Raw genomic sequence first — 72,089 nt, forward strand, 5'->3', positions numbered from 1 at the left:
AAAATTTTTATGTGGACAGATTTTAAGTCTCTACCACAAGTTACCAAATGGAGGGTGGACAGAAACAAGAGCTGGAAGTTATTCCAGGTCCTCCTTTGATAATAAAGTGCAACCCACTTGTCGGAGCATTGTTGGGCCACAAGAACGTTGTATTGTATCTGCTGGAACAGAATGTGAAAGGAAAACTTGTTCGCACAGTGAACAGAAATTTGTCGGATCATGAAAATATTCTGAAACCTTTCACCGAGTCTCCCGGAAGTTCTTTTCTCGTTTCATTTTTCGTTACAAGCCGCTCATTTTGAGCTTGCGTGTGCGTCCTACAAGGAGACATTGGTGGAATCTATTAGTAAAAGGCGGGGGAGATAGATAGATAGTTGGGGATATGTACCCAATATGAGCCCAATTTTTGATACATGGAAAGGGGTGTAATCTGTACCAAATAGTTCCCAATCAATTGTGCACCGAAAGGGTGTCGTATACAAACTCAATATCTTGCTTGTTAAGATCCCGTTGTCATATTATAGTCTACCCAGGTTGAGGTCCAAAATATCAGAGAAATTGTCTCTGATAAGACCGTCCTAGACAAAAGTGACCTCTGGTCAGATTAATGTGCACCCACAGCTCATTGTGCACTCGAGGTGCACTTGAAGCCACCTCTGATCAGACAAGTTCCAGACCGAAATGACCTCTGATTAAATCATTCTTCCAGACCATTGTCCAGAGGAGTTCCAGGCCATTGTCCAGACTAAAGTGCGCTCGAAATGTTGTCCCAGACCATCATAAGGATGGTTGAACTCTGATTAGACCATATTGCCAGCTTTGACTCAACTCCTTTTCAGATCATCATTCTGGCCAATGTTTGCTCAAAAGTACCACAGTTCGGGCGAATTTTGTTTTGATGTAAGTAAAATTTCAGTTTAAATTGAGTTTTGATTTGACATCATTGTTTTGACAACTGACTTTTTATTGATGAACATAAAAAGACGGCCTCATCAGAGTTCATATCGGTCTGGGAACCTCAATCTGGGTACCCTGTTGTTACTGCACAGAATTTCACACAAATCTGAAGAATACGATTGTTTAAAACATATTTTAAGCACATAATATTTGTTTATAGTCTCTGTTCTTGCTGCTGAAACGGCTGCACAACACATACAATTTTGTGTAAACAACTTTTTTCAACAAAAAAGGGCAAGAATCTCACTGAAAATTGAAAAACCATCCTTTTTTGTTTTTATTGTTGATCAAATTTCCAGCTAAACGAAAAATGCCAACAAAAGTCTTCCCAAAAGAAATTAATTTGAGAAATTTCATTTTGTCTAGACTACCACGGAGAAAAAATGCTTCAAAATATTTTAACGAAAAAAACTGAGAAGCGTAAATAATGAGTTATGTAATATCACTTAGTTGTACCCAAAAATTACAAAGATGGCAAAGTCCATAGTTTTTGCAAACTCCTCCTCAATTTTTGGTCGCCAACAATTTACTTTGAACATAAAAAAACTGCGGCAGAAAATGTCGACAACAGCAGTTTTTGTCAGAGATAAGAAAATTACACGGCAATTTAAAATTTCAACAGAAAATACCCACTCGAACGAAATTATCGATAAAATATCTCTAAGTTCTTTCATAAAAATGCATTAAGTGCCCATATGTATCAGTAATCATAGAAATAAATTTTGGAGTCAGTTTTTACAAACTGAAGCAAAAATTAAACTTAACCTAATTACCTTTCATCTAATAAAATTTATAGAGTGTGTGAAAGTAAAAATTATATCAGAAAACGCAGAGGAATCTAGGATAAAATAGTTAAAGAAGTTTTCGTTTAGAATGGTTGTTCGTTTCCAAGTTCGAATAGTACCTTACACAATCTTCTACTTTCAGCCTCTATTGTGATGCGCAACTTCGATCGAACAAAACTTTTAATTGCAATTTGACTTCAACCAGCGAAAACTTTGTCCCGGGTAGAGGTGTCACCGCCAAAAATCGCTAAATGATGTAAGATTTGCGGTGAATTGTGGAAGCTTTGCACTCATTGCGATGAATGCGGTGAAAAAAAAACTTTTAAGCGTTGAAATTTTTTTCACGGCTTAAGCAGTGAAAGAAAATTGTTCACCTCTACCAGCAAAATGCGGTGAAAAAATTTTTAGCGCTACTAGCAGAATGCGGTGAAATAAAAATTCTTCACCACTACCAGCAGAATGCTGTGAAAAAAATCTTTAAACCGCTAAACTCGCTATTCTTACAAAATCTCACCGCTACTTTCAACGCTTATGTTAAATTCAATGGAAATATGCTTAAAGTAAGTGACGGATGGCGCAGTGGTATAGGAAGTTGCCGACATGCAGTAGGTGAGAGGTTCGAAACAGTGTACCGCAGTGTCTTTTTTGTATGAAATCCGGTGAGAGCATTGAAAAAAGTTTTTTTACCGCTAAAAAACGAAAATTCACTGCATTCGACGCTAAAAGATGCGGGCGCCTTGCGGTGAAAAAAATTTTTCTCACCGCTATTCACCATTAATCTTACATTATTTTTCGACCAAACCTCGACCCGGGATTATCTTCATTCTAGAATCCATTAGATTGTAAATATTTGAACAAATTAACGGACCACATGCAGAGATACGGAATTAACTCAAGTCTTCTTAACACAACATCAATTACAAGCTTACCATAGTGATAATGTAGAAAATATTTGTGTACACAGATTAAAGAATAAATGGACCGCCTGAGTACAAATTCATTGTTAATTTTGTTTACGTAGTCTTGTTTTGTAAGCACCTGTAAGTTCCTCGGAAATCTTACAAAATGGTAATATAATTTTTTCAAGACTTTGCAAGGTAGTAATTCAGAAAATCTGAATTATATTATAAAAGCTGATAGAAATAGTGTTAGATCAAATATAATAGAAGTTCACGTAATGTCGAACTATTAAAAGCTCAGAAAACATCTTGTACGATAAAAATGTTTTATTGGCATCTCATTGAAACTGACGAAACAGCAATTTCCTAATCATTTGGGAACACAGACCAAAAGAAAAACAAAAAATTCAATAAAATAGGATCAACTATTGTGGAATTTTCTCGTGTAGGAGATGATTGCATGGTTACAAAGAGGCTTTAACGTACAAGTATTTACACTACAAAGTCCTCTTTTAAGATCTTACAAAAGGTTCCTGTCACTACAATTTCTTATGAATAAGATAAAAACACTGTTAAAAAAGATAAAAAGATAAGCATTACGCTTCAGAAATTTTTTTTCCGGTAAGATTTTATAAGAGGTAGTTTTTATCTTGTAGAATTTGTCAGACGTCTTCAATCTAATAGATAACGAGATTCATCCCAATGCAGGAGATAAGCTAGAAGGCTCTGTCAGAATTTTATTAGGTCTTACACGATAAAAAAACCTCCGCAATAACTGGGGTGACCCAAGTTGGTCTGAGACATCATTTGGTCGGTGACCAAACTTGGAGATCAATTTTATACATCCTAAAAACAGCCACAGAGTACAGCTGGATTTTTCTGCCAAAAATTTTTACTTCGGAGCGCTGAATAATAAGAAATTCATCGAGGAACCTTACTGACACAAGCTCTTTCTCCTCTTTTGCTTCCAAAATGTATTTTATCTGTTGCATGAAACGAGAAATAAATTCATAACTGTATTAAAAAGGCGCCAGAAGAAGATCTAGTAAAGCAGAATTGTCATCAGAAATCTAATTTGAGCGGATTATTTTTCCCGGAAAACACCAAAAATCATTGCTTCTTGATCAAAACTGTGGAAAAACTCTACAAAGACGCTTCAGAGAAGAAATCGAAAGGAGCAGAAACTTTGCACAGTGTCATTAAATCACTGCTAGAATCGATCAGTATACAACTAGAATACCTTTTTCTAGTATTCTCCAAATTATTGACGAATCAAAACAAACGCGAAGAATCAGACCCTAGCGAGCTAAACATTTTAGTCTGGTTTAAACATGAGTCGGATGCCACCAGTGAACATTGCCAATTAGTGATGTCTCTTTTGGTTGGAAACTTTCAAGAAAAAAGCCGATTGTTTGCTGAAAAGTTTAGAATTACGGTAAAATTTGAAAGCGCGGCGGCTAAAGAGTTAGTCGACAAACTAACACCAAAAACGCACCCAACTCAAAGTCGCGGAGATTCGGCGATATCTTTACTGTTGAACGATGAAATAGAAAGTGCATGGAAAAATGGCAACTATAGTCCCGATTTTACTCACTACACACTAAGAAGTAAAAAATTCCTAACATACAATAAAAATTTAGTTTCGTTATCAGAAATCGGGCGAGTGATCGATATCGTAAAAAGTTACTTTCCAAATCAGAACTGGAAGCACTACGTCGTACCAGACCTCGACCGAATACCGGAAACTTTGCTGGACAAACTAGACGAATTAGACAATCCAGAGTCTAAAATCAGGTTAGCCAAAAATGCCACCACGGGGCAATATATCGGAGAACTCAAACTTTTCTGGGAAAAACTTGCGCCAAAGACCGGGAAATTCACGGGAATATTCTTAAAAAGTTGGAACAACGACAATTTGTTGACGCTATTAGACGAATGGGAGTTGTTTTTGTTGATTTTGGGCTGAGAAAGATACTCAAATAAGATAAAGCTCCATACAAATCAAACAATAAAATTTAGAACGAATATATGTTGAGAACTAAGATCCATACAATTGATTTTTGCTGTATGGCAACTGAGGGCCCAGTAGATCAAGGCGAGCTTGTAAAAAACAGAGCAGAAATCGCAAGTGTTTTTATCCTATAAACCCACTCTGGGTAGACTAAATGATCCCCTTTACAATTGAATGCTCTTGAGTTAATGTTGCAATAATGTTATCAGTACTCAGTTTGATGTTTAGTATTGGACTGCACTGATTCAGTGCTGATATTCTCCGAGAAAACAGTTTATTGCGTTTTAGGTTATGGTAATTCTAATTCTTACAATTCTGACAATTTTTGAAAACCGGAAAGTATTTTGACTGACCAATAAGGAATTTTTTTAGCGTTTTATTGTAGTTTTTGTAATCAAAAACATTCATCCGTATTCAATGTTGCGTATTCAATGGAATTGAGCGTTTTCTTTTCGCATATGTATGTTAGTATGCTCTACGCTGGATCTCGAATTTAGGTTGATTTTTGGTTGTTTTTTGCATCAAATAAAATCACAGATCGCGTTCAAATTTAAGATTAAAACAAACGGAAAAAATTCATAGTGAACTTAATTAGGTTAGGTGAAATTTGTCACTAGGAACTCTTTACATTTACGCCCTAGAAATAACCTTTTAAACTGATCAATTTAGGTGAACACAATTTCCAAAAATGATCAATTAATTATATTTTGATACAACCAGAGGAAGAGTGCAAAGACTGACCGAAATAAGAGCAAATTAGAAAACTTACTTTAAATTGCCAATAATCGTTGTTCTAAATATATTGGAAACCAACTATGTGTTTTTTAAATGTAGCTGGTAAGAAATTTGCGACATCTTGGAAAATGATAAGACGATTATGCTCATGAAACATGAAAAACTACTAATTTATTCGAAAAAACTGCAAAAAGTTCTTTTCTAACTTAGTGTCAATTTAAGGATTAAAAACTAATTAACTCAGAAATTTCGTGTCTTGTTTTCCAGAAAAAGACAATAAAGACTTAAAAGAACAGTAAGGAACTGATCAGACGCCCAAATTAAAGTTTTAAATAAGATTTTTCTTTAGTGTCTGAGTTTGTATCTGTTTGTGTATGTATGTGTGGGGGGCTCTTGGTTGGGAGCATATATGCGTGTACGTGTGTATAATGGGTTTGGGACGGGTTTGTAAGATCGCCAGGGGGAGAAAGAGAAAATTAACGTGAGAGTGTTAACTCTTTTAAAGAGTAGACGAAATAGAGTCAGAGTGCAGGAAGTTTCGGAGATGAAAAATTACTTAGTATTTGCAACAAGTTGCAGCCTTACAAAATTAAATACCCGAACTGTGTTTTTTTAAAACTCGGCGAGAACACATTATTGTCAAATTTAGTGTCATTTATACCATTACAGATTCAATTATTTCATAAATCCATGCCTAGTTCTCTACAAAAGACAATCGAGACTTAAATAACGTTAAATAAATCTGAGTGAAGAACACTTTTAAAAAATTTAAGTTTTTTGTTGATATCAGTATAAGAATGTAAATGTATTCAAGTGTTTGTGTTTGTATGTTTGTATGCCCAAATGCCTTCGAAATAGATTGGATCCTTTGTGGGCAAAACGGAATCACTGGGTTTGAAGTGGGAACATATGCAGACCCATACAATCCAAAAACAGCTTTACAAAACAAATTCAAACAAATTCTAACAATTATTTTACCACAGTTCCTCTTGATTCTTCACACATTCTTCACGTTTTATTACAAAACTACTGAAGACCTCCAAAACAACAATTTTGACAATTTTATTTCTGAGCATTTAACTTTACTTATATATCTGCCGCAGATGCGAATGAAAAGACTTCTAGAAACACTCGAAAATTGGAAGGCTGAATTGAAAAACAGCAGAAATAAATTTCGGAGATGAAAAATTACTTAGTATTTGCAACAAGTTGCAGCCTTACAAAATTAAATACCCGAACTGTGTATTTTTAAAACTCGGCGAGAACACATTATTGTCAAATTTAGTGTCATTTATACCATTACAGATTCAATTATTTCATAAATCCATGCCTAGTTCTCTACAAAAGACAATCGAGACTTAAATAACGTTAAATAATTCTGAGTGAAGAACACTTTTAAAAAAATTTAAGTTTTTTGTTGATATCAGTATAAAAATAAAAATGTAAATGTATTCGAGTGTTTGTGTTTGTATGTTTGTATGGCGTGTGTGTAACGTTTGCTGTATGTGTGTATAACGTGTGTGGTATGTGCGTGAGAGAGAAAGTGGGAGTTAGTGTGTGAGTGGATTGTGAGAGGGTTGGTCCTTATGGGTTAGACAAAAATTGAGGCAGAGTGCAAAAGCTGTCAGAAATCATGACAATCCTGATGACATATATGTACGATTTTGGAAAGGATATAGTACTATTATGCTAAATAAAAGGAAAATTTACTATAATTTTTTTGAAAAACTTCAAAAAGTCGTATTGCAAATTATATTTCAAAATTACATTCACCGGCACGCTAAAAGTCCACATCTAATTTTTTCTAAGGAAGAGCTAAATGAAATGTGACGAACCTTTAGTACTGACCATTAGCTAAAAATAAATTAATATTTTTTTTTCGGTGTTCTTTGCATTTGCGTGTAGGTGTTTTTTGTGTAATATATATGGTGAGTGTGCTTTTAATGTTTGTCTGTGTGTCTTTCAAATTGTACTACAATTATTTTTCTTGAATGTGTTGAATAGTTGTCATTTCGGTCTGTGAAAAAAGGCGGCATGTTTTCGAACAGTAGAAGTAAATTTTCCATATAAGTTGCTTTCGAATAATCCTAACGGTTTCTCTGACAGAATTTAAAATTTGTGGTTGAGAGCTATGTTGGACGTTCTCTGCTACGGACAAACTCGCTCGAGTCGTCTTGTTTAAGACGTGATCAGATGACGCAATGAATTTGTCCATCACCCATTTTTCTGCCAATAGAAAAAATTTCATATTTGTCTGGGGCGAAAATGTTGCTCATTTGTTGATGAACACGCCAAAAGTCTGTTAGTATCGCTTTGAGTACCAGAGCTCTTAACATGAGAACAATTTTAAAACTTTTGTGAATGTTCCGCGATCTACACTTTTCAACTAGTTTCTAGTCAATATTTCACAAATTTCATAGATAAAATTGACTGTATTTGCTTTTTTAAGATAATTTACTCTTTTAATCCTCCTTAACTTTTTAATTTTTGATATTCGTATAGGACCTAAATACATAGATTATATTATAATTATACATACTATATACGATTAGGTCAAAGTCCCCAATTAATGCGTGCTCAATTGACGGTCAATTAGACTTTTTGAAACCACTCCCTGTATAAGCTCATCGCGCCCAAATGACTTCGAAATAGATTGGATCCATTGTGGGCAAAACGGAATCACTGGGTTTGAAGTGGGAACATATAAAGACCCATACAATCCAAAAACAGCTTTACAAAACAAATTCGAACAAATTCTAACAATTATTTTACCACAGTTCCTCTTGATTCTTCACACATTCTTCACGTTTTATTACAAAACTACTGAAGACCTCCAAAACAACAATTTTAACAATTTTATTTCTGAGCATTTAACTTTACTTAGATATCTGCCGCAGATGCGAATGAAAAGACTTCTAGAAACACTCGAAAATTGGAAGGCTGAAATGAAAAACAGCAGAAACAAGTCATTAAGGTGTCAAGTTTTGTTTCCACTAAGCCAAACACCCGAAGCTCACCTATCAATTGTAAAAATTCTTGTCGAGGATGAGTTGGGAATGTTTCATGTAGTTCAGATTGACAAAGATTTGAATCCCCAAATTGCAGAGTCCAGCTTAGTTTTCGAAAACCTCTGCAGAACTGATTTTGATACAAGAAACACTTCATCATACGAACTCTTGCAATACATTAATGCTCTTTTTATTATTGCGAGCCACAGCAATATTTTCACTACTTGCGGTTATGATAAGTTGATTTCCGACAGGTATTACTGCTATGATGAGCTAGTCCGTACGCATATTGACATTGACGATAGATACAAAGCCGCCCTGAATAAAACAAAAGGTAATAAGAAACAGCCTTGCAATATTGTGACAGAGCTGGGCATCATATTAAGCCCAGAACAGCTCAAAATACTTATAATGGATGCGCATTATTTAGCTCTTTTTGGCCCTCCGGGAACCGGAAAGTCACTGTTACTTCTAGCGAAAGCTGAAAAGCTGGCTCAAGATGAGAACATTGAATGCATAATCTATGCATTTGAGAAGACAAGAACTTTTTTTGGCCTTTGGTTACAAAAAACGATCGATAGTTATGCCAGCGCGAAGTTGAAGGAAAAGATCCGAATTGAAGAGACCGGATACCGACAGCTGTTTGAAGAAGACTTGAAAAAGTATTGGTGAGTATATATTTTAATGTTGATGACAATTATGTAGTTCCAGGTATTGGTGAGTATACATTTTCATGTTGATGACAATTATGCGGTTCCATAGTTAAAAATTAATTACAAATTTGGAAATATTAATTAACCCGGAACGAATTTGAAGTCCTGATCAGTACTTCCACAGTAAAATACATGTCTTGAATTGAAAAACCAGTACTGATCACGTTTTATCTCATGTCTCAAGACTTGTGAAGATATGTCAAGACTTGCTCAAGACTTGTCAAGTCTAAGTTTTGTCTTGACCAAGACTTGACAAGTCTTTAGTTAAGTCTTGGCCAAGATTTGGCAAGTCGTGAGTAAAGTCTCGACCCAGAGTTGACAAGTCTTGATTCAAGTCTTGACAAAGACTTGACAAGTCTTGACAAATTCGCAGCTGGTCAAAGTGCAGTTTTATGAAGAATTTATTTATATTTAAAGCATTTCAAAGTTAGCGAAAATTCCTCGAAATTTTAAAGAGAAGTTGGTTGATACGACCAAGCTATTTCTGAATTGAGCGCATACAAACTTCAAATGTCAATCCAATCACCATGAAACGAAATTGTTTTTAAGGGGGCAAAAAAGTGCCCATGACTGGTATTATGGGATGACATCCGAAGTTTTTTTTTCATTCTCTACCAATTTTGCCTGAGTAGCTTCGCCTTATTGTTGCCTTTAATGATCAAAAAGCTTTTATTGCCAGTTTCGATTCAGTACCTCAAAGTGTAATAAGAGAGCTACAAGCAAGCACTCCACTTTTTGTGGGAACGTCCTTTGGGAGTTAGACTTTCCTAAAAAGAAATTTTTCACTAAAACTTGCTTAATATTTAAAATCTTGACTTTTCGAAAAAAATTTTCTTTTTATTTTACTCTTTAAAACTTCTTTAAATCCACATAATCGTTGCTATACTAAACAATAGCCTTCAGCAGGGCCTTGGCTAAGATGAGCAAACTAAGCGCTCTTCTATTAGACGCAAGAGCAACTGCTGATGATACTCCACAATGTGAACATGATTTTTTCCAAGTTCAAACCAATTTTGAAACTTCCTTTTTGGAATCAAAAACCAGAGCCATTCGATGTCAGAACCAATTAGACCAATGTTTATAACAAATATTCCTACAACAACTCAAATACAATTTGCCAGAGCTATAAAGACAAAAATCCCAAGACTGAAAACACAACGAATTAGAAAATTATCAAACTCATTCAATTTCTCTTCAACCAGAAGATAAAGCCCCCAGAGATCGTCTCATGTCAAAACAAAGAGCAACAACTATTCTCAGACTCAATTGTAAACTCATGAAATACACTACCAAAATCCAAGTCCAAATCAAGCTTTGTTACAGCCAATAAGCATCACAGCATTCTAAAAGATCAAATAAAAGAGGAATTCTTGAGAAATAACGGAAAGAATGTTGTAAAAGCGTGAAGATTTATATGCCTATGCCGAGCACTTGGAAAACATACAAAGCTGTTCAGAGTAATAACAAAATCAACAAACCAAGTTTTAGCGGCACAAAAGCACAGGTGTGAAAAGTGGTTGGATGATCTACAGATGTGAACAAAGCAAAGAATTGCCACAGGTGAAAGAAAGCTTCAAGTGTCAGAAATATGGACACCCTGCCTAAGTGTGATATAGAGATTAGCGCAGCCTACGATGCTCAGGCCAGCACACAGTAAAAAAAATGCACTCAATCAAAAGAAAAAGCCAAGTGCGCTAATTGTGGTGGATCGCACGCATCTTTGTACAGAGGATATTTCTCTTTCAGAAAGCGCCCTTGTTGAAGCAACGAGAAATCAAGATATCAAGCACTCAGCAGTAGTGAAAAGAAAACTCAAAATATTACAACCAAACTCAATTGGCTCACCAATAAAGTGTTCCAGTTTCTGAAGTACTCAACACAATCCGATCCATCTTCAACAAAATGTCCTACAATGAAATAATCAAAATTGTCAGTACTAGTGCTAACAGAATATTTGGTGTTAAAAAAGGTCAAGAAGTACATGAAAGCATCAAAATTGCTAGTAACAGGTTCACTAATGTTCCAACACACCAAATTTCAACAAACAGCCATCAATTCAACCAACATGTAAAAAACTAAAACCATGCAATGGACGTGCCGAGGCTTGTCTAACAAAATAACAGAACTTTTGGTTTTTTCGAAGGAAAATGATATTGATAGTGTTTGCCTGAATGAAACCAAGAGCTGCCAAAATGAAAATCTCACCGATGATTATTTCGTAATAAAAGAAACGAGAGCAAGCAAATCACCTGGTACAATGATTTAAGCAAAAAAAGAGAACAACAACAAATGAAGTTGAAAAATTAAATTTGATTGAATTGAATGAAGAAAAATTAATGAAACATTAAAGCACGATTTCAAAAACCTGTTTTGGGTCGTCTCTGGGTTTCAGTTCTTCACAACTCACCAGGTCACGATTTGAATCTGTCAAAAATTTTTGAAACCCTATTGAAAAACGTTTTTATCTGCGTAGTTTTTAACGCTCCAAATTGATGAAAAATAACTTAAAACTTCCGGAACCGGAATTTTTAAGCTTTTAAACACATCTCAAAACACATCTCATAATGGTTTCCACACATCTCAAACACATCCGAGAGACTGTATAAATTTGCTTGACCTACTTTTCACCGACCAATCAGTCTTCATTTCTCTTGTCACATCTTTTGCTACAATGACAAAAGTAGTGAACACAGTTCAACCATTACAACCCTGAACAAAGTGATTCAGAAGAGTTCTAGTTCGAAGACAAAATAATTTCGAGAAAATCAAGCAAATTGTAAACAAGAAAATAAAAACTGCGTGCTCTATCCGCCAATCTGTCCAAAAGCAGAAGAAATGAAACCTAATAATCAAGCATCTGCAGAGATCATTCAATTCTCGCTACAGAAGTGGTATATCCTACCAAAAAATTTCCCCCAATTGGTTCAAATGTTACGCTTATAGTCTCATAACTTAGTTGTTGAAGGCACTTTGTTTTTTGAAATTTAAATAATTTGTCGACCAAATTTGGACGCTTTTTGGCTGCCTTCAATTTTACCTTTTTTTATTGATTGATGCAATTCCAAAGTTGAGCTGTTGGGTTAACGACGGCTATTTGCAGAAATTTTGCCGGCTACGTTAAGATCAGTGAGCATTGAGACCAGTGTTGTTAAAAAGTGCTGCTGTTAGAAGTTTTAGCAAAATGAGATCTTGTCTTCTTTTTTTACAATACACTGGGAGTTTTTAAGTTACAGTCACCCTGCTGGTCTTCAAGTTAGCAGCCATTATATAAGTGTGATTCCGGTGAAAGCTCTGTCTAATTTTTAAATTTTCTGCACATTCATTTTGTTCAATGTTCTTCTCAAAACAATTTTTTTAATTCAACTGTTCTATATAACTGCTATTGAAATTGGTCTAAAGTGGAAGACTCTTGATTGATTGATGAGTGAATTCTATGGAAACAAAGTTTTTGTTTTGGAATCTTGAAAAGTTTTCTCAACTGTGTCTCGAGAATGTTGTTGGTAACTCGAGAGTGTTTGTTGGCAGGACTAGGAAAAACCCAACAAAACTTATGTTGTGGCCGAGCGTGCTAACTCAACAACTAAATTGAAAAGCGTTTCAAGGCCAATTCAAGCAATAAAGCTAGAATGACATGAAGAGCGAAATTTAATGGTGCATTCTACTGAAGCCATACGGATTTGTTCAATTTGTTCAACATTTATAATTAGCAACTATTATTAGCACACAATCGCCATAAATGAAGTTAAACTAAAACTGCCACTTGAACTAAGCTTTTATCGCCACGTATTCAAGTGTTCACAACCACGCAAATTTAGCTCAAACGGAGCAAGAGATACCCAACATGGTAAGCCAGATTCGAAGAATTTAGCAATTTTCATAACAATTCAGAGAGTGCGGGGCACCGTATAAGGTATCCCGAAGCCCAAACTCAGCGTATTTAGAGAGTCGTATTTAGTGATCTACAACCAATCAGAGATGCATTTTTGACATGTACGGCAGTATAAATAGAGCTTGAAAAACAACCAAAAATAAATTGACATTTTCAATTTTGGACTTATTAAACTGACATACAGTGGGTATTGAGGCACACATTCTGGAGCATTAAATTACTAGTTCTCGTGTCTTGTTTCTGTAGATCATATTATTGATTGCAGAATTTTGACTTTACTTGAACTTGTGAAAAGAGAATTAACTTTGATATTCTCAAAACTTTTAATCAGAGGAACAAAGTTCCTAAGTGAGAGAAACTTTGCTCTAAGCATAAGGTGAGTTTCTCTCACTGGCTTTAACGGAGCCCACTCTAGTTCAAAATTGGTGTTATTGAAACCATTAGAGAGACTTTCTATCTTTCAAGTTGGAAAAATATTAACATTATCAGATTTTCAACTTGTAGGACATACTGTTTTACAACTGCAAACTGCAGCAAATTGAAACTTTGCATAGTTATAGCCAAGTTATAGAGCTACAATTTGTAGTAACGGGAATTCTTCAATTCGGTTTAAAAATTGAGTTATTAACAAAACTCAACAAAAACTTTGACTGTTTCAATTTGAATTATTTGGTTATTCTGAGAGAAACAAGTTAGTTATTCAGCAAAGCTGAGAAATTAGTTATCAAGAGTAACAGAGCAACAAATAATGCAACAGCATTCTACAGTATACGGGTTGTACAATTCACAAAAGTTAACTGCAAAAACACAATATCCGGACAGATTTGAAACCGCTGAAACGAACTGGGCGGTGTAAAGTTGTCCATGACTTTGATAGGAGAGCAGCCGTTACATTTGGTCCGCCGACACAGACAGTGGAAAGCAAACTGCTGTATAATCTAATGAAGAGAGTGCCGAGGGAACCCCTCAACGAGAGTCAAACAAATCAACAGCAACAGGCCAGTGATTCGAACAGAAGAGTGCAATTCAATAAAGAAATTGAAGTGCGAACCCTGCTCAAAGGCAATCAGCAAAGCAAAAACAAACAGCAACCAGGCAACCCAAACACAACCAGCAGAAAGGAGTTTCAAAAAACAGCTCAAAGGTAAGACAAAAAGCTTCAAGAGTTAGTGGAAGAAGTTGACATTAAATGAAGGCTTGGCTACAAAATAATTGAAGATTCAGATCGACCCATCAAACTAAAGGTCCTCTACCAACAAACTGTTCACCTTCTAGAGGAAGAAAAACCCAAGCAACTGCAACGTCGGAACAAGCTTGTGCCCTCTCAAGCTAATTTCGTTGAGGAGCATCTGAAAGAAGCAAGGAAGTGCGAAGCAAAGTTGGACTATCATTGGCTTGCATATATAAACAAAGGCACGCAACCAGCAATGAATGCAGAGCAAATCAACACAACTCAAGCAGTGAACGACAGTAAGAGTAACAACATCTGCTCAACGAACAACCTAGTTGCCCAAACAGTGCAAAATGGAGCACCAGCAAGTGGCCAGGAGACGGAGAATGTTTCGGAAACATCTTCAGCAAAGCAAAGGCGCGAGGATAGGATGACGAAATTCGACATCGAATACGAAACCAAGATGAGACTAGAACAGGCAAGGTTCGAGCGGAGGAGGTTAGAGCTGGAAATGCAAATGAAGGAACTGGAAACCAAGCACCAACTACTGGAGGAAGAGCGTAAGCTAGAGCGCAAAGTGAATAGAACAGCCTTAGAGAACGATGATGTTCGTTCCCAATCAACTGGTGCTCGAGACAAATCACCCTTCAACTGGACCCCAAGGAAAAGAGATGTCTCAGACTGGGCCAGTAGAATCTACCACCTTATAACACTAGATCCGTTAACAGCTCGCTTTGAAGCAGCCCCTGAAGTGAACAGGCATAGTCACTTCTCGCGATATCGCAGTTCACGAGACCGTTCCTCATATGTTGAAGAACAGGACGTTTCCCCAGAGCTGGTCTACTACGATACAACTGTGGGTACGCAGGTGGCAGTAACCTACCAAAGCTGAAGTTGAGCAACTTCGATAGAAACCACCTCGATTGGCCGAAGTGGTCTAGTATTTGGTCCATTGCTACAGTGGATCAACACCCAATACCAGACACAGAGAAGATGAGCCATCTAAAGACTCTATTGACACAAAAAGCAGCGTCAGTAATCTCTGCAATGGTCTATTCAGGACAAATCTATGGTGCTGCATGGAGCATTCTGAAGAGGAAGCTTGGAAGGACTCATGTGATCATTGATGCACAACTGGAGAGCCTTCGCAAAGCAAGCCAGGTGAAACTTCACAACTCAACAGGTCTGATCAGTTTCTCAGTTAGTGTTTTGAACTTTGTGAATGTGCTCAAAGAGTACAAGCAGATTGGTGATCTGCAATCAAGCTCGACACTGTATATGGCAGTAGATAAACTACCGCAAATTCTCAAAGAGAAGTTGTGGTTCTATGTTGATGAAAGAGATGAAGATTGGCCTGATCTGATTATGTTTGGAGCATGGCTATCTAAAATAGTAATTGCGCACGAAGGGTTCTCAGCTTTCAAGGGAGAGCGAAGAGAAGGAGAGCGAAGAAGCACAAATAAAGACAAACGGTTCTCGAAAACGTCGAACTTCTGTACAAGTTCAAAGGTGAAAGAAACCAAGAAAATGCAAAGTGATCACTGTCCGCTAGATGATGGCACTCAAAAAATTTGGAACTGTCCACTATTCAGGAAGATGAGTGTGAATGATCGGGACGCAGCAGTGAGGAAGCAACGCTTATGTTATGGATGTCTAGGCAAAGGACATGCAACCAAAGAATGTAAAGTCAAGGCGTTCGGTATCAATGGTTGCATCAAGAAACACAACCGATTGCTACACTCACAAAACCAAATGGACAAGGGCAAACACGCAGTCAACTAAAGCGCAGCAACAATCAACCAGAGTAACGAAGCTACAAGCTTCCTTTAGATAGTTCCTGTCTCAATACAGAGCGGTGGCAACAGGCTGAACACATATGCTTTCCTCGATAGTGGATCAACGGTTTCATTCATCGATCAAATTGTGCAAGAGAAGTTACGAACCCAAGGCACCGATGTGGCACTCAACATAGCTGGAATATACGGAACACGGGATCTGAAGACAGAAAAAGTTCCTCTCAAAATAAAGGGACTACATTCAAAGCTGCATTCAATCGAAGCGCTGGCACACCTATCAACCTTCTTGGGGAACACAAACTACAACTACAATAAACTGAAGCAAAGCTTCAATCACTCTACCCAACAAAAGCTTCAACTTGATGGAAGTTGGCATCATCCTTGGTCAAGATGCTTATGAGCTGAAGGCCCGTTGAACTACAAGACAGGAACACGAAGTGAACCTTTCGCCGCTCTAACAGAGCTAAGATGGGTAGTCAACGGATCCATGACGCGCAAGAGAAGACAAAATGTTTGTCATTTCGCCTTCACAGAAGATGTGGAAGTAGCTGAGAATATCCAAACTTGGTGGGACATAGGAACCTATGCCTCCAAAATCAACGTCAGTCAGTCAAAGAAGGAACTGCAGGCACAGAAGATGCAAGAGAGTACGACGAAGTTCACAGGCGAGTGGTACGAAGTAGAATTGCTGTAGAGTGAACCAGAGCCAAACCTACCGAACAACTACAGCTCAGCCTTGGGTCAGCTTTACTCACTGGAGCGAAGATTTCAAAGGGACCAAAATCTGAAGAATTTGTATCAACAATCAATAGATACAGATGTAGAAAAAGAATTCGTGAAGATATTGGATGAGTCCGAAGTGAAAGGAACCTGCGGGAAAGAATGGTATTTGCCACACAATCCAGTGCTAAACACGAAAAAAGCCTGGCAAGGAAAGACGTGTTTGCAATGCTGCTTCAAAGTACAAAGAAGTATGCCTAAATGACCAGCTGCTAGCAGGACCTGAGCTGCTACACAGGTTGATTGGAACAATCTTCGGATTTTGCGAAGGACTAATAGCCCTGACAGCTGACATCTAATCGATGTTTTTACAAGTGCAATTTCCCGAACCGGATAGAAGTTGCTTGAGGTTTCTATGGCGTCCAAGAGCTAACAAACCTGTTCAGATATACGAATATCAACGTCATGTATTTGGAGTTAAATGTTCTCCAACTGCGCAAACTACGCTCTCAAGCGACTGGGACTGGACAACGAAAAAGAGTATCCGATTGCAGCAGACGCAAAACAAAATCACTTCTTTATAGACGATTTCATCAAATCGATAGACACCCCTGAAGAAGCAATTGAAGTTTTCAATCAATTACAAACCCTTCCCTCACAACATGGATTTGAACTAAAGAAGTGGATAAGAAACAACGATGCAGTTACCGAAGCAATCCCAGAAGTCTTGAAGTCACTCAGCAACACTAAACAGGTCGAAGTGGAACCCAATACGGAGGGATCTTCAGTGCTAGGACTTCAATGGATTGTTACTAATGATAGTTTTCAAGGGTGCAGAGGTACGAACAAGGAAGTTGAAACACCTATAACCCAGAGGAAGATTCTATCACTGGAATCTTCAATATTCGACCGGATTAAATTGTTTGCTCCGTTCAGTGTTCACATGAGACGACTTCTGAAAGGCATCTGGACTAAGCATGGGCCAAATTGGGACAACGAAGTGGAGCCTGGGTAAGAAGCACAATTCCTGAGATGGAAAGAACAACTTCCAATAGTGGCTGAAACAAGCATCGATAGGAGGTACTTCAACAGAGAGGGGGAGAAAACCGAACTTCATGTAATTACTGACGCATCGGAAGACATGATGTGTGCAGTCGCCTATCTACGTTCACAACCAAGATAATACTCTGCTGACTTAGCATTTGTCATTGGTAAATGCAGAGTGACACCGGTTAGGCATCTTTCAATACCACGATTGGAATTGCAAGCGATAGTCATGGTAGTGAGGTTGAAGGAACAGACAGTCAAGGAATACGAAAAGAAGATAATTAGTTGCAGTTTTTGGTCAGACTCAACCACAGTATCGCAGTTAATACACAGTTCCCATGGTAAACAACAATTGTTTGTGGCCAAATGAGTGGCTGAGAGACTAGATACAACTGATGTTTCACAGTGGAAACATGTGAGCGGTATCAACAACCCTGTGGACATTGGCACTCAACATTGAGGAACTCAAGAGAAGTGAGTGGCTCACTGGGCCGGCCTGGTTGAAGCGCCCAGAAAGTGAATGGCCTGAGCAAATGAGTCTAATCTTTGCATCAGATGAAGAGAATATACCCTCATCAGTCTTCATCATTCAGGCTGAAGAAAAGAAAGCTGTTATTCAGTGGGAACGATTCAGTAACTTCAACAGACTGGTGACTTCGTTGGCATACGTACAGCGCACCTGTAGCAAATACAAACCAGCAACACTGGTAGTCATCGATGATGAAAGAGAAACAGCAAAAGCAATCATCGTCAAGTTACTACAGCAAGAACAGTTAGGCCAAGAGATGAAATCTCTGAAAGCTGAAAAGGAAATTCAAAAAAGCACCAAAATCCTACAATTCTCACCATTCCTAGATGAAGAAAGACTTATTCAAGCCAAAGGCAGAATAGGAAAAAGTCAATTGGATTTCAATGCAAAGCATCTAGTTTTGCTACATTGGAAACATCATGCGGTTGAATTATTCTTGCGAAACGAGCACAAGAACAATCAAAACGAAGGCACTGAGCTTGTCAAAAACATTGTTCAGCACGGGATGTGGATCTAAGACATACGAAACGCCTTAAGATCAATCAAGAACCAGTGTGTTGCTTGATGAAAAGGCAGGGCACAAACGATAGCACCATTAGTGGCAGATCTACCCGAAGAGCGGTTAGAAGCTTCAACAGCATCTACAAATGTTGGAATTGACCAGTTTTCCTTTTCATTGTGAAAATTGGGCGAAAAAATGTAAAACGATGGTGTTGTCTCTTCACATGTCTAACAATGAGAGCGGTGCAAATAAAAGTGGTATCCAAGTTAGACACAGATAGTTGTCTCAATGCAATAATGAGATTTATTGCACGAAAATGCAAACCGAGTACAATCATCAGTGACAACGGGATGAACTTTGTTGAAGCTGAAAAAGAGTTTGAAGATTACGCTGCGGCATGGAACAAAGAAGGGATCGAAGATCATCTAAGAACAAGGGATAGAGGAATCAGATGGAAGTTCAACCCACCCGCAGCACCACACTTTGGAGGAGTATGGGAACGGTTGGTGAGAAGTTGCAAGAAAGCAATGTATGCAGTGTTAGGGAACAGATCAGTCACAGAGGACGTTCTCTGAACTACGATGTGTATCGTAGAGCAGAGGTTGAACGCAAGACCTTTGACTCCAGTCATTTCTGATGTCAATGGCTTAGAGCCATTGACCCCTAATCACTTCTTGCTTGGCAAAAGGAACGTTTGCTTACCCTATCAAGCAAATGCAGAAGAATTTGGTGATCATCGAAAACTCTTTCGACAAACTCAAGCTTATGCGAATCTCAGATGGGACAGATTTCGTAAAGAATATCTGCCAACTCTGAATAACCGGCAGAAATGGCTATCTACGGTGAACGAAACCCTTAAATAAGGCGATCTCGTTTGGTTGATCCAAGACAGCAATAAACGTGGATACTATAATCTGGGTCGAGTCACGGAGACCACCGATGGGTCTGACGGTGAGATTCTATCAGTGATAGTTCGACCAAACGACGGAGTGTGCAAGAGACCAGCAGTGAAGCTCGCCCCAGTACTACCTGGAAAAGATATACTAACTCAATATCTAAATTGAATAGCGCTTCCAGGCACTTTCAAGCAGTAAAGCTAGAATAACATGAAGAGCGAAATTTAATGCTACATTCTACTGAAGCCATACGGATTTGTTCATTTTGTTCAACATTTATAATTAGCAACTATTATTAGCACACAATTGTCATAAATGAAGTTAAACTAAAACTGCCACCCGAACTAAGCTTTTATTGCCACGTATTCAAGTGTTCACAATCACAGAAATTTAGCTCAAACGGAGCAAGAGATACCCAACTTGGTAAGCCAGATTCGATGAATTTAGCAATTTTCATAACAATTCAGAGAGTGCGGGGCACCGTATAAGGTATCCCGAACCCCAAACTCAGCGTATTTAGAGAATCTTACGACATAGTGATCTACAACCAATCAGAGATGCACTTTTGACATGTACGGCAGTATAAATAGAGCTTGAAAAACAACCAAAAATAAATTGAAATTTTCAATTTTGGACTTATTAAACTGACATACAGTGCGTATTGAAGCACACTTTCTTGAGCAGTAAATTACTAGTTTTCGTGTCTTGTTTCTGTAGATCAAAATATTGATTGCACAGTTTTAACTTTAATTGAACTTGTGAAAAGAGAATTAACTTTGATATTCTCAAAACTTTTATTCAGAGGAACAAAGTTCCTAAGTGAGAGGAACTTTGCGCTAAGCATAAGGTCAGTTTCTCTTACTAGCTTTAACGAAGCCCGCTCTAGTTCAACATTGGTGTTATTGAAACCAATAGAGAGACTTTCTAACTTTCAAGTCGGAAAAACGTTAATTTTATCAGATTTTCAACTGGTAGGACATACTGTTTTACAACTGCAAACTGCAGCAGATTGAAACTTTGCATAGTTATAGCCAAGTTATAGAGCTACAATTTGTAGGAACGGGAATTCTTCAATTCGGTTTAAAAATTGAGTTATTAACAAAAACTCAACAAAAATTTTGACTGTTTCAATTTGAATTATTTGATTATTCTGAGAGAAACAAGTTAGTTATTCAGCAGAGCTGAGAAATTAGTTATCAAGAGTAACAGAGCAACAAGTAATGCAACGGCATTCTACAGTATAGCGGATAATACAATTCACAAAAGTTAACTGCAAAAACACAATATCCGGACAGATTTGAAACCGCTGAAACGAACTGGGCGGCGTAAAGTTTTCCTTGAATTTGATAGGAGAGCAGCCGTTACAACCTAAATTTTTCTGTTTTTTGCTTCCTTTGGACTCGGTTTCTTGATTGTATGAAGAAACTTGATATGTGGCTTTAAACTTGATTAAACTTATGTCTTTATCTTTTTGAATGGCAATTCATTCGGAGTAGTGTTAACAGTTCTACGTTTTTTTGTGGTAGTAATTAATTATTGCATTGGGTTATTTAGATTTTAATTTTCTCTCTCTCTCTCTCTCTCTCTCTCTCTCTTTGATATATTTATGGAGTGTCTCAATTGTCTCTGGCTCCTTTCTGGAAATCTTTAGGCTATTTTTTAAGAAGAATCAAAACTAGAAGCCAAACAAGGCGGCTCGGTAATGTGCATTGGCACATAAGGTTCCGACCCCGCCCATCCACAATTTTGGCATAATTGTCTACCAAATGAGGAACAGATAGAAAAACCCAAAAATTATTTTTTGCGAATCCCAAAAAAGCCCAAGTCTTTTTCAAAAAATTCTGTATGAACGATAAGATAACCTCCAAACCAAATAACTCAGTGGAGTAAAAATTGATGCATTAGATTGCTGTAATATGTCAATATTAAGAAAGCGAGTCAAAACGAACAGCAAAATCAAACAACAACTACAACAAACATTAATTACATCAAAAAATTTATGTCCCTCTTAAAAACTAAATTTAATAACAAAGTCAACATACCGTCAGATAAACCTGAAACTAAACAAAAATAACTTATAAATCACCAGAAAACATATGCGACCAGTCCATAAAAAGGTTTGGTAACAATTATACAAAAAAGAACAAAAACAGAAAAGTAAAAAAAATTAACTTATTTTTTTGAAACAATTAACTTCAAAGTAATAAATACCATTAGGAATAAATTAATATTACCACAAATTTGCGATTACCACTGCTTCTATAGAAGGGCAATAGGACCTGACCTTATTCATTTTTTAGAGCGGCTAAAAAGAACAACAAAGAACAAACAAAATTTCAATTGAAACTTGCCAGAAAACGCTGTCAAAACCGTCAAGCCAAATTTTGGCACTCAAAATATATTTAATTGCGCCTTCTTCAAACAGCTATAATGTAGTACGTGGCCATTCATTAGTAAGACTAGGTAACAAGTAGACAAAAAAGCGAAGTGCTAAAGTATGTAATACTTTTAATTTTTTTTTTGAAACAAAATTACATTCAATGTCATGAAAGGCATTAATTACAAAAAGAGCTATTTAAATATCGTCGTTTTTTCATGAAAAGGAAACCCTCGAGACCTGTAATTATCCAGAATATTTCTTGCATCTACAAAAAGAACGTCAAATATGACAAAAATCAAATTAATTTAATTTTTTTGTGAAAAAGCGTTCTCGAAGCCAGTAAGGTCATAACAAAATCTTTAAAACAAAGATTTTGGGACACCAATCCCTTTTATTCCCTTGACACCCATAATGTCATATTTGACCTGTAATCAACTAACGAGATTAGGTAACAAAAAGAAACATAAAAAGAACAAAATTGCGAAGTTAAAAAAGTTTTTTTTTTAAATTTTGGAAAACGATGGGTTTGAAAGTCATAAAAGCCATCAGCTATCTGCTAATATCAGAATATCGGTTTTTCTATTCTTCGATGAAAAGCCAATGAAAGCTATCACTATACAGGAAATTTCATACGACCGAAACGACAAAGTATAAATGACAGTTAAGACAAAATTAAAAAATTCAATTGATTTCTTCAAGAAAGAGGCGTCGAGGCCATTAAAACGATGATTTATATCTTTCAGGATTTTAATATGTTCAATTGTGCTTTAATTTGAATGCTAATAAGGTGACATGAGAACTGTCAATAATGCGATAATGTGACAAAATTAGAAAACGTGAAAAACTGGCAAATATCAAAACAAACAAAAATCTAAAATCTTGTAGTATCAAAGCCAGAAAACAATAATTTCAGGCTTAAAACTGCAACCGAGAATATATGTTAACTCAGTAGAAAGAAGAAGCAGATTTCTTTTGCTGACACTAAGCTGGAAGTTGAACAAATTAAGAAAAAATAGATGAAAAGTTAATTAAGCCAATATTTATTGAAAAGTCAATTCTTTTTAAAAAAGAAACGACCATAAACTTTCAATTAAAAAACTAAATGCATTAGCCTGGAGCTGTTTAGCAAGCGAATTGGTTGGACCTATCACTCCTGAGCTTTGATTTGATATGTTCTGTTCTTTATTATTAAAAAAAAATCTTTTTTTTTTAAAAAAAAAGACCGACTGATTACAACCCGATTTTTTTTGGATTGTAACAGTCCAAGAATGGCCCAAAACTACCCCTGTTAATACTTATTGTCAGTTAAGAACAATTGATTTTTCGAATGTTGTAGATATAGATAATTTCTGAGTTGAAACTCAAAATAAATTTTGCATTTTTGATAATCAACGAGTAAAGTTAGCAAAAAACGGCAAAGTTTTAACTACAAGGCACTCTCTGCGGACTCTGAAGTAGAAATAGCCCCCCTCTGAGTCTACAAAGATTGTATGAGTGTTGTTTGGGGGTGTACTGTAGGCAAATTTAATCAAAGTGGACTAAAGTAGCTTATTTCGTGCTGTTGTTGATGAAAAAGGCTAAATTTTGAAATGTTTATCCAGATTTTTTGACCAAAAAATTAAATCAAAACAATCAAAAAAGCTTGTTCGTCTTCAAAAATAAAATCAACGACACTATTCTTAAAAATTATAACAAATTTTAGCAAAATTGACGAAAATTTAGGCAAAAATTCCGGAAAATGTGAATAAAAACAACGTGAATTCACTCTTCTTTTCTCAGAATTTTAAGCCTCGATAACTCCCTGTAGAAAACGAAAATTAAAAAAATCTTTTTAATTCCATATTCTACGCTGGACGAGCTTTCTAATGATACCAGTCTCAACTCTCTATGATGAATATATCGAGCGGCGAAAATTCACGGAACAAAAAAAAACCCAGTTGAGTATATAGTTCCTCCCCCCTCAAGGGGGTCGGAACAAAAAAGTTTGTCGCGGAAAAAAGAATTTTCTCCTTAGATTTAGTAGAAGTTTAATCATAACTGTTTTACAGTGATGGAGACCCTTCCCGAATTGCGGTGATGGTTGATGAAATTTATGGAGATCAATACTTCGCCTTCCAATCAACAGAAATAACAAGCCAGGCCAAGTACTGCTGGATGGCGTGCATCGAAACTGGCCAAAGGGAAATTTTAAGCATGTTCCCGTACAACAGCAACAAGTTATTCAAAATCGAAAAGCTGCACGTTCTTTATCGCAGCTCTCATTTCATATCGGAGTTTTCCAACAGTTTTCTGGACCACAAAGTTTTGAGTTATGAGCCTGCTTCTATGATTCCGGGTTGCTTCACATCCACGCAAAATGAACTCATCATCAAACGGTATGAAAGTTTGAACGACAATTTGTTAACCAAAACTGACATCAAATTTGCAAAAGATCGGCTGTTTATAGTTTTCACAAATCGGCAAGATCCAGAAAACAGCTGGCAAAGTGTCCTCCAGAAACGTGAAGATTTTCAGAAAACGAATTTCTGCCTGCAAACTTCAAATGAAATGGAACTGAGGTCGCTGAAGTTCACGGGTTGCGAGTACAACTCAGTTTTGGTCATAATCGATTTGGACGAAATTGTGCCCCTAAACTATATGGCAATTCACCTCGCTATAACAAGGGCTCAATTTGAAGTAGAGGTTTACATCAGAGCTGACTTGGAACTGCCGCATCTCCTGAAGCCTGACAAACTATCGGCAACAAAAGTTTATGAACAAATTGTTAGAAACATAACAGACAATTTGTCTGAAAAAATGAACGAATTACCAACGTCAGGTGTTTTAAAATTACGTAACTATTTGCAATTTGGCGATTTGGGTATGTTAGAGGAACGACTTGATAAATTTCCCCCAGATGTTACTCTGAGGATTCTTCTATTACTTGGAAGCAAAATTAGTACCAAAATGGATACTACAAAGATCATGTCTACTCTGTTGGCAAAGGGCTCTAGAAAAAGGAAGAAAAAATCACCAGAGAGTGGCAAACCTTCGAAAACAGGTAATTAAAAAACAAGCTGAGAGGTTTCAATGCCAAAAACTATTGATAATGTAAGAGTTATTTGCAGTGAAGTATCTTAAACCAAATCGTATAAGACTGAGTGTCGTAACAACTGCGTTTTGAAAAACGTTGAATGCGGTGAAAAAAGTTACCGCTAAAACCCAAAAATCTGAATTTCTGTAAGAATTGGGAAGAGTGCGGAGAACAAAAATTAACGCATAATTCACCAAATCTTAGAAAGTTAAGCTGGTGTTTCGGCAGGTTAATAACAGAACATTAATAAATAGCTTTGTCTAAAGTTCAGGTCAATTTGTTTTGTCGCATATCTGGTTTAGGGTTATGCAATCTTATTTCAAGTCTTAATGGAAGTTCTAATTATTACCACGAGAAATGGTCTTTCAATTGCAAGCTGATCGTTTTTCGCTCTTCGATGACTTTTCAAAAATCGATAAAGTTCGAACTATATCAATTTTCGAAAGGTCATCGAACAGCGAAATTTATGAAATTTGCGGTGGACCTGCGGTGGACCTGAATTATGTGACTTGTCATTCGACCGAGGGTATAACTTCGTTTTGCTATTTTAATACACGGGATTTGATTTGAAAGAACGTTGAGCAATTGGGTCAAATTGAAAAACAAGTTTTTGAAGGGAAATTGGTAACTAAATTAGCGGAACCACGGCTAAAGTTCTAGAATAGCGGAACCACTGCTACAAAACTCGTAGTCTGAATTACGCATTTGTTAGCTGAATTCGTGTTGGAGCAAGCAAAATTAATTTGAAACAAACTGTCTACATAATAAAATTCCAAAGCTTAGAAATGATTTATGGAAATGATTTTGAAATAAAATTTTTTGCCAAAAAATCTCAGCTTGAATTTTGAATAAAGTTATACACTTCTTAAAATTTTTATGCAGCTTCAATAACCCGTTTAGCGATGCGCGAAAAAATACTTCTTCTGGGTTACTTATTCTGGAAATTACTTACACATGTATAATTGCACACAATGGCTAAATTAGTTACGCACATTGCAAACTCAGTTACCGGATTTGGTAACCTGATTCCGTTTTTGACCGCAACGGAATTCCGGAAAATTACAAAATATATTTGTCGAATTCATCAACGATAGATGTAGCCTGAATTTTGCAATTAAATGTAACTGAATTCCGCGAGTGTAATATCAACAAAAGTCTTTTCATTTGTATATAATTACGGTAGTTGAGGGGAGTGTGCGTTATATGATCTGTAACGGCTGCTCTCCTATCAAAGTCAAGGAAAAATTTACACCACCCAGTTCGTTTCAGCGGTTTCAAATCTGTCCGGATATTGTGTTTTTGCAGTTAACTTTTGTGAACTGTATTATCCGCTATAATGTATATTACCGTTGCATTATTTGTTGTTCGATTAGTTCTGCTAACTAATTGCTCAGTTTTGCTTTATAACAAACTTGTTTCTCTCGGAATAACAAAAAAAAATCAAATTGAAATAATCAAATATTTGTCGAGTTTTTGTTAATAACTAAACTTATAAATCGAAATAGCAAAATCCCAGCCTCACTGGCATTGCGCTGTTGTTTCGTTTGATTTTCTTTGGGGGGTTGCCTTCGGCAGTCTCTTCATCAGATTGGTCGGCAGTTTGCCTTCAACTGTCCTGGTCGGCTGACCAAAAGTAACGGCTGCTCTCCTATCAAAATCAAGGAAAACTTTACAACGCCCAGTTCGTTTCAGCGGTTTCAAATCTGTCCGGATATTGGGTTTTTGCAGTTAACTTTCGTGAACTGTATTATTCGCTATACTGTAGATTACAATTGCATTATTTGCGGCTCAATTATTTCTGCTAACTAATTGCTTAGCTTTGCTGTATAACAAACTTGTTTCTCTCGGAATAACCAAGTAATTCAAATTGAAACAATCAAATTTTTGTCGAGTTTTTGTTAATAACTCAACTTATATATCGAAATAGCAAAAAACCCAGATATACAGTTCTAGAAAACTGTCATAGGAATTGACTGCGATAATTTGTTTCTATAATCAATGTATCCTTATTTTCGGAGACCTCTGCGCGATTGTCAAAGTTAACAAGTGTAACCAAATTTGCATTTTGTGCTACTCAACGCACTCAATTGCTCGATAGCGCAATTTTTGAACTATACTAGTTTTTGTTAAAGCCAGTAAGAAAAACTGACTGTATGCTTTGCACAAAGTTTCTCTTACTTAGGAACTTTGTTCCTCAGAAAGAAAGTTTTGAGAATATCAAGTTAATTCTCTTATCACAAGTCAAAGTAAAGTTAAAACTGTACAGTCACTAATATAATCTACAGAAACAAGACATGATAACAAATAATTTACCGCTCAAAAAAGTGTGCTTCAATACGCACTGTGTCAGATTTTTAAGACAAAATTAACGAGTTTTAACTGACTTTTGGTAATTTTTCAAGCTCCTTTTACGCTGCTCGTCACGTGGATTTACATGTCAAATTCAACAGTTGATTGTTTGAAGATAATAATGTCAACAGAATGTGAACATTTTCCATAACGTCACTTTTTCAGTGTAAATTTGATGTAATGGGAAGTTTGTTAACCATGCAGCAGTTTTGCCGAATATTCTGTATCAATAACAGGTTGATTCGCAATCCAATCGCAAAGAATCTGATGCAATACTGTTAAGTACTGTTATGTCGTAATATTGTTTTGCTGGTGGTTGAGGTAGTTCGAATTTGAGTTTCACTTCATGTAAGACGATTGTGTACAAATAATAGTTGCTAAATATAAATGTTGAACAAAGCGAACAAATCCGTATGGCTTCGATAGAATGTAGCATTAAAATTCGCTCTTCATGCTATTCTAGCTTTGTTGGTTGAAATGGCCTTGAAGCGCTATTCAGTTTGGTAATTGAGTTAGAAGGCTCAGCCACAACATCGCCGGCCCTGTTTTCCATCGCGAAAACATCTTTTGCAGGTAGTACTGGGGCAAGATTCACAAATGGTCTCTTGTACACTCCGTCGTTCGTTCGATCTTTTGCTGATCAAATTACACCGTCAGACCCATCGATGGGTTTCGTTTAAGGGTTTCGTTTGCCATAGATTGCCCTTTTTGCCGATTATTCAGAGTTGGCAGATATTCTTTACCAAATCTGTCCCATATGAGATTTGCATAGGCCTGAGTTTGTCGAAGAGATTTCGATGATCAATATACTCTTCTGCGCATGGTAGATAGGGTTAGAAAACGTTCGTGTTGCCAATCAGGAAGTGATTGGGAGTCAATGCTTCTAAGTCATTAACATTTGAACTGACCGCAGTCAACGGTCTTGCGTTCAATGTCTGCTCAACAAAACACATCGTTGTTGAAAGAACGTCCTGGGTGACTGATCTGTTCCCCAATACTGCATACATTGCTTTCTTGCAGCTTCTCACCAACCGTTCCCATGCTTCTCCAAAGTGAGGTGCTGCGGGTTGGTTGAGCTTCTATCTGGTTCTCGTTGAATTAGATGTTCTTCTAAGTCAATGCTTCTAAGTCAATGCTTCTAAGAACATCTAATTCAACGATGAATCAGATAGAAGTTCAACCAACCCACAGCACCTCACTTTGGAGAAGTATGGTAACGGTTGGTGAGAAGCTGCAAGAAAGCAATGTATGCAGTGTTGGGGAACAGATCAGTCACCCAGGACGTTCTTTCAAGGCTTCTAAGTCATTAACATTTGAACTGACTGCATTCAACGGTCTTGCGTTCAATGTCTATTCAACAATACACATCGTTGTTGAAAGAACGTCCTGGGTGACTGATCTGTTCCCTAATACTGCATACATTGCTTTCTTGCAGCTTCTCACCAACCGTTCCCATACTTCTCCAAAGTGAGGTGCTGCGGGTTGGTTGAACTTCTATCTGATTCTTCGTTAAATTAGATGTTCTTCGATCCCTTCTTTATTCCATGCCGCATCGTACTGTGCAAACTCTCTTTCAGCTTCAACAAAGTTTGTCGCGTTGACGCTGATGATTGTACTCGGTTTGCCTCTTCGCGCAATAAACCTCATTATTGCATTGAGACAACTGTCGTTGTCCAACTTGTGTACCACTTCTATATGCACAGCTCTCATAGTTAGACATGTGAAAAGACAACACCATCGCTTCTCGTTCCTCCACTCAATCTTCACAATGAAAGGGCCAAAGTAGTCAACTCCCACATTTGCAAAGGCTGTTGAAGCATCTAACCGCTTTTCGGGTAGACCTGCCATTACTCGTGCTATCGTTTGTGCTCTGCCATTTCTGCAGGTAACACACCTATTCCTGATTGATCATAAGGCGTTTCCAATGTAACAAATGTGGATGCTTTGCATTGAAGTCCAATTGACTTTTGCCTATTCTGACTATGGCTCGAATGAGTCCTTCTTTATCTAGGAAGGGGGAGAATTGTAGAATTTTGCAGCCTTTTGGAATTTCCTTATCAGTTTTCAGAGATTTCATCTCTTCACCAAACTTCTTGCTGTAGTAACTTCAATGCTGACTACAAGTGTTGGTGTTTTGTGTTTGTTGAATGCTCGCTGTACGTATACCACTGTATCTTGTAGTCTGTTGAAGTTACTGAATTGTTCCCATTGAATAACAACTTTCTTCTCTTCAGCCTGTATCATGAGGGCTGATGAGGGTATATTCTCTTTATCTGACGCAAAAATTAAGTTAACGTGCTCTGGCTACTCGATTTCTGGTCGTTTCGACCAGGCCGGCCCAGTGAGCCACTTACTTTTCTTGAGTTTCTCAATTCTGATTGCTCTGGTTCTAATGTCTGCTGGGTTGTTGATACCGCTGACATGTTTCCACTGTGAAACATCAGTTGTATCTAGTATCTCAGGCACCCGATTGGCCAAAAACACTTGTTGTTTACGATGGGAACTGTGTATCCACTGCAGTACTGTAGTTAAGTCTGACCAAAAACTGCAACTATTTATCTTCATTTCATGTTCCTTGACTACCTGTTCTTTCAACTTGGCTGCCATGACTGCCGCTTGCAATTCCAATTGCGGTATTGAAAGATGCCTCATCGGTGCCACTCTGCATTTTCCAATGACATATGCCATGCCAGCTGGGTATTCTTTTGGTTGTGAACGTAGATAGGCCACTGCACACATCGTGTCTTCAGATGCGTCAGCAAACACATGAAGTTCGGCTTTATCCCTTTCTCTGTTGAAGTATCTTCTGTCGATGCTCGTTTCAGCCACTATTAGAAGTTCTTCTTTCCATCTCAGGAATTCTGCTTCGTCACTAGGTTCCACTCCTTTGACCCAATGTTGCCCCTTCTTAGTCCAGATGCCTTTCAGAAGTCGTCTCATGTGAACACTGAACGGAGCAAACAATCCGATCAGGTCGAATACTGAAGATACCAATGATAAAATCTTCCTCTGGGTTATAGGTCTGAGACTGTCATCAATAATGGTCCATTGTAGTCCTAGCACTGAGGATCCCTCTGTATTGGGTTACACTTCGACTTGCTTCGTGTTGCTGATTGACTTCAAGTCTTCTGGGATTGCTTTGGTAACTGCATCGTTGTTTCTTGTCCACTTCTTCAGTTCAAATCCATGTCGTTAGAGAAGAGGTTGTAGTTGATTGAAGACTTCAATTAATTCTTCCGGGGTTTCTACTGATTTGATGAAATCGTCGATGTAGAAGTTGTTTTGTATGGTCTTTGTTGCTATTGGATACTCGTCTTCATTGTCCAGTCCCACTCGCTTAAGAGCATAGGTTGCACAAGTTGGAGAACTTTTAGCTCCAATTACATGACGTTGATATTCGAATATCTGAACAGGTTCTTTCGTTCTTGGACGCCATAAGAACCTCAAGCAACTTCTATCCTGTTCGGGAACTTGCACTTGTAGAAACATCGACTCGATGTCAGCTCTTAGGGCTATTGGTCCTTCACATAATCTGAAAAATGTTCCAATCAAGCCTTGTAGCAGATCAGATCCTGCTACTAGCTTGTCGTTTAGGCATACTTCTTTGTACTTTGATGCGGCATTGCAAACACGTCTTGCTTTGCCAGACTTGTTCGGGTTTAGCACTGGATGGTGTGGCAAATACCATTCTTTCCCGAAGGTGCCTTTCACTTCGGACTCATTCAATATCTTCACGAATTCTTTTTCTACATCTGTATCTATTGATTGTTGATACAAATTCTTCAGATTTTGGTCCCTTTGAAATCTTCGCTCCAGTGAGTAAAGCTGACCCAAGGCTGAGCTGTAGTTGTTTGGTAGATTTGGCTCTGGTTCACTCCACAGCATTCCCACTTCGTACCGCTCGCCTGTGAACTTTGTCGTACTCTCTAGCACCTTCTGTGCCTGCAGTTCCTTCTTTGACTGCCTGAGGACGTTGATTTTGGAGGCATACATTTTGGAATATATTCTCAGCCACTTTCACATCTTCAGTTAAGGCTGAATGACAAACATTTTGTCTTCTTTTGCCCATCATGGGTCCACTGATTACCCATCCTAGCTCTGTTAGAACAGTGAAAGGTTCACTTCGTGTTCCTGTCTTATAGTTCAATGGGCGTTGTAGCTCATAAGCATCTTGACCAAGGATGATGCCAACTTCCATCAAACTGAAGCTTTTGTTGGGTAGAACACTAAAGTGATTGAAGCTTTGCTTCAGCTTATTGTAGTTGTAGTTTGTGTTTCCCAAGGATATTGATGGGTGTGCAAACGCTTCGATTGAATGCACCTTTGAGTGTACTCCCTTTAATTTGAGAGGAACCTTTTCTGTCTTCAGATCCTTTGTTCCGTGTATGCCAGCTATGTGGAGCGTCACATCGGTGCCCTGGGCTCTTATCTTCTCTGGCACACTTTGATCGATGATTGAAACCGTTGATCCACTTTCGAAGAAAGCATAAGTGTTCAGCCTTTTGCTACCGCTCTGTATTGAGACAGGAACTATCTGAAGAAAGCTTGTAACTTCATTACTCTGGTTGATTGTGCTGCGCTTACGTTGACGGCGTAATTGCCCTCGTCCATTTGATTTTCCGAGTGTAGCAATCGGTTGTGCTTCTTGATGCATCCATTGATACCGCACGCATTGACTTTACACTCTCCGAGTGCATGTCCTTTGCCTAGACGTCCGTAACATAAGCGTTGCTTCCTCACTGCTGCGTACCGATCATTCACACCCATGTTCCTGAATAGTTGGCAGTTCCATATTTTATGAGTGCCATCAGCTAGCGGACAGTGATCACTTTGCGTTTGCTTCGTTTCTTTCACGTTCGAACATGCACTGAAGTTCGATGTTTTCGAGAAACGTTTGTCTCTATTTGTGCTTCTTTGGTCTTCTTCTCTTCGCTCTCCCTTGAAAGCTGAAAACCCTTCGTGCACTAATGCTATTCTAGATAGCCGTTTTTCAAACATAATCAGATCAGGCCAATCTTCATCTTCATCATCAACATAGAACCACCACTTCTCTTTGAGAACTTGGGGTAGTTTATCTACTGCCATATACAGTGTCGAGTTTGATTGCAGATCACCAATCTGCTTGTACTCTTCGAGCACATTCATAAAGTTCGAAACCGTAACTGAGAAACTGATCAGACTTGTTGAGTCGTCAGGTTTCACATGACTTGCTTTGCGAAGACTCTCCAGCTGTGCATCAATGATCACATAAGGCCTTCCAAATTTCCTCTCCATAATGCTCTATGCAGCACCATAGAACTGTCCAGAATAGCCCATTCCAGAGATTGCTGACCTTGCTTTGCATGTCAGTAGAGTCTTTAGATGGCTCATCTTCTCTGAGTCTGTTATTAGTCGTTTATCCACTGTAGCAATGAACATATTAGACCACTCTGGCCATTCGAAAGGGTTTCGGTCGAAGTCGCTCAACCTCAGCTTTGGTAGATTACTGCTACCTGAATAGCCAGTGTTGTATCGTAGACCAGCTCTAGGAAAAACGTCTCGGTCTTCAACACTTGAGGATCGGTCTCGTGAACTGAGATAACGTGAGAAGAGACTATACCTGTTCACTTCAGGGGTTGCTTCGAAGCGAGTTGTTGATCGTTCTGGTTTTAGAAGGTTGTCGATCCTGCTGGCCCAGTCTGAGACATCTTTCTTCTTTGGGATCCTGTTGAAGGGTGATTTGTCTCGAGCACCAGTTGATTGGGAACGAACATCATCGTTCTCTAAGGCTGTTCTATTCACTTTGCGCTCTAGCTTACGCTCTTCCTCCAGTAGTTGGTTTCCAGTTCCTTCATTTGCATTTCCAGCTCTAACCTCCTCCGCTCGAACCTTGCCTGTTCTAGTCTCATCTTGGTTTCGTATTCGATGTCGAATTTCGTCATCCTATCCTCAAGCCGTTGCTTTGCTGAAGATATTTCCGAAGCATTCTCCGTCTCTGGCCCACTTGCTGTTGCTCCATTTTGCATTGCTTGAGGAACTGGGTTGTCCGTTGGGTAGTTCTTGTTACTTTCGTTGTTGTTCACTGCTTGGGTTGCATTTCTTTGCTCTGCATTCATTGCTGGTTGCGTGCCTTTGCTTATATATGCAACCCAATGATAGTCCAAACTTGCTTTGCAATTTCTTTCTTCTTTCAGATGTTCTTCAACGAAATGAGAATGATAGGGCACATGCTTGTTTTGAGGCTGCAGTTGCTTGGGTATTTCTTCCTCTAGAAGGTGAACAGTATGTTGGTAGAGGACCTTCAGTTTGTTTGGACGATCTGAATCTTCAATTATTTTGTAGCCAATCCCCGTTTTAATGTTAACTTCTTCCACTAAATCTCGGAAATTCTTGTCGTACCTTTGAGCTGTGGATTGAAGCTGTTCTCTGCAGGTTGTGCTTGGATTGCCTGGTTGTTGTTTGCTTTGCTTCCTTTGGAGCGAGGTCAACTCTTCATCGTGTTTTGTGAATTGCACTCGCACCTTTCGCTCTGCCTCACTGGCATTGCGCTGTTGATTCGTTTGATTTTCTTTGGGGGATGCATTCGGCAGTCTCTTCATCAGATTGGTCAGCAGTTTGCCTTCAACTGTCCTGGTCGGCTGACCAAAAGTAACGGCTGCTCTCCTATCAAAATCAAGGAAAACTTTACAACGCCCAGTTCGTTTCAGCGGTTTCAAATCTGTCCGGATATTGGGTTTTTGCAGTTAACTTTCGTGAACTGTATTATTCGCTATACTGTAGATTACAATTGCATTATTTGCGGCTCAATTATTTCTGCTAACTAATTGCTTAGCTTTGCTGTATAACAAACTTGTTTCTCTCGGAATAACCAAGTAATTCAAATTGAAACAATCAAATTTTTGTCGAGTTTTTGTTAATAACTCAACTTATATATCGAAATAGCAAAAAACCCAGATATACAGTTCTAGAAAACTGTCATAGGAATTGACTGCGATAATTTGTTTCTATAATCAATGTATCCTTATTTTCGGAGACCTCTGCGCGATTGTCAAAGTTAACAAGTGTAACCAAATTTGCATTTTGTGCTACTCAACGCACTCAATTGCTCGATATCGCAATTTTTGAACTATACTAGACTTCGTTAAAGCCAGTAAGAGAAACTGACTGTATGCTTTGCACAAAGCTTCTCTTACTTAGGAACTTCGTTCCTCAGAAAGAAGGTTTTGAGAATATCAAGTTAATTCTCTTACCACAAGTCAAAGTAAAGTTAAAACTGTACAATCACTAATAAAATCTACAGAAACAAGACACGATAACAAATAACGCAATTTTCTATAATATCACTTTTTCAGTGTATATTTGATGTCATGGGAAGTTTGTTAACCATATAGAAGTTTTGTCGAATATTCTGTATCGATAACAGGTTGATTCGCAATCCAATCGCAAAGAATCTGATGCAATACTGTTAAGTCGTAGTATTGTTTTGCTGGTGGTTGAGGCAGTTCGAGTTTGAGTTTCACTTCATGTATGACGATTGTGTACAAATAATAGTTGCTAAATATAAATGTTGAACAAAGCGAACAGATCCGTATGGCTTCGATAGAATTATGCATTAAATTTAGCTCTTCATGCTATTCTAGCTTTAATGCTTGAAATGGCCTTGATTAGCTATTTAATTTGGTAACTGAGTTAGAAACTCAGCCACAACATGATCCCTCAGCCCGGGGGTGGGGTAAAAAAGAAAATAACAATTTTTGACTCGTATTTATCAGTCATTTCAAACCTAATGATTTGGTAAACTGCTCTATAATACAAAGAAAAAAACTACTTCTGCGACAGAAACCAGTTTCTGTTGTAACATCATTTCATTTAGAGTCGATTAGGCTTATTCCAATATGTCACCTAATGCCTGCCTTCCCTGTTCCTAAGGTACCTATAGTTATTTCAAGGCAATCTAAAAATTAGATAAAAGTTGAAAGCAGCATTGATATACAAGAATCACAGCAGAAGTGCCAACACATTTTTGAAACGTTCCTAATGCAGTTAAGGGGTTTTCTTCAAAATCACAAAAAAATGAAAAAAAGCACACTTAAAATGACTGGACTAACAGAAGGAGAAGAAGCAGAATAGACAATTCTTTTTCTCCTCCTGGCTAGCAAGAGCTCAGTTTCAGTTTTATTGATGAGAAACAAAATGAAAACGCAAAGTGGTATAAGTTTTTATTAAAAATATTTTCTAGAAAAACTAGAAAATTTTTCTCACCAGAAGTGCGTCAACTGATTATTATGTCGAGGAAACTGCCGTCAGTGAAACAGAACTACCCAAAAGTCAAGCTGCATTGGAAATGGTCCACCATGCAGCCGACCACTAATTTATTCGATAACTGTTCGCAGCAGACGACGATATTCCCTAGATAACTTCATTATAATAATCACAAGATAGGCTACTGCATACATGACTTCGTATTAATGTTCACACCTGATGAGCAGATACGTCATGCAAATTTTTGAAGAGTTAGTGTTCAATGGAGTGGACACATACAGCAATCTATTATACCTCTCAATCATCAGTGGTTTTCAAAAAACATGCATAAAACGGAACACAGAACGAAGAGACTGTTTCAACTTGCAATGAACCCAATATGAAATGACAGAATGAATTGTAATGAACCCAATATGAAATGACAGAATGAATTGTAATAAACCCAATATGAATTTCAAAAAAAAACAGCAATATGCATCACCCATCCACATAGAGAACAGTTTCAAATCGTGACTCCTTGCAACGCATCCAAACTGAAACTGAGATAAATTGCTCTCCCTCGAGCAGATGCGACAAACTCCAGGAAAAATGGAACAGAGGCATTGGTAGGAACATGAGCTCGTTTCGAATAACTCCTTGTGAAACTTGCGGGTAACGGCAAAGATTGCCAATTTAACAGGATCAGTCCGAGAAAACGTTGTCAGATGATATTTTTAAGGAACAGTTGCGCACGCGAAATCCAGTCATGCGAAGGAGCTAGAAAATATCTGGTAACATTGGAAGCTGATTCAAGTTGGATAGTTTTTCCCTTATTCAAATCTTAGCTGGATTTAGATAATCAAAATTTTGCTACTTGAGAATATAATTGACAATCTTTAGGTGGTGATCAGCAGCTATGTTGTGTGCGCATCACTGCAAATTTTAAAAATAGGAACAGTTAAATTTCGCCAATTTCGCCAAAAAAACTTGTTGAAAAGAGGGAGCAGACATCAAACAAGACGCTTTAGGTTTTGAGTCCCAACTTGAAAGTGTCAACAGGAGAATTAACGCAAAGATCACTGACAATAAATAGTAACGCTTCAAAACTGAGTGAAAAACAAACCTGAAGAGCTATAATTGTGTCAAGGAGGGAAGAAAGAAAGAGCGCATACTTGCCAGGTAAACTTCTGGAAGCAAAAACAGTTGCAGCAAGTTTCATTTTATGGAAGTGTCTTAAAGCAAAAGTTTACCCCACTCTGTTCTAACGAGCCAAAACCAAATTGAACGCTAGAAAAAAAAACATTGTAAAATTCCAACTGCCAGTGCATCATACTTAACCTCAAAAAGAACCGAAAGTTCAACGACCAGATGTGCGACCATGTCACCAACATCATGCAGCAACACTATTGGCGCCAAATAGAAAAACTAGTAAAACTTGATCAAACTCTTCAGATGACTGTTTAAAAATTCTAACGGACGGATAATCACCCAAATAACATCTCTGCAACGTTTGGTAACTTAAATAGTCTTTGCCGTGAATTGCTGCTATTTTTATTTTTCCCAATGTATTAAGATTGCCTATAAAATTCAATTTGGGACCGCTAGGCAAATAATATTCATAATGTGCTGTAATTCTATATAAATTATTGGCCAATAATAATTTTTTGTTGTTTTAAAGAACTTTATTAAAAATTTCTATTTATTAAGATTGCGTATAGAATGTTTTTCATGACTTTATGACTATTTTACCAATTGAGCCCTAACTTTAAGAGTCATGGTGATGTAACCTCAGAGAACCCACATAAATTTTCATCATCGGGATGTACCTAAAAACCATAAAAGAAGGAAAATCTAAACTTCCTCATGTATTATGCTTGGAGATAAAGTTCACCCCAGTTCAAAATTGAGATCATTCAAAATCTTTATAATAATCTTACTATAACTTTTGATACAAAATCACATTGCTATTAGATTGCTGTTAATGCAAAATTGAATGCTTGGATGTTCTGATTGAGCTTTTGTTTACTTTGTTTCAATGTTTACATAAACACATTGCTAATGTTATGGTAAATCCGTATTCAGATATTTATACATTTTTTTTCTGTAGACTTGCGTGTGCCATTAAATACATATGGAAAAATTTAGACCTTTGATTTTACAAAATTTTCAAAAAAAATTTGCATCGAAAAATTATGCAAAATCCGTTGATATTCCTTTATGAATGACATCAATTGAAAAAGTCAAGATACATTCAGACTTGAACAGAACAACATATTTAATTCGTTCAGTTATCAGTTGAACAATTGATTGTTCCCAAAATCGTTTTGTAGTATTGACTAGCTGATCATGCTTGATTTACTCTTCAAAGGGTACCAAGTAGAGATCAAGACGATAACTTTCGCCAGAAGGTTTTTATCTTTCAAATGGACGCCAGGGCAGGGATTATTCCTTGTTTTGACGAGGAACCCCTGCACTTACATTTTGATGCCGTCACCCAGGAAACTGAAATGGCATCAACATAGGAGCTAATTTCAAGAAAATTGATTACAAAAAGATTTGAATTGCCTTTCGAGACTCATCTTCCCAAGACAAGTAGAATCACTACGAAGCAGATCAAAAGGACCTACTTAGTCAAGTCAGTTTTTAATTGACTTTTCAATTTTTTAGTCACAGAGGTACAAAATGACTTTCTGAAAAAAGATGCGCAGAGCTGTGTAAGTTTTATTTGCAAAACAGTGACATCTACTCAGCCTTCATCGAGAAAACCGGCCAACAATTCAACCTCTTGAAAGACAAATATCATAATGAGAGACAACGAAACTTACAACATCGTAAAAAACCGTTTCAAAGCGAACCTCAAAAACGGAAGAAAGAACACTTGGAGCTTGTGTTAATTTTTAGCTACGCTGCGGAATCCCATACTGCGCAAAAACCAAATCACGAAGATCAAGAGATGAAGGTCAATTTTACAAATGACGTTTCTGGTAGATCCAGTCACGAACAACAAGACCACAAAATTGATTATAAAAATATTTGGATCGCTTCTCGAGACTCATCTTCCCAAGACAAGTGGGATCAGTACGAAGCAGATCAAAAAGACCTACTTTGACAAATCAGCTTTCAATTGACTTTTCAATTCTTCAGTCACAGAGGTAAAAAAAATGATTTGCTGAAAAGAAATGCGCAGAGCTGTGTAAGTTTTATTTGCAAAACAGTGACATCTACTCAGCCTTTTTTGAAAAAACGGCCAACAGACCGATCTCTTGAAAGACAAATATCACACTGAGAGAAAACGAAACTTAAAACATCGTAAAAAACAGTTTCAAAGAGAACCTTGAAATTGGAAGAAAGAACACTTGGCGCTTGTGACAATTTTGAGCTACGAAAGCAAATTATTGAATCGGAAGGATCTGCAGAAATACTGCAAGTAAAAAGACAAGCGGAACAGGATGTGGGAAAATCTCAAATCCGGAAACAACGATATCACCAAACTCGTTGAGCAGAAGGCTCGAGGGGCTAATTTAACGATATCAACAAACTCGTTGAGCCGAAGGCTCGAGGAGCTAATTTGAGACCAATAATCAACAAATTACATCAGCTGAAAGACGAACTGATTGAAAACAACCGGTTTCGAAGAAAAGTTGTAATCAGTAGTTACAGATAGTATGCGAAAGACAGTTCAAGAAACGTTGTCAACTTGTTCACCAACGAGCAGTCAAAATGGTTTGAATATCTGGATGAGCAATAGAAGACATCTGAATACACCTAAAGATTTCGCTCAGCTATTTTTAGGGATGAGAAGGCTTCTGGGAAGAACGACGATTAACAATTAGCATCCGTCCAATCCCATACTGCGGAATAACCAAATCACGAAGATCAAGAGATGAAGGACAATTTTACAAATGACGTTGCTTGTAGATCCAGTCTCGAACAACACGACCATAAAATTGATTATAGTAAGTTTTGGAGTGCTTATCGAGACTCATCTTCCCAAGACAAGTAGGATCAGTACGAAGCAGATCAAAAAAACCTACTTGGACAATTCAGCTTTCAATTGACTTTTGATTTCTTAAGTCACAGAGGTACAGAATGATTTGCTGAAAAGAAATGCGCAGAGCTGTGTAAGTTTTATTTGCAAAACAGTGACATCTACTCAGCCTTTATTGAAAAAATCGGCCAACAGAACGATCTCTTGAAAAACAAACATCACACTGAGAGACAACGAAACTTAAAACATCGTAAAAAATAGTTTCAAAGAGAACCTCGAAAACGGAAGAAAGAACACTTGGCACTTGCAACAATTTTGAGCTACAAAAACAAAACTAGTGAATCGGAGGGATCTGCAGAAAAGCTGCAAGTCTTTAGACAGGCCGAACAGGATGTGGGAAAATCTCAAATCCAGAAACAACGATATCAACAAACTCGTTGAGCCGAAGGCTCCAGGAGCTAATTTAACGATATCAACAAACTCCTTGAGTCGAAGGCTCGAGGAGCTAATTTGAGACCAATAATCAACAAATTACATCAGCTGAAAGACCAATTGATTGAAAAACAACCGGTTTTGAGGAAAATTTGTAATCAACAGTTACAGATAGTTTGTGAAAGACAGTTCAAGAAACGTTGTCAACTTGTTCACCAACGAGCAGTCAAAATGGTTTGAAAATCTGGATGACCAATAGAAGACATCTGAATACGCCACAAGTTTTCCCTCAGTTCATATTAAGGAGAGAAGGCTTCTGGGATTAGCAACCGTTCAATCCCATACTGCGGAAAAACCAAATCACGAAGATCAAGAGACGAAGGCCTATTTCACAAATGACGTTGCTGATAGATCCATTCACGAACAACACGACCATACAATTGATTATAAAAAAAATTGGATTGCTTTTCGGACTCATCTTCCCAAGTCAAGTAGAATCAGTACGGAGCAGATCAAAAGGACCTACTTTGTCAAGTCAGCATTCAAATGACTTTCAATTCTTCAGTCAGAGAGGTACAGAATTAATTCCTGAAAAGAAATGCGCAGAGATGTGTATGTTTTATTTGCAATACCGTGACATCTACTCAGCTTTTATTGAAAAAAGCGGCCAACACACCGATCTCTTGAAAGAAAAATATCATACTGAGAGACAACGAAACCTAAAACATCGTAAAAAACAGTTTCAAAGAAGGACTCGAAAAAAGAAGAAAGAACACTTAGCGCTTGTGACAATTTTGAGCTACGAAACGAAGTTAGTAAATTGCAGGGATCGGCAGAAACACTGCCAGTCAATACACAAGAGGAACAGGATCCGGGAAAAACTCAAATCCGGAACCAACTATATCAACAAACTCGTTGAGCAGAAGGCTCCACGGGCTAATCTGAGACCAATAATCAACAAATTACATCAGCTGAAAGACGAAATAATTGAAAACAACCGGTTTCGAGGAAAGCATGTAATCAGTAGCTACAGATAGTACGTAAAATACAGTTCAAGAAACGTTTTCAACTTGTTCACCAATGAGCAGTCAAAATGGTTTGAAAATTTGGATGAGCAATGGAAGACATCTGAATACGCCGAAAGATTTCGCTCGGCTCATTTTAAGGACGAGAAGGCTTCTGGGAAGAACGACGTAAAACAATTAGAAACTGTCGAATCCCAAACTGCGGAAAAACCAAATCACCAAGATCAAGAGATGAAGGCCAATTTTACAATGACTTTGCTGGTAGATCCAATCACGAACAACACGACAACAACAATTTGAACGCAGGTGACGGTGATTTACAACGCGACGGTTCAGAGCGCGCACATCATGTTGGTGGAGCAGTCGATGGAAAAGAATCTGGCGCAAAACAAGCGTTTTTTCAACAATGAAATCGTTAGAAGACAACATATTGAAAAGTGTGAAAACAAATTCATCTTCAACATCTCATCACTCCTCTAATCGAAACAGTTACAGTAAATTAGAACAATAACGAATAGAAAACGAATAGCTAACGGAATTGAAAACAAACACTTTTCAGCTCTTCAGTCACAGAGGTACAGAATGATTTGCTGAAAAGAAATGCGCAGAGCTTTGTAAGTTTTATTTGCAAAACAGTGACATATACTCAGCCTTCATCGAGAAAACCGGCCAACAGTCCAATCGTTTGAAAAACAAATATCATAAGGGGAGACAACGAAACTCAAAACATCGTAAAAAACCGTTTCAAAGAGAACTCCAAACATGGAAGAAAGAACACTTGGCGCCTGTGACAATTTTGAGCTACGAAACAAAATTAGTGAATCGGAGAGATCTGCAGAAATGCTGCAAGTCAATAAACAAGCGGAACAGGATGTGGGAAAATCTTAACTCCAGAAACAACGATATCGACAAACTCGTTGAGCCGAAGGCTCGAGCGGCTAATTTGAGACAAATAATCAACAAATTACCTCAGTTGAAAGACCAATTGATTGAAAACAACCGGTTTTGAGGAAAACTTGTAATCAGTAATTACGAATAGTACGTGAAAGGCAGTTCAAGAAACGTCAAATTGTTCACCAACGAGCAGTAAAAATGGTTTGAAAATCTGGATGAGCAATAGAAGACATCAGAATACGCGAAAAGTTTTCGCTCAATTCATTTTAACGACGAGATTGCTTCCGGGAAAACGACGAGAAACAATTAGCAACCGTCCAATCCCATACTGCGGAAAAACCAAACCACGAAGATTAAGAGAAGAAGGCCAATTTTACAAAAGACGTTGCTGGTAGATCCAGTCACGGACAACAGGGCCATAAAAATGATAATAAAAAGATTTGGATTGCTTCTCGAGACTCATCTTTCCAAGACAAATAAGATCAGTACGAAGCAGATCAAAAGGACCTACTTTGTCAAATCAGCTTTCAATTGACTTTTCAATTCTTCAGTCAGAGGAACAAAATGATTTGCTGGAAAGAAATGCGCAGAGCTGTGTATGTTTTATTTGCAATACCGTGACATCTACTCAGCTTTTATTGAAAAAAGCGGCCAACACACCGATCTCTTGAAAGAAAAATATCATACTGAGAGACAACGAAACCTAAAACATCGTAAAAAACAGTTTCAAAGAGGGACTCGAAAAAAGAAGAAAGAACACTTAGCGCTTGTTACAATTTTGAGCTACGAAACGAGTTAGTAAATCGCAGGGATCGGCAGAAATACTGCCAGTCAATACACAAGAGGAACAGGATGTGGGAAAAACTCAAATCCGGAACCAACTATATCAACAAACTCGTTGAGCAGAAGGCTCCACGGGCTAATCTGAGACCAATAATCAACAAATTACATCAGCTGAAAGACGAAATGATTGAAAACAACCAGTCTCGAGGAAAACATGTAATCAGTAGCTACAGATAGTACGTAAAATACAGTTCAAGAAACGTTTTCAACTTGTTCAACAATGAGCAGTCAAAATGGTTTAAAAATCTGGATGAGCAATGGAAGACATCTGAATACGCCGAAAGATTTCGCTCGGCTCATTTTAAGGACGAGAAGGCTTCTGGGAAGAACGACGTAAAACAATTAGAAACTGTCGAATCCCAAACTGCGGAAAAACCAAATCACCAAGATCAAGAGATGAAGGCCAATTTTACAATGACTTTGCTGGTAGATCCAATCACGAACAACACGACCACAACAATTTGAAGGCAGGTGACGGTGATTTACAACGCGACGGTTCAGAGCGCGCACATCATGTTGGTGGATCAGTCGATGGAAAAGAATTTGGCGCAAAACAAGCGTTTTCTCAACAATGAAATCGTTAGAAGACAACATATTGAAAAATGTGAAAACAAATTCATCTTCAACATCTCATCACTCCTCTAATCGAAACAGTTACAGTAAACTAGAACAATAACGAATAGAAAACGAATAGCTAACGGAATTGAAAACAACCACTTTTCAGCTCTTCAGTCACAGAGGTACAGAATGATTTGCTGAAAAGAAATGCGCAGAGCTTTGTAAGTTTTATTTGCAAAACAGTGACATATACTCAGCCTTCATCGAGAAAACCGGCCAACAGTCCAATCGTTTGAAAAACAAATATCATAATGGGAGACAACGAAACTCACAACATTGTAAAAAACCGTTTCAAAGAGAACCTCAAACATGGAAGAAAGAACACTTGGCGCCTGTGACAATTTTGAGCTATGAAACAAAATTAGTGAATCGGAGAGATCTGCAGAAATACTGCAAGTCAATAAACAAGCGGAACAGGATGTGGGAAAATCTTAACTCCAGAAACAACGATATCGACAAACTCGTTAACCGAAGGCTCGAGCGGCTAATTTGAGACAAATAATCAACAAATTACCTCAGTTGAAAGACCAATTGATTGAAAACAACCGGTTTTGAGGAAAACTTGTAATCAGTAATTACGGATAGTACGTGAAAGGCAGTTCAAGAAACGCCAAATTGTTCACCAACGAGCAGTAAAAATGGTTTGAAAATCTGGATGAGCAATAGAAGACATCTGAATACGCCAAAAGTTGTCGCTCAATTCATTTTAAGGACGAGGTTGCTTTCGGGAAAACGACGAGAAACAATTAGCAACCGTCCAATCCCATACTGCGGAAAAACCAAATCACGAAGATTAAGAGAAGAAGGCCAATTTTACAAAAAACGTTGCTGGTGGATCCAGTCACGGACAACAGGGCCATAAAAATGATAATAAAAAGATTTGGATTGTTTCTCGAGACTCATCTTCCCAAGACAAATAGGATCAGTACGAAGCAGATCAAAAGGACCTACTTTGTCAAATCAGCTTTCAATTGACTTTTCAATTCTTCAGTCAGAGGAACAAAATGATTTGCTGAAAGGAATTGCGCAGAGCTGTGTAACTTTTATGTGCAATACAGTGACATCTACTCAGCTTTTATTGAGAAAAACGGCCAACACACCGATCTCTTGAAAGAAAAATATCATACTGAGAGACAACGAAACCTAAAACATCGTAAAAAACAGTTTCAAAGAGGGACTCGAAAATAGAAGAAAGAACACTTGGCGCTTGTGAGCACAATTTTGAGCTACGAAACGAAGGTAGTAAATCGCAGGGATTGGCAGAAACACTGCCAGTCAATACACAAGAGGAACAGGATGTGGGAAAATCTCAAATCCGGAACCAACTACATCAACAAACTTGTTGAGCAGAAGGCTCCACGGGCTAATCTGAGACCAATAGTCAACAAATTACATCAGCTGAAAAACGAATTGATTGAAAACAAACGGTTTCGAGGAAAACATGTAATCAGTAGCTACATATAGTACGTAAAATACAGTTCAAGAAACGTTTTCAACTTGTTCACCAACGAGCAGTCCAAATGGTTTGAAAATCTGGATGAGCAATGGAAGACATCTGAATACGCCAAAAGATTTCGCTCAGCTCATTTTAAGGACGAGAAGGCTTCTGGGATGAACGCAGTAAAACAATTAGCAACTGTCGAATCCCATACTGCGGAAAAACCAAATCACCAAGATCAAGAGATGAAGGCCAATTTTACAATGACGATGCTGGTAGATCCTGTCACGAACAACACGACCACAACAATTTGAAGGCAGGTGACGGTGATTTACAACGCGACGGTTCAGAGCGCGCATATCATGCTGGTGGAGCAGTCGGAGGAAAATAATCTGGCGCAAAACAAGCGTTTTTTCAACAATGAAATCGTTAAAAGAAAACATATTGAAAAATGTGAAAACAAATTCATCTTCAACATCTCATCACTCCTCTAATCGAAAAAATTTACAGTAAATTGGAACAATAACGAATAGAAAACGAATAGCTAACGGAATTGAAAACAAACACTTTTCAGCTCTTCAGTCACAGAGGTACAGAATGATTTGCTGAAAAGAAATGCGCAGAGCTGTGTAAGTTTTATTTGCAAAACAGTGACATATAATCAGTCTTTATCGAGAAAACCTGCCAACAGACCAATCATTTGAAAAACAAACATCATAAGGGGAGACAACGAAACTCACAAGATCGTAAAAAACCGTTTCAAAGAGAACCTCAAAGATGGAAGAAAGAACACTTGGCGCCTGTGACAATTTTGAGCTTCGAAACAAAATTAGTGAATCGGAGGGATCTGCAGAAATACTGCAAGTCAATAAACAAGCGGAACAGAATGTGGGAAAATTTTAACTCCGGAAACAACGATATCGACAGACTCGTTGAGCCGAAGGCTCGAGCGTCTAATTTGAGACAAATAATCAACAAATTACCTCAGTTGAAAGACCAATTGATTGAAAACAACCGGTTTTGAGGAAAACTTGTAATCAGTAATTACGGATAGTACGTGAAAGGCAGTTCAAGAAACGTCAACTTGTTCACCAACGAGCAGTAAAAAAGGTTTGAAAATCTGGATGAGCAATAGAAGATATCTGAATACGCCAAAAGTTTTCGCTCAATTCATTTTAAGAACGAGAAGGTTTCCGGGAAAACGACGAGAAACAATTAGCAACCGTCCAATCCCATACTACGGAAAAACCAAAGCACGAAGATCAAGAGAAGAAGGCCAATTTTACAAAAAACGTTGCTGGTAGATCCAGTCACGGACAACAGGGCCATAAAAATGATTCTAAAAAGATTTGGATTGCTTCTCGAGACTCATCTTCCCAAGACAAATAGGATCAGTACGAAGCAGATCAAAAGGACCTCCTACTTTGTCAAATCAGCTTTTAATTGACTTTTCAATTCTTCAGTCAGAGGAACAAAATGATTTGCTGAAAGGAAATGCGCAGAGCTGTGAAAGTTTTATGTGCAATACAGTGACATCTACTCAGCTTTTATTGAGAAAATTGGCCTACACACCGATCTCTTGAAAGACAAATATCATAATGAGAGACAACGAAACCTAAAACATCGTAAGAAACAGTTTCAAAGAGGTCCTCGAAATTAGAAGAAAGAACACTTGGCGCTTGTGACAATTTTGAGCTACGAAACCAAATTAATGAATCGGAAGGATCTGTAGAAATACTGCAAGTAAATAAACGAGCGGAACAGGATGTGGGAAAACCTCAAATCCGGAAACAACGATATCAACGAACTCGTTTAGCAGAAGGCTCCACGGGCTAATTTGAGAAAAATAATCAACAAATTACATCAGCTGAAAGACGAAATGATTGAAAACAACCGGTTTCGAGGAAAACTTGTAATCAGTAGCTACAGATAAAACGTAAAATACAGTTCAAGAAACGTTTTCAACTAGTTCACCAACGGGCAGTAAAAATGGTTGGAAAATCTGGATGAGCAATAGAAGACATCTTAATACGCCAAAAAATTTCGCTCAGCTCATTTTAAGGACGAGAAGGCTGCTGGGAAGAACGACGTAAAACAATTAGCAACTGTCGGATCCCAAACTGCGGAAAAACGAATTCACGAAGATTAAGAGATGAAGGCCAATTTTACAAATGACGTTGCTGGTAGATCCAGTCACGAACAACACGAACATAACAATTTGAAGGCAAGTGACGGTTATTTACAACGCGACGATTCCGATGGCGCAGATGATGCTGGTGGAGCAGTCGGTGGAAGTGAATCTGGCGCAAAACAAGCGTTTTCTCAACAATGAAATCATTAGAAGACAGCCAATGGAAAAATCTGAAAACATATTTATCTTTAACATCTCATCACTGATCTAATTGAAACAGTTACAGTAAATTAGAACAAAAACGAATAGAAAACGAAATAGCTAACGGAATTGAAAACAATCACTTTCCAGCTCTTCAGTCACAGAGGTACAGAATGATTTGATGAGAGGAAATGCGCAGAGCTGTGTAAATTTTTTGTGCAATACGGTGAAATCTACTCAGCCTTTATTGAGAAAAACGGATATTGAGAAAAACTTTATTGAGAAAAACTTGAAAGACAGATATCATACCGAGAGACAACGAAACTTACAACATCGTAAAAACAGTTTGAAAGAGAACCTCGAAATTGGAAGAAAGAACACTTGGCGCTTGTGACAATTTTGAGCTACGAAACCAAATTATTGAATCGGAAGGATCTGCAGAAATACTGCAAGTAAATAGACAAGCGTAACAAGATGTGGGAAAATCTCAAATCCGGAAACAACGATATCACTAAACTCGTTGAGCAGAAGGCTCGAGGGGCTAATTTGAGACCAAAAATCATTAAATTGCATCAGTTGAAAGACGATTTGATTGAAAACAACCGGTTTCGAAGAAAAGTTGTAATCAGTAGTTACAGATAAAACGTAAAATACAGTTCAAGAAACGTTTTCAACTAGTTCACCAACGGGCAGTAAAAATGGTTTGAATATCTGGATATGCAAGAGAAGACATCTGATTACGCCAAAAATTTTCGCCCAGTTCATTTTAAGGACGAAAAGGCTTCCAGGAAAACGACGAGAAACAATTAGCAACCGTCCAATCCCATACTGCGGAAAAACCAAATCACGAAGATCAAGAGAAGAAGACCAATTTTACAAAAGACGTTGCTGGTGGATCCAGTCACGAACAACAGGGCCATAAAATTCTTTATAAAAAGATTTGGATTGCTTCTCGAGACTCATCTTCCCAAGACAAGTAGGATCAGTACGAAGCAGATCAAAAGGACCTACCTTGTCAAATCAGCTTTCAATTGAGTTTTCAATTCATCAGTCACAGAGGTACAAAATGATTTGCTGAAAGGAAATGCGCAGAGCTGTGTAATTTTTCTTTGCAAAACAGTGACATATACTCATCCTTTATCGAGAAAACCGGCCAACAGACCAATCTCTTGAAAGACAAACATCATAATGTGAGACAACGAAACTTGCAACATCGTAAAAACCGTTTCAAAGAGAACCTCAAAATTGGAAGAAAGATCACTTGGCGCTTGTGACAATTTTGAGCTACGCTGCGGAATCCCATACTGCGGAAAAACCAAATCACGAAGATCAAGAGATGAAGGCCAATTTTACAAATGATGTTGGTGGTAGATCCAGTCACGAACAACACGACCATAAGAAATTGAAGGCAAGTGGCGGTGATTTAAAACGCGACGATTGCGATGGCGCAGATGATGCTGGTTGAGCAGTCGGTGGGTGTGAATTTGGCGGAAAACAAGCAGTTTTTCATCAATGAAATCATTAGAAGACCTATTGAAAAATGTAAAACTTATTCATCTAATCGAAACAGATTCAAACAATCGAAAGTCGTTGCAAGAACAGATAGAATTTTTACAATTGAAACACAAACATGAGCGTCCTAAAAAGGATATCTGTTTGAAGTCTAGACTTTTATCGTTATAATCAAAACTGCCCAATCCATCAGTTTCTATTGTCAACCTCTTCAGTTTTGGCAAAAAGAACTCGAAACTGAAAGTGGAAGAGTGGAAAGAAAAACATTCACAAGAAGATGCAGACTCATTTCTAGACACTTTTAAGCTCACTATTACAATGCTTGAAACAAAGGAACCAGTGATGATAGCCAAACACTCAACTTTTTTTCCTGCAAATACTGGTGCGGAAAAAATCGGAGTTTCCAAAGAGTTCTGATGAAAATAAGTTGAGAACGATTTGGATCTAAGCGCAAAACCATTCGTAGCCTAAAACAAAGTTGCTGATGATCCATTCAAGGATGGTTGTTATCAACCATTCCACTTTTGGTTCACCCCTTCATAACTTCCTAAGCTGAAACTAGCAGAATTTTCCGGCCATCTAATTGAATGGTCAGAGTGGTCAGGCGCTTTTACAGCAACGATTCATAGCGCACCAATTTCAGATAGCCAGATATTGAATAACTTAAAATCATTAAACCGCTAAAGGGAAAACTTAAGGCAGTTGTTTTTTGAATAGCATTCTCCGGAGAAATGTATCACAAGGCTTGGGAAGCACTTGAAAGAAAATTTGGTTGCCTTCAAATAATAACTATTAATCAGCTAAAACTGATTCACTAATATTCATTCATCAAACCTCATGATTTTAGTGCCATCAAAAAATTCACCCAAATTGTATCGAATTTTGTCAACGTGCTACAACAGTTTAAATACGATGAAGATTTGTCATCTGAATAAGTACTCAATAGTACTTTGCAAAAACTGCGCCCAGAATGAAAAACTGGTTCTTCAAGCTGAGTCGGAAAAGCCATTATCAAGCAAATTTTTTTGAATTTAGTGACTAGCTCAATGATGTAGCTTTTGTGCATGATGGCTTGGTCTCAGAGTTTCCAAGTTCTGATAGGTTAAAGCAACCATACTTCACGCAAGAAAGACGAAAACGAACGCAATGTCATCGAGCATTTCAAAGCCTCCAAATACATAACCAGTGCCCAATGAAAGACGGAGATCATAAAATTTACTCTTCCGCAAAATTTAAAAGTCTAACTACAATAGAAATATACGGAATTGCCGAAAGAAATATATTTTGTTTCTCTTCTCTCAGTGGTCCCCATCTCAACAAAGACTTCAATGGTGTGGTGATCGTGTGGTGTGAACGGTTGTACCAAAAAACATCAACAACTTCAATGTGATAATGCCAGCCGAATCGTTTTAGTACTTCTACTGATTCTCAAAAGACATGTGAGCCAGTAAATCAAGACAAGGCAACATCCATTACGTCAACATTATTCATTGATGAATCAACGGTGCTTGCAAATCTCGATGAACCATCCAGAAATGGTTTCCATCAGAATGGAAGGGTGTCAGTATCTAACGGGAAACAAAGACAAATGACGCTATCACTTTTAGACAGTGGACATATATTTCGTATACCGATGCCAAAGTCAAATCAGATTTAAAACTGAAGGTACATAAAACGCCATTAAACATTTCCTTAATTCAGGGACCTGGAGAAATTCCGAGTGAAACTTTTGTCGCTGAAATCAAAGCAGCTGCAGAAGGGAGTGAAACGTTCAAAGCTTTCTTCCATTGTCATCCCTAGTTTAGTCTTGGTTGAAACAAGTACAATTTCAGAGACCTAAAGCAAAATTTTCCCTCTGACGTGATTTGCCTGATTCTTCATTTGCATTAGCTAGTGATAAAATCATCAAAAAACAGCATGCATATTATCTTCAAAAACCAATCGCGTTTGCCAAAGCATCAACCCAAAACATCCTATTGCAATTAGAACCAATCTCGGTTGGACTATCAGTGGGCCAAATCCAAGTCACTTAACTAGCTGTTTGAACTCATACGTAGCTTTACAGTCAGATAAAATGGCAGATGATATAGAGTTATAGGCATCATGATAAATAAAAGCGGTATACCGAAAGACGGATGGAAGACTTTCAAAAAAGTGAAAAAAAACGATTAAATTGATAGAAGCAAGGTATGAAGTTGGACTTCTTTGGTCTGATGAGTTAAACGAAATGCCAAACAATTACATCTATGCTGCCGCACAGCTCATATTGCTTGAGAAACGTCTCGAGAAAGACAAAGACCTCCAGAAACGATATCAGGAAACAATTGACGTTGATTTAGAAAAAGGCTTTGTTCGGAAAATTGATAGGCATGAACTCAAAAGAACCAGAAACAAACAACAGTAGTATTTGCCATACCATCCTGTTATCAATCCCAATAAACCCGAGAATGTTCGTAGGTTTTGTAACGCTAAATCGAATTTCTGAAGTGTTTCATTGAATGACATCTTTGTCGCTCCTGTCGGGTCCCGATCTCTTGCAGAATCTGATAGGAATAAATTTTTCAATTCAGAGAGCTTTCAATAGTAATGACAGCAGATGTGGAGGCGATGTTCCTTCAAGTTCTACTGCCTTCAAATAATTGCTGTTTTTTGAGATTTCTCTGGAGAGATTTCATAAGTGATCCTATTCAAGTCTATGAATACACGAGACACATTTGTGGAGCCAAAAACTCTCCAACGTGTGCAAATTTTGCTCTTCAACAGACTGCAAGAGACAATGGAAACACCTTTCCAAATGTTTCGGCAGTGATTGAACGTTTTTTTTATATGGACTTCACAAAATCAGTGAAAACCACAGATTAGGCTATTAACATCAGAAAAGACACTATGGAAATATTAAAACGTGGAGGTTTCGAAAGAAAAAATGGATAACTAATAAAAAATAATGTTAAACAGTCTGTTCCGTCAATTCACAGATCAAATTGTGAAATCAAAACAATTGAGTTTGAACCACAAACTTCATCCAAACTAGGATTACAGTGGAATGCAATTGGTGATTCACTTAAAGTTTGTAGAGAAACAGAACACGAGGACCCCAAAATGGTAACACAAAGAGTTGTTTTATCTTTCGTATCATCTGTGTTTGATCCATTGGGGCAGTTTGCATCATTCTCAATGAGAATGAGAATGCTTCTGAAATCAATTTGAAGCCAAAATGGGCAACATTTGGACGAAGAAGTAAGCGACAGAGACCAAGCAGTTTTCCTAACATGGGTCGACGAACTAAAAACTGTTAAAAAATTTAACTTTTGTAGACAGTGCTTCAGACAACTCCGTCAAATACTGTCTTCATGTTTTTTTCGGATGCCTCACTTGATTCAACCTCCATAGTCGCTTACATAGTTACAATTAACAAAACCGGAGTAGCGAAAATGTTTTTTGTAGTCGGCAAAGTAGAATTCCACCCATTCGAAACTTTTTAAAACCAAAATTAGAGAGTCAAGCAGCTTTGTCTTCGTCGAGAACGCAAATTATGATAATACTGGAGCACCACATCCCAATTGGAACAATTTTTACTGGCCATATTTGGTTAGAAGTCCTCTTGTTGAAAAAAAACGCAAACTGCAAAATCACAAAGGATTTGAACACGTTCGGACATCCTTCAGCAAAGTTACTGGATATTTGGTTTGCGAGGTTGTCTCCAAAATATTAGAAATAATTGCCTCAATTGCCGAGAGATTTGTGCTAAAAATCTTACACCAGAGATGGCGGACTTGCCACTTGAAAGAGCTGACGATGGACTTTATCCCTTTATGAAGACAGGTGTTGACTATATTGGACCTTTTGATGTCAGCTCACTTCGACGCTTAATGAGATGTTGGTGCTGTCTCTTTACTCGTCTCAGTACAAGAGCCGTTCAGGTTGTGCATAGCAGCATTAATGAGATTTACAGCAAGACGCGACAAACTGAGCACCATGTTGAGTGAAAATGATTCTAACAATGTTGGTGCTGCTCGTGTGAAGAAGGAGTACATTGACAAATGGAATACAAGTGAAGTGGAATCCAAATTTGCCTGGAAGCAAATCAATTGGAAATTCAACCCTCCAGGTGCTCCTTATTTTGGAGGTGTCTGGGAAAGGCTTAACCGACATTGCAAAAAAAAACAATTGTCTTTGTTCTCGAGGGAAGAAGCCGATATGTTGAGTTACTACAGACAAAAAATGCATAGTAGAACAAATGTTGAATTCTCGACTTATATCGACTGCGAGCAGTGATCCTCAGGATCTCGAGGCACAGACACCAATTCGCTTTCTTCTTGGAAGACCATCAAACTCTTCGCCGCACATAAGAGATGCAGAAAAGTTCATTGATTCCAGAAAAACGTTCAAGAAAGCACGAGCTTACCGTGACTGCACTTGGAGGCGAAGATATACAGAGTATATTCCTCAGCTCAACATTCGTTCGAAGTGGGCAAAGAGTGAAAATCAAAACTTGAAGAAAATTGTTTTGGTTTGGATTATGGACGATCAAGAAAAACGTTGTGACTGCAAGATGGGACTCGTTTTAGAAACTTATCTAGGCAGTGACGGAATTGTGCGGTCAGCTCTAATCAAGTCAAGATATGGCAGTGTGCTGAAGAGACCTTGTGTTAAATTAGCGCCTGTATTCAATTGTTTTTAGAATGAAAACAGGGCCGGCGATCTTGGCGCCAGCTAGAAAAACTAGTAATATTTGATCAATTCCTTTAGATGACTGTTTAAATATTCTGACAGACGGATAATAACCCAGATCTCCACGACGTTTGCAAACCTAAATAGTCTTTGCCGTGAATTGATGCTATTTTTATTTTTCCCCCATGTATTGAGTTTGCATATAAGTTTGCTTAATTTGTTTGGGACCGCTAGACAAATACAGTTCGAAATCTGCTGCAACTCTACCTAATTTATTGTCCTAACCCTAGAAACATCAGAACAAAAAATTCTCAGCAATTAAAAATTTTTTTTTGTTTTCTAGAGTTTTTTCTAAAAATCTACTTGTAAAAAATTACGCAAAGATTTTTTTGAATGAAATTTTTTGGCCTTTTTTCCAATTGAGCCCTAACTTTATGATTCATAATTGCGTAACCTCAGAGTACTCACATAAACTTTCATCAGCTGGATGTACCTAAAAACTATAAAAACGGAAAATTAAAATTTCCTCATGTATTATGATAAGAGATAAATATCACAATAGTTCAGCGTTGGTATCACTCAAAATCTTTATAATAATCTTATTATAACCTCTGATACATAATCACATTGCTATTAGATTGCTGTTAATGCAAAATTGAATGCTTGGATATTCTGATTGAGTTTTTGTTCACATAATGTTTTCAAGCAATTTCCGCTAATATTCCTTTATAAATGCCATCAATTGTAAATATCATGATCTATTCAGACTTGAAAAGAACATACTTAAATCAATCAGTTACCAGTTGAACAATTGATTGTTCCAAAAATCGCATTTTAGTTTTGACTAGCTCACCATGCTTGATTTACTCGTCAAAAGGTTCTAAGTAAAGTTCACGATGATAAATTTCGCAAGAAGATTTTCATCTTTCAAATAGACGCCAGGGCAGGGAATATTCCTTTTTTGACGAAGAACCCTTCTCTTACATACACTGTCTGCGAACAACAACAAATTAAATTATAGCATTTGAGGTCCTCAGCAGGAAACAGAAGAGAAGCTAATCTGATAAAATATAGACAATATACACAATTTAAAGCTATAACGAAGGAAATGATGCAATTCAGAAACAATTCTATTGTTTTTCTGTAGTTTAAAAACAGGCAAACCCTCAAAGGCAAATCTCTTCAGAAAATACGAGAAAAACTTACGATTCAAATTCTGATCTTAACCAAGTGCTTCCATTATCTTTTTTATATGAATCGCACGTCAGACGTCACATATCACCCATAGCAACGTTACATATCCATGACTGTTTTCATTAAGCAAATAAATAGCTCTAACCAGATTTTGTTTGATATATAAGATGATAGTCACTTTTAGTTTAATTTAACATCAACTTTATTAAAAGCCAATCTTGGCCTTCAGTAGTCCGAAAAAAACTTTTCCAATATCTTAGTATATAATCCAAATTTTTCATAATTAACTTATTATAATAATTGTATTTTTGGTTGTGTTAATTTCATACTGATTTGAACAGGCAATTGAGGCATAATCGTAAAAAAGCATTCCAAATATTTAATTTATCATTTATATAATAATTTTGCGGAGCAATCAAAGCCTATTTCCCTCGACCAGGAGGATAACTCTTCATCTGAATGTAAGCAAAAGAAGTGGAAATTATTATCTTAAGAACACTTTCTTGTATGAAAGTTCTACTTCATTATTTAAAAAATCAAAAACCGCTTTCCAATATTTTATACGCTCCAAATTCAATTATAAGATCTTAAAGTCAATGAGAAAACTACCAGCACATGTTTTCTTTAAAAGGAGTTTTAATGAAAAATCAAAAATCAATTTTGGACAATTTTGATGATCAAATTCACACATAATTCTCAAAAAAAAGTTAGGGGTCACCTCGAAAGACAACACTGAAAAAGTAAGTAAATTTTTGGTAATTTATTTTAGAATTGTGATATGGCGTCGTATAGTAATTCGAAATAGAAACATTTCAACTTTACAGAACACTTTGGTTTACTTCGCTATACTCTTATTTTGTAATGTTGTTTTAAAGGTCAACTTGGCTTTCTGATAATTTCACTATTATCTGACAATTTCTATTTATGCAAACTATGCTTCATTTTTTATTGAGCTCAATTGAGTAAGGAGTGTATGCCAGATACCAATTACTTGCTTTAGAAAACGAGCAAAAACAACTCGAAAGAATTATGAATATTTTAAGATAAGCTATTATGGATTTTAAGCGTATTTGGCTAAGGAATATATTTTTACAATTTGTATAGTTTCATAATTGAGCAAAAAAACAGGATATTCGGGGAACGAATAGAGTTTGAAAAAGTTTTTTCCGTTAACAAATACGAAGAGCGGAGAAACATTGCTTATATTCCTCATAACTTCAACTTAAACAACAAAATACCTGTGTGAAAATATTTTTGCTAAGAGAGTTATCTTTTTTACATGCGGAATATTCAGCTGTCTTTTTTCAAGTTTTGACAGTTTTTATTTCTCTTCGTTTCAAAAACAGAGATGTTAAAGAGCTTTTATTGCCTTTCTACAATTACAGAAGTCTCTTTGCCCTGATTGCATAAAAAAGTATTTAATTTGTATGTAAACTTTTGTTTATTGAAAACCTAATTAAATTTTCCTGATTTTATGTGGTTTAATTTTTATGTGGTTTCATTTTCCGTGGCTCATTTTTCTTTTGAAATGAGACTTTAGAATGTTATTTTCTCTGTTTTGATGTGTTCGACCGAGTAGATTCCAGAGTTTTCCTGTTATGTTTTGTATTTTCAGCGCTAAACGCTGAAGAAGTTCTATCAGCCCATATTCAACAACTGTTGTCAGTAATACACGCCGACGAGCTGCAATCTATTAACATACTGTTATATGCCGTCGTTTCTGATGACATGACATTTTACAATGAAGTCATAACTTGGATTGCGGATTGCGACAATCACAAGAGCAATACAGGGCCGCATATGTTGGCTCAGTGATAGCTTCTGATGACTTGGTTCAGAAAATTACAAACCAGCGCGCTTCAGATAATGAAGTTTTTAAAGAACTCTATGCAAGCCTTGAACCTTTCAACTTGACCTCCTACTCACAGAAGAAAATACAAGAAGCTATAGATACTGACAAGTTTTCGGAGTTGCTAAGAAATCAGTCGTCAAAGAGGGAGGAAGCAAGACTACAATCACTCTGTTTGCCTCAATCTGGCGCATGGCTTGCGGCACCACCAGTTCCTGCCTTAGGTCTCCATCTTAGTCCCTGTGAATTTCAAATTAGTGTCAAGTACAGACTAGGGATTGCAGTTTATGAAGGTGAAAGAAAATGCCCTTATTGCAGGTCTGGAATCCTTGACGTTTTTGGCGACCACGCCGTCATCTGTCACGGAAGAGGGGATGCAATTTCACGGCATGACCGGATTCGTGACCGCATTGCATCAGCTTGCTCAGCAGCTAACTTATCACCAGTCCTGGAACAACGGAACCTTATTGCTGGAAACAGTTCTCGCCCTGGCGACATATTTCTTCCCTCATGGAAGTCAGGTCGTCCAGCTGCTCTAGACGTCACCGTAACTTCTCCACTGCAACCAAACATTATAAATCATGCGGCAGAGAGGTCTGGTTACGCGATTGAAGCAGCCGAAGAGCGAAAGTATGCTCAACATGAAAATAGTTGCTCTGAACAAGGAATTTTGTTTGTTCCTCTTGCTGTTGAGTCATTGGGTGGTCTGTCAGTTACTCTCAAGAAAACGTTAATGCGCATAGCAATGTTAGCTGACAGCAGGAATTATCAGTCACAAGGACATGCTATCGCTTTCGATAGACTGGCTCAGTCGGTTTCCGTTGTGATTGTACGAGGATCGGCTACAATGTTGCTTGCACGAGTCCCGTAATCCCGACCTTCGAATTGTTTTTGGGCAAATTCTTTTTTTGGGCAATCATTGTGAACAGTGGAGTGATTTTAGAGGTGTCACCCAATGAGAGGGGACCTTCGCTTTTATAAGTACTGTCTCACCCAATGAGCGGGGAGAACATAAATAATTTTCAAGAGTTCAGTGAAGATTGAAAAGAGAAGAATTCTGAAATTTAAGGAAAAAGACCGAAAGAAAAAGAGAGCGATTGGGAAGAATGAAGAAATCTTCAACAAAACAAACACTTCCTTATTTGAACTTTTAATGAGCAAAAACTTGATTCCGAATCAAAATTTGATAACAAAGATTAGTAATTAATGAATACTATAATAATAATAACAATAATAATTATCAGGAGTGAAAAAAAAGTCATAACTACTTTGAAGAACAGGAGTTTACTAGGAAATGAATTGGAGAAAATCTACACCGACAACCATACCATTTTAACATTTCTGAGCGTGCATCAAGATTCTCAGTTTGCGCCGAGCGACAATCAAAAAAATAACCGGTTGAACTTTCTAGAAAACATTTTATCTGACTTAAACGTTCACATTGTCGAAAACGCCTTAAGTGAGAAAAGAGTCGAAAGACTTTTGATCCATGAATATGAAGGGAAAAACGCATTTCAGTGGAGTTTATACTTTTGTTCACTGAACACTGTCCAATTATTGCTATCATCAAGCGAGCGCTGTGATTGGTTCATGAAGTCAATGGGCTATGATGATCAATTGACCGAAGACGAGGTAGCAGAAAAATACGTGGAGAGCATTAAAAAGTCAAAGCGAGGTATCCTGTACACTGCAGCTCATTGTGGACTCTACGAACCCTTAGATTGGGCTATCGAAACTTTGAAAAAATACAAATTGAAAAAAATTCAATTCTTCTAAAAATTGAAATGGAAAGAGTTTACGACGAAAGTTGGCGTCATACAGTTATGATAGTGTACTGTAGATCCACATTTGCAACTAAAGAAGGTGTGGAGCTAATTTTGAAAAGCGGTTTTCCAGCAAGCTTGCTGACTAAAGAAACAAATCTTTACGGTGAGAATTGCAACGCCCTGGATCGTGCTTTACTTAGCAAAAACGTGGAGGTTATTAGTTATTTGCTATCGGACCCAGATAGAAAGGCACTTCTTTTGAAAGAAAGCAAACGAGACTATGTACAACAACTCATTGCTCATCACTCAAATGTAAATTAGGATTCAGCATAGAAATTAACACCCAGTTGAATCGATTTTTGAAATACCTGGCTAACACAAACAAAATATTGATTTTCTCGACACAGCTGTAGAGGTGCTAAATAAGATCTTTTTAAATTTTTTGAAGTTTTCATGATAAATCTGGATGTGTCTTAATAATAACTTATCATACCTAATTTCTTGAAACTACATATCGTGATGAAGCTGGTACAAAACATGCATTTTTTTTCCAATAACCCTATCAACTTTGCCGAGTTAATTCAAATATCGCTTCACTGGGACTGCTGTTACAACGATTAACATTCATTAAATCGGGAACTTTTCCTTGATGCTCCTTTCCCAAAATTTTGAAGGTGCATATTATCCGCAGCCCACAGGGGTACGTGATTTCTTACATCTGTCACTGTGCTATATAATAGGCCTTAGTTTGCACGTTATATTGCTTAATGGACCGGTGGGCATTAACGGAAAGGACTCAAAGACTTAAAACTTCGTATCGCAAAATTCAAGTTCTGACACTCTCAAAACCCAGTGGAAATGTGTACCGAAATAATAATTTCTTGTATAAAGTACATATCCATACTTAGCTAACACAATAGCGTCTCGCATTTATGTTGAAATTACAAAAGATGTAACCTTGTAGATCGTTTAGTTTAGCTATCTGCTCAACAACACATCGAGTTTGAGGACGATCTGAATATTTGTTCCGACCCCTCTTGAGGGGGGAGGAACTATATACTCAAATGGATTTTTTTGTTCAGTCAATTTTCACCGATCGATATATTCATCGTAGAAAGTGAGTGGTATCATTAAAAAGCCCGTCCAGCGTAGAGAATGGAATTTTTCAAAAAAATAATTTCGTTTTCTAGAGCGAGTTATCGTGGTTTAAGTTTTTGTGAATATTAGACCGATTTGCGTTATTTTCATTCATATTTTCCGGAATTTTTGTCTGACATTTTGTCAATTTTGCTAAAATGAGTAAAAATTGTTATCAATGGTACTGTTGATTTCATTTTCAAAAACAAAAGGTGTGGTTGACAATTTTGATTTAATTTTTTGGCTAATAATTTGGCTAAAAATTTCGAAATTCAGCCTTTTTCATTAAAAATCGTGAAATAAGCTCCTTTAGTCCTTTTTGATTAAAATTAACGGAAGTAGACACCCAAAAACAACTATACTCTTTTTAAACTACAAAGGGAGCTAGTTCTACTTCTCCCTCTACTGAGAGTACTCAGGAATTAAAATTTTGCCGTTTTCTGCTAACTTTACTCTATGATTATCAAAACCGCGGCATTTGTTTTTGATCTATTAACTGACAAATTATCTAGATCTACAGCATTTGAAACAATTGAGTGTTCTTAATGGACGAACTGCAATACCAAGGCTGATGTCGTGGTCCAATCTTGGACTGTTGCAATCCAAAAATAATTCCGACTGTAATCAGTCGCTCTTTTAAAAAAAATCGATCTTTTTTATGTTAATTAAAATAACAATTAAAATTAAAGCTCACTGTTGATACGTCAAATTGGATGGATGCAGCTCCAAATGCAGTTCTGAATTAAAGTATCTAGTTTCTTTACTCAAAAGATTATAGTCATTTTGACTTTTCAAAATATTTGATTTTAGGTAAACAATGGCTTATTGAACTTTGCCACTATTTTTCCTCTTAATTTGGTCAACTTCTAGCTTAGTGTCGGCAAAGAAAGAATGATTCTTCTTCTTATTTTCTCTACAGAATTAAAATCTAATCTTTTTGCAGTTTTTTTGCGTTTTTGCGCAGTTTTGCGTATGGTTTTCTGGTTTCGATACTACTATATTTCACAACTTTTTTAAAATTTTTGGCGTTGGCCCATTTTCACGTTTTTTCTCGTTTTGCCACATTATTGAGAGTTCAAGTTCACATATTACCTTATTGGCGTTCGAAAGAAGGCACAATTGAACACATAAGAGTCTTTAAGGCACAGATTAAGCTTTCAATGGCTTCGTTACCCCTTTCTCGAAGAATTTAATTGAACTTTTTACATGTCTTTAACTGTCGTTTTTATTATCTCTTTTTAGTCATATGAAATTTCCTGGATAATGACAGGTCTCACTGGTTTTCTATGAAGAAATGAAAAAGCCTATATTCAGATTTGAGTGGAAGCTGATGGCTTTGAAAACAATTGTTTTTTTTTAAAAAAAAACACTTTTTAACGTAGCAATTTTGTTCTTTTTTTGTTTATTTGTTATCAAGTCTCGTTAATTACAGGCAACATTATTGCGGTTGAACGAAGGTGCAAGTGTACAAAATCTAAAAACTTTAAAAAGAATTCGTTATGAATTTACTGGCTTCGACACAGGCTTTTCGTAAAAAAAGAACTAATTTTTGATACTTGTCTATATTTTGCGTTTTTTGTGGACCTATATTCTGTATAATTTTAGGTCTCAAAGGCTTCCTGTGGACGAATAGACGAGCGAAATATTTATTTATTTATTTCTTGTTGTAGTTAATGGCTTTCATGACTTTGAGAATAATTGTTTTCGAAAAAAAAACAGAAGTATTGCTTGAATTTACCCTTTTTCTCTTTGTTTGTTACCCTTTCTCATAATGAGGTGGTCGCATACAATATTATTGGCGTTTGAGGAGGGCTCAATTTTAAGGGGCAAAATATGACGTTACGGCTTCGACAGCGTTTTCTCGCAAGTTTTAATTGAATTTTTGTTTGTCTCTATTTGTTGTTCTTTTTGTAATCGAAAAAAAATGAACAATGACAGGTCTAAATGTCCTCCTATAGAAGCGTATGTGACCATAAACATGTTGCATGTTTTCAATTGCAGTCTAATACTTTTCATTACTTTGAAATTAATCATTTTTTAAAAACAATAAGCCATTTTTGTTTAACTTTTCAGCTTTTGTGTTCTTTTTTGTCTAATTGTTACCGAGCTTTATTATGGAGTGGTCCCATATTTTTTCCAGTGAAGTACAAGCTATTTTGTCTAGTTTTTACTCCTCCTAATTATTCGCGTTGGAGGCGATCTTTTTGTTCATTAACAATTTTAAAAAAAATACTTGAAGTTTTGGGGGTTTTCTATGTTCCTCATTTGGATAGTTCTTCATTGACATTTATGCCAAAAATGCGGATGAGCGGGGCCGGAACTTCAAGTGCGAACGCACATTACCAAGCCTCCTTGTTAATTTATGTATTCGTATAATTAACAAAGCCAAAAACCGTTAGAACTATCCACTGTCAACATTATTTTAAAAATACAGATTTTACTCATTCAAAATTTTGTTCACAAACAATCTTCCGATTATGTCAAATATAAAATGTTGCAAAATTTTGTACTCAAAAACTTCAAATTTGATAATTATGATTTCAAGAAAATTCTTTTGAATCAAAGCACGGTCCTAAGCAACCGAAACTGAATAACACTTCATGTCATGAAGTTATGATTCCTCGCCATCTTCGTTGATCTGTTCACTTAGAGCCCATGAAGGCTCTTAGAGATATACAAAGATACGTCATGTCTTCGGGTTTCACCAGTATGTCTCGCTTCTCTTGACAAAAAAAATCCGATTACCCGAACAAGGAAAAGAACATAGAAAAAGTAACAAGCAAATATTTTGCAAAAAAAACAGACAAACGGTACTACAACGAGTGTATCGAATTTCAATAAAGAGCAGTCGAATACAAACACGATACTCTTGCGCCAATTTATACAAAAATTAACATGCAAACCAACGTAACACATTCATAAGTACCTGAAATTTGGCATCAATAACGGGCAAGAACCACCAATTTCTGCCCAACCCACCCTCCTCGGCATCTCTGGTAGCAAAAACTTTCCGAAGTCATCCCTTAGGCACTGATCCTTACTGGACTACTTATTGATTAGTGAAAAGACAAAGATCGCAAATAGTTGATCTTATCGAACTCATATTTTGTAAAAAAGAAAAGAAACCATCTAATACATACAAAAAAAAAACAAACGGAAACAATAAAAAAAGATAAAATAGCTAACTAACAGAAAATGCAGAATTGCCTAAGGCCATAGTATTGTCAAGAAAATAAACTGGGATGTTTAATCAGCAAGACCACTATAACTCATTAAGTTGTCACAAAAGAAAACTCGACCAAAAAAGAAATCGCAAAATACCGAAAAAGTAAAATTTTGAAATGTAAAATTGAAACCTTAAAAAAACGCAGCAAATACGACAGCAAATTGTTGAAAAAAAAGTAAGATTGGACGTTCATTTTGTTGAGACACATTAATAGCAAAACAAAACACTTCATTATCAGCTTTTTACGGTTCGAAAATTCTACTAACACAATCAAAAACTTTTTAAAACATAGGTAGCAAATAGCCAGAAAATAGTCGCTATAGCATCGTAGATCTGCAGTCTAAAACAAACAATAAAAAGACAGACCAAAAATTACTATTTTCATTAAAGGATGAGATTTTATATTTTTAGATAAAGAATCTTTAAGTTATTGCTGCGTCTATTAGGCGCTCTCAAATAACCTTCATTTAGAGTGACATGCACTCACTTGACCTTATCTCTTTGAACTAAAGAAAAGTCCATTTCAAAATGAAGTCATTTTTGAGAGTGAGGTAAGTCACATGTGATCAAAGACTTGATGAACAAAAAAACTCGCTGAATGAACAAAAACTCGCTCCACTAAGAGCGAAAAATGACGTCACGCACGCATTCTAGTTGAAATTGTATGAATGAATGAACAAAAAGCAGATTTGAAGTGGTTGTGACGTCATATGGTCGTAACAAAAATCTTGACCACGAAATAGAAAACATAGCAGGACAAGTATTGACGTACAATTCAAAGAATTTTCATTGAATAAACAAAAAACTAGGCCAGGAATGAACTTAGATTTGATTGGGAAACCCATTTAGAAAAAAATCCGATCCAAAAAAATTGAAAAAACAGTAAAACCAAAGTGAAATTGCCGCATGTGAACAAATATCCACTAGCGAGAAAGCGAATTTTTGTTCAAACACCGTTTTCTCACTCTACTTTAAAATTAGAGCGAAAAAAAATCACGCCGCAAAACCACTCGCTTTTTGCTCCATTTCCTGTTTCGGCGTGACGAAAATCACTACTCCAATTTGACTTCAAAAATCATGAGAATTTGTGAGCAGATCTTAAAAAAGACAGCGCCCCAATACAATTCAAATTCTTTGAATTGTAAAGACCAAGAGAAGGCTAATAATAGCCCCAGCTACCGCTGGGTGGCTATTAAAAACAATTACACAATAGAGAAAAAGTTGACCAAATGGTTAAAAAGCAGTAATGAGCAGTATAGTAAAAATCATTTTACAATACAGTATAAAGCCTTCTAATTTCATACGAGACAAAAAAGTCTTCAACTCAACGAAGCGCATGAGAAAAAATCTCATCGCGCAGCAAAAAAAACAATTGTCCATATCGTCAATTTTCAATTTCATAACTATCGCTTTTAGTTTAAAATGCTGCATGAAAAAAGTACTTCCTGTAAAAACACACAGCCAGAAGAATTCGGGAAACGACTCGAAAAGTAAACCCTGCCAAGTAGAAAAAATGTCAGTGCACATGAAACATCCTTCCTTGTTCCAAAGAAAACTCTTCTTTTTCGCGAATAATGTTAACGAAAAAGTCCGATAAAACTTGTCATTACAAGAAAAACTTGAGCAGCTTATTCAGCTTAAGATTCAGAAAATCGAAATACTTTGCCATAACTGCCAAAATGTCAAAAGAAAAATGTCCTTCCTGCATGAAAGAAACAGAAATTTTCAGGAGTCAAAACGAAGAGCCCGGCCAATAAAACAAATTCAGTGCGTAAAATCATCTATATTTCTTCCAAAGAAAATCAATAAAATTAACTAAAATATCCGATAAATATTCAAACTCCTATCGTTACGAAAACGTCAGTACTGATATAGTTGAAGCCAGCAAAATGGAAAATACACGACATTGATGCAAAACTAATTCTATATGAACTCACAGATGAAACTCGAAACTTCAAAACGTAAAAATTTTCCTTTATTAGGAAAATATCTGCAGTTCATCTGTTGAATTAAATCAAACAAAATTAGCCAAGCTAATAATTTTCATCAAAGTCAACAAAAACCTCAGAGCAGCATTTCGTTAAACGAAATTCAGCAACCAAAAAGGTAAAAAATTGAATTATGTCTTTCATCTTGAAAATTAATAAGAAAACCCCTAATAACAGAGCAAAAAAGATTATTATGGTAGCAACACAGACATTTTTGAGAGAAAACGCAGGAGCCAAACACTACAATTTTATGGCACGGACACCTTAAACAAAATAGTTAAAAACATCTTCAGATTTGTGAAAATCAAAAATGAATTGAAAAAGTAGAAAAGTTTGTACGTTCCAGATTTTATCCGCGTAGGTTCAACAAATACATTCTGCAAAAAAGCAAACTTCCTGGAAAACGAAACGCTTTAGACTGAAATCAAAGGTTCAAAACATCGAAGTAATTTGCCAAAACTGTGAAAAAGGTTAAGGAAAATGAGATTTAGACAAATTTTAATGAAATTTCAAAAATTTAAAGCCAAGAAGTATCTGGAAGTTCAATAACACATAATTTAAAACCCTGACGGTACAAAGAACGACGTAATCAAGTAATCAAACTAAACTTATAGACAATATAGACAAAAATCGGTTTTGTACATGTAGAAATTTATGAGAGAAAACACACCTGAGGTCAAAAACAGAGAACGCAATAGTTAAATTAGTAAAGAGCCGTTCCGATTTATTCTGAAAACGACAAATCCGTTTTCTAAAAAAAAGAAGTTATTGAAAAACAAAAAAAATACAAAAAATTGAGATGAACTGAATTTGCATTTGAATCGCATTATTGGGCTCTCAAAGACACTGTAATATCAGCTCTATAGAGGTAAATAATAATGCTGCTTTGATATTATTTCAAATTGATTATTAATATTATTTGATTAAATATTATTTGCGATGATTTAAATGTACAAAAAACGGCCAAAAACACTTGTTTAAAGTCAAAGTCATTCGCTTAACGTAACGCATGAACCAAAACTTCCTTTACTCAGCAAGTATTAGTTCAAAAAACAAAACAGACTAACGTCGGATGAATTTAATTTAGGGGTGCAGCGACCTCCCGGATAGCAGTTAGATATCTCAACCACTAAGCCACAACTGTGTTGTTCCTCAGCCGCTAAAAATCACTTTTATATTAGCAACAAAATTCATTTCAGAATGCGAGCAATTGAAATCACTCAAAATGAAGAAGTGAAGCGTGAAAAAGTCACTTGATAAGACCGAAAGTTCTAGAGCAAAAGTCAAGCAAAAATTTTGCATAAAAAAGACCAAAACCTTTACAATGATTGCTTCGAACTTCGTTCGAGAGCAATTAAAAGATTCCCCCTTCGAATCGTAAGACCGACATAAAACCAATACTCCTCTTCGAGTAGTAAAAACCAAGAGAAACCATTGATAGCCCCGCTGTGATCGCAGCTATAAATAAAAAACATGTTTGAAAATGGGGTTTTGTCACACACAAAAGAATAGAAAAAGGGCAGAATCAAAAACATTTGAAAAAAAATCAGCCATTCAAATTCAAAGCGTGCCCGATTAATGCCGGACGAATTCTTTACGACGGCGCTAGATCTTGCAAGATAGCAACGATAGGGTTCGGGACTGCCAGGTTGTCAATCCACATTATAAGTCCATCGTTCATATACTTTCTTTTCTATTTCAGAAATTCAAGCCACCGTGTACTTGCGCATTCCATGGTTAAAAACCTCAACTCTTTCATGTAAATTCAAAACTTTTTAAATAGCTTGTATAATAAATAAATTTTGCTCTCGCAGTTTTAAGAGATAGATAATTTAGCATTCTTGTCAGCCCCTGATTTGAATCCAAATGTGGAATAGAATTCCGTTGAAATGTCCAAAGCAAGAACAAAAATATTAAGATGGCCCCCAGTTGTAATTGGTACCCGACAATAACATATCTTTGATCAGAGTCTCTATCGCAGTTTTCCCGACCAATCTCACGAAATACATGTGCTCTATCACTTGCGCTCCAATACTGCGAAGGGCTGGAAGTCGCAGAAGAAGTTTCCCCAGTCTGCCAACTTGGTCTGGATAGGTAAAGTTGATATACTCCTCAAGAGCCAGAGTGGCCTTTTCCTGGATTGACTCAATGTGACTGTCGTCGCTCAGCTCGGCCGCATCTGGAAATAATACCATCAAATAACACCATAAATAACACTACACAAGTTCAGGAAAACCGTAGGGAAACCGGATCTATGCACCCACCCAGCTTAGTGGGCATATGAAGATTACCCCCCCCCCCCAACTCTATACAAAGTAACCTTCTATATAGACGACAAAATTGGTAGCTGAAAGCAAAAAACACTGCGGTCGCTGCAGAAAAGATCCGGAAAACCTTAACTTTCCTATTACGTTCAATTAGTTTGCCTGTCTTGAATTTAAATTAAATCTACCCGTACCTTATACATATCTGAGTGAAAATTACCCTTCATGGTCGGAAAGAACTCCGCTTTCTTCCACAGAAAGATTGTTTGTCAATTGTTTAAACTTATTAACTTAATTTTAATGAGTTAAGGTAACGTTTTATTTCGATCCAACCAAAGTGCATAAAAGGAAAGTTTTAATCTACAATTTGCCTTACCCAGTTACGGTAATTTTGGCTCAGTTTTTTATCGTGAAGATTCATATTCTCATGCTGGTATGATTCCAGCCGCTGAATCATAGTATTTTGACAATCTGAATCTTCGGCGGGTTAGTTTTCAAAATCACTGATATTTCATGAGTTATTGTCCAACAATCCCGCTATTCCTCTTGAACAAATCACCCATTGTGAGTCATCGCATGAATCAGTTAAAACATGAAATAGTTGAAACGAATTACAAAATTTTGTAATTGTTTATCGAGGAAGGATTGCTCAACGCAAAATGACAAAAAAGTTCACCCCTTTTCGAAGAAGGCTCGAAAACCAAAAAAAAATCTATTTGCAACGTAAAAAAGATATAAAAAAATATAAAAGTAAGGAGGAACTCTTTAAAAAAATAAATCACAAAAACTGTGATTACAGAAAGTCTGTGAAAGTAATTACAGAATGATTATAGAACGTCTAAGTTACCGACTTGCCCTTGAAAAGTTGGATAAGTACCGACCTCCCTGTTTTATTTCCCGAGAAATATTACGGGAAAAACCGCATTTTCCTCTGATTGCTGGCCTTTTCTGAAAACAAACAAAATGCTGACCTGGCGTGAACAACACAATACACTTCATACAACTGTATTCGGCGTCATCTACATTCAAGTTCTTCAGTTTTTCAACTTGCTCCTCTAGGAGTCGAATCTGATTGGCCAACGTTTCCTTCTCTAAAACAGAGGCTGATTGGCTGGAATTATCAGACGGTTTCTGTTGAGAGGATGAAGATTGTTTGGAGTTTGCAGGAGAGTTGGAACTTCGTTTGGATGTGGTGGCGGTGCTCGATTGTTGATTGCTAGTTTGATTTGAAGCAGAATAGGGATTTGTTTGTGATAGACTTATTAGTGGCAGGTAACATTGAGCAGCATTAAGCACGAACAGTTCGCTCCACGTTAACCTAAAATATTACAAGTCAGCGCTAAAAAAAATGAACCAGGCAACTTTTAACTATAATAAATGATCTATAAAAATAGATGCTAGGAATAAGAGTCGAACGGTTGCAGAGCAGAATGCTTCATTTTGATTGGCCAAACAATCTGATTAATTGAAATTGAAGTACTGCAAATGTTTAAAAAATGGCGAGCTAATCAGTTGTTGTCTCTTAATTATCTATAGTGCGGTTGGATTGTACACGGGGGTGTAGGCAGGTTACGACTAAGGATAGAACTTCCATACGATGTTTTCGAGCTATTTCAATCCAGAAAATGTCTTAAATTATGTCTAAAATCGACCAATCAAGGCAGGAAAAATATTTATTTTTGATTATCATTGGCATTCGCCTCTACGCTCACACGGCTCTAACAGAAACCTCCATAAAAATAAAGGGCATCTCAAAAACCTGTCTATCTAACAATCTCGGAGCAAAAAATCCTTGGAACATTTGTTTTAAAACCATTTTTCCAATTTGGCTCTCTGAAAAAGTCAGGCTCGTACTGTTTCCAGCTTGATAAACAACCATTGAAAATTGAAATACACTATATACACAATTTGCTAAATTGAAGTGTACGCAGCAAACTTGGTTAAGGTATAGCGCGTCAGCCAACAATGAACAGTTCGGGGGAACTTTGTAGGGTTGTAAAAATTGAGTCTCAACTGGCTCATTTTGTCATTTACGTACAAAACTTTATGGTTCTATAAATGAGAGCAAACCTCAAGAGAGCGACTTGGTCGCTGAGAGGGAGTTGTGGGAAGTATGGAATGGAGCTGGCCCACTGGACTGCACAGAAAAGGAGTCTGGCAGCCATCTCACACACTGTCTCTACACTGTGCCCACTACCAACGCTACTCTCGTCACCACCACCATCACGTGAACCGTTCCCACCACCACTGCTGCTGGGTTTCTGAGAAGTCCGACTTCCAACGGAAGAGCAGTTGGAGGAGAATCGTGTTGATGCTGAAAAAATCAGATTTAATAATCTACTCTTTACAGAAGTCCTAGTTCAAAAATTTCACAGAACTGCCTTTAATGAGAGACCTAACAGAGCTCAAGCGACAAATGAGAATTACAAATGCAGACAAAAATTCTGGAGGAGCGGTAAAGAAAACATAGCTGGATGAATCCAGAGTTCGCCCGCAAAATTTTGCATAAAATTATCTGGGCGCATAATTACATACAAATCGACAAAATTGTTACCTTTTTGGCTTAAAAAACATTTTTTGCCCTCAGAAAGACAATTGAAATAAAAATTCCTTGATAAAGTCAAACTAAAAAGCTGAATACCTGAAAATTGCTAAGCCACCAGACATTCAGCAATTTTGATACTCACAAGAGAGAATTCTGATACTAAGTAATTTTTTGCCGGAACAGAGAAAAAATTAAGCTTTAAAAAAACTCTAATCTATTGCAGCCTGCTTCAGTCGGGGGAGGGGGGAGCGGGTCCCCCCCCCCCCAGCTTAGTGGTCAGATAACCTATAGCCCCCCTCCCAATCATGGTAATTATACTATAATGGGGGGGGGGGCTATAATTTCATGGGGGGGGGGGGGGCTATAATGGGAAAGACCCGGGGGAGGGGGAGTAACTAAATTCACTAAGGGAGCTCCAAATGACGCCATTAAAGGCAATTATATACCACTATAACCACTAATAAAATTTTAAATGAAAAAATTAGACCAATATCGGCTCACTTTTCAGTTCACTTTTAGTAGCAAACTGCCGTCACTTCAGCTGCTGACACTTGTGAATGAGAGAGAAATTTAGATCACGAAATTTAGATTAAAAAATTTAAGGGCGCAAAAGTAACTCGAGAACTCAAAACAGTCAACCAAAGAAGAAAGACCAACATGTTTACAATAATTGCTTAAAACTTCGCTTGAGTGTAATTAAAAACAACTCGAAGTCACAAAAAAAGATATTGTTCCAACATTTTTTTCAAAATGAGGAAATGGAGGTCACAGATTCCATTGCAATTTAAGATAACCAACCGAAAAATGTTGTAGTTAAACCAGTTGGGTTAAATGGAGATTTTTCAATAATACTTTACAGTTTCAAGCCTAAAAGTTAACAATTTAAACCATATGGCCAAAAATTTCAAAAATTGAATAAAATTGTTCTTTTTTCACAAATTTTTTTGTCTCTCTGTTTTCTGCTGGTTAAAAACGATTGCACGAATCATTTTTTTCCATCAAATTGATTTTGGGAAATTGAAGACTTCAGGCAAACTAAAGCTCTCAAAATAGCAAAAATCACAATTGAAAATGTAATAAAATCAGAAAAATTAATCCTTTTCAAAAATCTGCAGTTGATTTTGCAAAAAATTTATGTTTCCTATCTTTTTATCGTTTTGATTGGTAGTATTTATAATGTCAGAGCAGATAGTTCGAACTAATCTTCTCTAAAATACTGAAATAGAGATGAAACTGAAAGTTAGAGAGTTCATGGATTGTAAAGTTGAAATATTTATGTTCATAATTTTTTTTTTCAAAATGAGAAAAATCCTTTCCATTTCAATGTATTTAGAAACTGCTCTTTGGACTGATCGTTTCCAGTCTTTGGGAGTTTCTGTAAATTGAAACACTGATCCCTTCAAAGATAGCGAAACAAATGGAATAAAAAACGAAAATTTCTTTTGAAAGAAAAAGATTTTTTTTCAATTTGCTCTCAAACAAAATCATTAAAAAATTCTTATTTCTTTAAAAAAACTTATTTAAAACGTGAAAAGGCCAAAACGTAATTTAATTGATAATCAATGTTATTCAAAGCTGTTAAAAGAATGCCTTTACGATGAGCCTTCAAAGTTTTTTAACATATCAAAAAAATTATAGAGGCAGAATGCAAAAACTGCCAGAAATATTAAAAAGTTAGAAAATTACATAAGTTAGAAAATTTTGCTATAACTGCGGTTTTAAATATATTCGAAACCAAAACTGCGTGAAATATCAAAAGGTACAAAATATTTCGAAATAATTCAGAAAGTTCATATGCAATTTTAGAGTCAATTTTAGGATTACCGATACAATTGCCTCAAGACGTCCTCATATAGTTTTCTAGAGACATTCAAGCCACATAAAAACGGTGGAAAATTTTTGAGTAAAGATTAAATGCCAAAAACAAAATTTTAAAAAGACCATTTTTTGATAGTTAGGATTGTAATTGTGTGTGAGAGCGCTTGTGTGGGTGTATTTATGGGTGTGCACTTTTTGTGAGCGATGAGAGAGAGAGAGAGAACGAGAGAGTTAGTGTGAGAGAGATAGTTCCTTCACATTTTAGACACAAATAGAGGCAGAGTGCAAGAACTGGCCAAAAAATAAGACAAACTACTCAATATTTGCAACAAATTGCGGCTTTAAATGTGTCCAATACCAAGTGTGTTTGTAAATCTTGCTGATAACATGTTCGTTAGATTATGAAAAACAATTTGTCCCATTATGCTCATAAAACATCAAAAAATACGAAAAATGTTCAAAAACTTCAAAAAGTTCAAGTCAGATTTGTTTAAATTTCATCATTACCAATGAAATTGCATCAAGAGGTCCACATCAACTTTTGAGCAGAAAAAAGAATCAAGACATAAATGAGCGGTGAAGAACCTTGAGTACAGATCAGATGCAAAAAGAAAATTTTGGTTTGCTCGCGTGTTTCTTTGTGTTTGCAATGCGTGTGTAACAGAAATAGAGAGAGAGAGAGAGAGAGAGAGAAAGAGTTAGTCTGAGAGAGTTAGTTCTTATAAATATTGGACAAAGAGTCGAGAGCAAAAACGGTCAGAAATCATGGAAAATTTAAAAAAATCTCTACAATAATTAGAATATTTGCCACAAATTGCGTCTCTAAGTTTTTCCAATATCAAAACTTTTAAATCTCACCGACGACACAT

General features: G+C 36.9%; 2 protein-coding genes across 3 annotated transcripts in view; one reads left to right on the plus strand and one right to left on the minus strand.

The window, feature by feature from the left end:
* Positions 1-8,753: 8,753 nt before the first annotated feature.
* LOC142342293 (uncharacterized) lies at positions 8,754-56,482 on the plus strand. Its single transcript, XM_075393579.1, has 3 exons — positions 8,754-9,063; positions 24,087-25,078; positions 56,243-56,482. Exons 1-3 carry the CDS (start codon positions 8,807-8,809, stop codon positions 56,440-56,442), a joined length of 1,449 nt encoding a protein of 482 aa, XP_075249694.1. The 5' UTR covers positions 8,754-8,806; the 3' UTR covers positions 56,443-56,482.
* A 9,857-nt stretch (positions 56,483-66,339) lies between these two features.
* The window catches only part of LOC142342877 (uncharacterized), a 12,133-nt gene continuing 6,383 nt past the window's right edge, over positions 66,340-72,089 (minus strand). For both annotated transcript variants that reach the window (XM_075394518.1, XM_075394517.1), the window contains exons 5-7: positions 68,928-69,171; positions 67,829-68,175; positions 66,340-66,772 (exon numbers count right to left, since the gene is read on the minus strand). In XM_075394518.1, coding sequence (XP_075250633.1) covers positions 66,507-66,772; positions 67,829-68,175; positions 68,928-69,171 — 857 coding nt within the window. In that variant the 3' untranslated portion in view covers positions 66,340-66,506. The remainder of the gene's footprint in view (positions 66,773-67,828; positions 68,176-68,927; positions 69,172-72,089) is intronic.

The sequence above is a fragment of the Convolutriloba macropyga genome, chromosome 7, assembly GCF_964194025.1.
Source record: "Convolutriloba macropyga chromosome 7, txConMacr16.3, whole genome shotgun sequence".
NCBI lineage: Eukaryota > Metazoa > Xenacoelomorpha > Acoela > Convolutidae > Convolutriloba > Convolutriloba macropyga.

Excerpts from the sequence above, each read along its gene's own strand:
- LOC142342293 (XM_075393579.1), top strand. The coding sequence starts at position 8,807 with ATGGATGCGCATTATTTAGCTCTTTTTGGCCCTCCGGGAACCGGAAAG. Across the intron at positions 9,064-24,086 it reads GAAGACTTGAAAAAGTATTG|TGATGGAGACCCTTCCCGAA; the intron begins GTGAGTATATAT and ends ACTGTTTTACAG. Across the intron at positions 25,079-56,242 it reads TGGCAAACCTTCGAAAACAG|CGCTAAACGCTGAAGAAGTT; the intron begins GTAATTAAAAAA and ends TTGTATTTTCAG.